The 60,948-nt window shown below is 35.7% G+C and overlaps 1 protein-coding gene across 2 annotated transcripts; it reads left to right on the top strand.

The window, feature by feature from the left end:
• The first annotated feature begins 12,095 nt into the window (after window positions 1-12,095).
• Window positions 12,096-36,405, top strand: LOC134666814 (trypsin 5G1-like). Of its 2 annotated transcripts, none has more exons than XM_063524113.1 (5): window positions 12,096-12,521; window positions 28,565-28,760; window positions 29,885-30,134; window positions 35,708-35,851; window positions 36,223-36,405. In XM_063524113.1, exons 2-5 carry the CDS (start codon window positions 28,591-28,593, stop codon window positions 36,373-36,375), a joined length of 717 nt encoding a protein of 238 aa, XP_063380183.1. In that variant the 5' UTR covers window positions 12,096-12,521; window positions 28,565-28,590; the 3' UTR covers window positions 36,376-36,405. The 2 variants fall into 2 exon arrangements, with proteins under 2 accessions (XP_063380183.1, XP_063380182.1); XM_063524112.1 differs by lacking the exon at window positions 12,096-12,521 and adding an exon at window positions 26,348-26,419.
• The last annotated feature ends 24,543 nt before the right edge of the window (window positions 36,406-60,948 follow it).

The raw sequence follows: 60,948 nt of genomic DNA, 5'->3' as shown, positions 1-60,948 counted from the left end.
CAGTAGATACTTTCCTCTTAATAGCTGCACGGACTAAACTAAACAAAGGTATTAAAATAATAAATGAAAAATACTTTTTCTACCACAGAATAAGTTCTACTATCTCAGAACGTATTTATCGCTTACTCTACTACCTACACATATTATTTAATAGTTAGCTACTATGTAATTAATAACAAATTAACTAAGTAATGATTCAACTGTTATATGTAGTTATGTTATGTCCTATTAGTAGCTACTAATTAATCCGCATGTGCCCCGAGGCTGCTTTAGAGTCTTTAGCGCAATTAAAGCTATTGTATGCGGAGCGTGGAGGTCGCACCATCGCTAATCCTTTATATAAATAATAGTGTAATGTGTAAACAAGAGATGTATATTGAATAAAAAATCTTTTTGTTACCTTATAATTTTGATATTGATATTGGTCGCTCCCGCTTGTTAGGCACTGGTCCCACCGCGAGCTAGTAAGCTATGAGCTATCGGCTATAAACACGAACAAAAGATAAGCACTCCCGTGTAAATAAAAGAGACACTGCGATATTTATAGCTCACCGCTGGGCGAGTAACTATAAATATCGCCGTGTCTCTTTTATTTACACGGGAGTGCGTATCTTTTGTTCGTGTTTATAGCCGATAGCTCATAGCTTACTAGCTCGCGGTGGGACCAGTGCCTTAGTGCGGTAAAAAAAAACTTATAATGGGCCTCCAGAAAAATACCATGTATTTAAAATTAATAAAAATAAAAGATCATGTCGTTATAGTTTAAGTATGCCATTGCTTTTATACCGTAGACCGGGGTGACTTTGGAAAATTTGGGGTTACTTTGATAGATTTAAAACGGCCATAGAATTACCATTATTCATTATTTACTGAAAATATTCCTGTAACTAGTTAGATTACTGTACATATATTTATATTCACCTACTGTGAAAAATCTCGCATTAATATATATTATGGTTTAAAAATTAGAATTTTAAAGTCGCCCCTGCATTTGAAAGCCACCCCGTTCTACCGTACTGAAGTTAAGCCTATCGTAGTATGCTTAAGCATTAGCAAAATGAAATCATGTCATATGTAGCCTGTTATTATCAGGGTTAGGCTATTTTGGTGCCGGTGCTGTAGATTTAAGTGCATTGTAACCAGTCTAATTACTATCATAGTTTGTATTTGACAGCTCTATGGCAATAAATTTATCTTAGAACCTTGTCTAAGGACTATTTATGATAAAACCGTGCTGGTTTTAATGTATAGTTAGTCGACAATTCTTGTGGCGATCCAAACTAGGTTTATACCGATAAATATGATGAAAAAAAACATTTGTGGGCACACACTGACATCTGCATCAAACTGCATCTCAGACAGCTGATAATGTAACGTAAAAGTAGATGTCAAATAAAATATACAATTTATAAAACACATTCTTGCTTGCTGGCATTTGTGTACCAACTGCAACTGTTTTATTGTTTGTACATTTGCTTTAGACACATGTAATATATGTGTATAAAGCAAATATTATGTACAGTGAGATGCAAAATTACATAAAGTAGTTATGAATGAATTCATTGATACATTTTCCATGCACTTTTACGGCTGATGGTATAAACTGGGGCCCCGGGTATAGGTAATACCTACGTATATGTATACTTGTATAGTCTATCCCAAACAGTGCTCATGTTAATATTAAGTATTTTTTATAAACGTAATCCTGGTTTAAATGCGCTAGAATTTTTTTTTAAATAATTTAATACCCAACTTTAACTTATTTTGTACGATAATCTCTATTTAACGAGACGAGTATAAGTGGTATCAATGTCGCTGAAAGAATTATACTATTTTTAAACGGTTTTATTTTTTCTTTTTTTACGTACTTACAATGTATTATATCGACTTGAGAATAAGTATTTTTATTCAGTTATTTAACAGAAGTATTGATTTGTTATGACTAAAATAGACAATGACTAAGCGCTACATTTAGCATTTAGTAGTTACAAATAAAATACAATTTACGAATGTACCAACTCACTAGCAACGGAAACGTAGCCACCAACAACGGAAGATGTATTTAACTATAATAATGTGATCATTTACAGCACCATTGTTATTCCACCGTTTTCTCGGGGAAAATCTTACATGGTGATGAGTTTTGTGGGTCAGTGACGCTAGCGTCAAGTAAACATGACTAACGTTCCTTGATCTTGACATAGATGCGGGACTGTATAAATAAATCCTTCGCGCAAACCTGTTTGGTTTATTTGCAATAACTTGCTATTGATGGTCTGCAGTATTGACTATGCATTTTAGAAACAAGTGATTCCTTTGGCTGTTTGAGTTTGAAAGTGAAAATGAGTAGGTAATTCTATTGTTCATTACGCTAACTGTTTACTTCTTAACTAAACAATGGACTTAAATTAACATCTCACATCGTTAACATTTTTAGTCAGAATAGAAGATAATTTTTGTGATTTTTGCTTCATTTAAAGCAAATTTTTTTTTGAGGGAGTTAAAAGGCTGGCCCAGCAAAAAGAAGAGTGGCGATTACTCCACCGACAAGAGCATAGCTCTTAAATACTGATGATGATTGCTTTATTTACAGAAATCTTAAAAAGTTGTATTTTTTCCTTTGATTACTTTTTATTTATTTTATTGTATACTTTCCCACAGCTAAAATATTCTATTTGCACATTTTTAAAAGTATTCTCATATAAAACATTAATGTATTCGTTACGTTACGTACGTTATTCGTAGCATCGTTACTCTACAAAGTACAAACTAGTTGTCCTAGTAACACAACTGTTATCTCGACCCGGTTACTTCAGTCGTAAAAGCGAAAGTAATTAAACATCAGCACTTACACCTAATGGTTATAATACATCACAATACATAACTGAAGCATAACATTGTTGTTTAAAGTGTATTAAAAAAATGCAGCATTTATTTTAGTCACTATAAAACGCGCACGTAAGTTACGAAGATAAGAATAAAAATTCACATCTCCGGCCATTAAGCTCTAGGATGCTGTAAAATCGTATAAATGTATAATTATGTAAATGCGGTGCGGTGGAACTGGATGTGTGCGGTTTTCACTCAAGGAGGCCTACTCGAACGATAAATATCCTAACTTATATTACCTTAGGTCATAGATACGATACTAAACTTGACACGGTTAGCAGTGCATCTCGATGAGCTTATTAGTGCTTGTGAGATGCACTGTGAGTCCTGTCAGGGTCGTATCATATTAACAGCAAATCAAGTTAGGAGTTTAAAATCTGAATTCTGCTTACAGTAAGATACAAAGTGCTCGAAGGCACAAAGTGCTTTGGTAAAAAAGGGCAAAGATAATATGTACGCCTTAAGCATGTTTATTTTTTAAAAAAGCTTATAAAGTAGCTGCGCCAATACTAAGCTCTTAGAGATAACATATTTATTTACTCGAGAAAAATATCACGGTTGATGCTTTTAAAAAGGTTCAAAGGCACTCTGATGCAAGTTTTGTTTTTCCTTTTTCATCTTCTTAACGGATCAAAAGACATAATAATGATGTCCATTCAGATTATGCGTGTGCTAAATTTCATCGACACCTGATCAGCCATTTGCTTTGCGTAATTGAAAAATAATTAAAATGTTGAAAAATGTTTACATGCAAATTTTTACATTGATTATTTATGTTTTCTGATCGTTTGATAGGTAAAACGAAAAGGAACAAAAATGAACGTAATTAATTAATATCTCCTTACAACATACCTTAACATTATCCTTAGCAACTGCGGTAAGTTATTTTCTCAAAACAATCTGGATGAATCAATACACGCAGACGACAGTAAACACAGCTCGCAGATCAAATACCGGGAATAAACTTCAAGCTCTTAGCTTCGCAAACAACTTAGATGTCATATTCCTTACAAACCATATCGAAGTGACTGTTTGTAATGTCATTGATATGTAATTTAACTTGCGACAATCTTTCCTAAAATATATGGCATCAATGGGGAGGGTGAGCCAACATATCATATATTTAGAGAATCACGAAATACCTTTAAAGTAAAGCATTTACATACCGGTACGAGTGGAGGTCCAAGGGGGAGGCCTATGTTCAGCAGTGGACGTCTTATGGCTGAAATGATGATGATGAGGTACATACATTAATCCAATAGCCAACATACTAATTCCGGGTAACTTTGGCCCACGTGGAAACCTCAGATAATACGGCTGCCCTAAGCAGAAAACAAGTATCTCGGAAATTTTCAAAAACGGTTTTTTTGGATTTTCGGAATCTACAATTTTAGGCGCATCTTTCACCAAAAAAATAATTGTAAAATAATGCGTAGTTTTTAAAATATTCATGTTTTTAAAATCCAAGTATCTTTTTTTGACCCTGTATTCTACGCTGAATTCAAGTATATGTCCCATTTCTACGCTAAATTCAAGTAACTAAACAGAGATACTTGTAATTCATATAGATGACCGAGATACTTGAGTTTAGCGTAGATGTTCGTAACTGCGAATCAGTTTATTACAATGGTAAAACAAGTATCTCCCAACACAATCTGCAATTTAGGTTAGAAATTAGTTGTTACATAATTATTATACAGAAGGTACCTTGTTTAAACATATAATTACGAGTACATAGAGAACAAGTTTGCTTAGCAATATTCGTGTCAAAGGCTAACACGTGAAGAGTCTGTGAGATTTAAGTATAAAGAAAAAGTGTTGTTAAAACAATTAAAATTATCTGTATTGTCTACAGTAATGAAAACAGAACACTAGAATGCATGAGATAGACGCCTTCGCCAAAGAAAGAGGAAATCATAATCATGCCGTATCCATGCCAAAGGTTTTGGAAAAAAATAGAAACAAACAATAACTGACTGGATTCAATTGACGAAAAGGGAAATATTTAATCCAGAAATTGAATTTTTATAAAGAAATATATTATGTGGTTAAGTGAATCATCTAAGATCAATCTCGAGGAGTCTATTAGTAGAGTTAGACCAAGAAAAGTCTGCAGAGATGTTGAGAGCACACTCAGTGCCAGTGTTATTTATATCATAATTTCATAGAAGTTTGACGTTTAAAATAACACCTGCACTGCGTGTGCTGTCAAAATCTCTGCAGTTTTTGGTTTAACTCTAGTCACTAAAGAGAACCACCAATTACTTACCATATTAATAGGTAACATAGCCAAGAATCGATATTGCTTTAGAAGAAATAGGGAAAACTGGCTTGAAGGATTTAATTAGATTTTTACTTTGTTACATAAGTAAAGTTGGAGTTGAAACTCTAGGTCCATGGGGTCCCAGAGCGCATAAGTTGTTCGCAGAAATCGCGAAGCGTCTGGTTGACGTAACTGGTGACCGAAGAGCTGGCGGCTACCTCGCACAACGTATCAGTATTGCGATACAGCGGGGAAATGCCGCCAGCATCCTTGGTATTGGTACAATGCCTCAGGGGCCTATTTTAGATTTAAGCTAGTTATTAATTTCGTTTAGTTGTACCACTGTATATATATTGTATGTAAATAAATGGTTTATTAAAAAAAAACATAAAGTTAAATATTAAATAAAGTAACTATGTACCTAAGTATTTATCTATGCAAGTATGTATATCGTCGGCATCGTCGCCTAGTACTCATAGTACAAACTTTGCTTAATTTGAGGCTAGGTCAACGGGTGAAAGATTGTCCCCAAATAATGATTTTTATGGACTCACCAGCTCTCACCATACCATGCACCAGCCTCATTCCTATTAAAGACATCTGTCAAATAGGACTATAAAAATGCAAGTGCAAGTCGAACTCGCCCACCTTACAAATTTAAAGTAAGCGTATCATATGGATATATAGGTACATATATTTTATTTTTCTGTTGTTGTTTTGCACTGCCCAATAGCTTACTTCTTGCCACTGTTTCGCTATCTGAAGGTTGTCTGGAAGAGATCGCTTTATAGCGATAAGTCCGCCTGTTGTTACCTACTCATTTAAGTCCTGTTTTTTTTTTCTATTATGTACTTTTCTTTAGTAGTGCACAATAAAGAATTTTATTATTATTATCTCCGTTTTAAAACTCTCGGGTCTTTCGAGCCCGGTCATTTATAAGGCAACGACCGTATCTTTTTTTACGTTAATTTAGAAGTTTGAAACCACCCATCCACGAAGACAGGGTTTGTTGAAGGAATGGGATATTGTATCACAAAATAATCGCTGGCAATAAATAAAATCGATGAAATAGCTACCAATAACCATGTGTCAGAAGGTCTGAGGATGGCAACATCAATTACTAATAAAAATATATATATATAAAAAATATAATTCTTTCAAGCGTTTTATTATGTAACAGAAATTTTGAAGTCGACAAACCAGAAAGAAACAAAAATGAGTTATCGATAGCTTATGTCATTAGCTTTCATTTGATACCATTTCCTTTAGAATTAAATGAAAATTTGAAAAGTTATTGAGCGGAGAGCCAAATATGTTTAGTATTTAAGTAGCTAAAGTGCTTGCTATTTCAAAGCTAAACACGAGATACTTGAATTTGTGTAGAATGGTTCTGAGATTTTCGGGCAGTAAACTACACAGAAAACATTTTATGCCTGTACAAAGTTTTATATACAAGAATATAAAAAAATAAAGTCTGTATAAGCTTAATTTTATCGCCCTTAACATAATGGTATAAAAAGATGTTATATTTTAGACCAAATACCTAACAAAACGGACAAATTATGTTTTTTTGCTCTCCTCAATAATTTGTCAAAACTGAGTTACTTGTTTTCTGCTTAGGGCAGCCGAATAGGCTTAATAAAAAATATAAAAACATAGACGGTCAGCTAAACCAAACAGATAACAAAATGTATCATTAGTTTCAATGCAATGCAATAATAAACCTTGAATTGAGTTATTCCCAATGGCTAAAGCTATAGTGATCCAGGCTAATGTAACCGGACCTTACAGTATCTATTAAACCACAAGGTTTACTTCAAAAACATATGCCCATAATAAGCTGTCTCACCGCTGACGAGAGACTCCCAAATTGCAGATAGGTGTGCCATCTAGGACGTGTCATCAGTGAAACTTGCAACATGATATCCACTTTATACCATTTTGATATGAGACGCAGTGCATTTCGCTCGGACTTTTATAAAAAAATATAAAAACAATAGTAGTATTAGTCACAGCGCGCCCTCGACTCGAGAAAGGATCCTCGAAAATTGTATCGAAAAAAGTCGACCTATTCGACTTAATAATACGTGAGTGACCCATTTAAATAAATGCTTTAAGCTCGTATTTTAAGTCCTCGACATAAGAAATTCCAAATAGAAATACTACCTATTAAGAAGTACCTTCCTGAAAATAGTAATACTACCTATTAAGAAGATATTTCCAAAAACACGAGATCTCCAGACGATACCGAGCTAGGTTTTGTAAAGCTCATTTATCACGAGAACTTGCTGTAAACTTTAACTTTCTGTAATTAGTGCTCTTAATGAACTAGTCCAGTTTGGTGAATTAAAATCTTTGGGCTAAATAAAACGTGTTTTTGACTCTTAATTCACTTAGATTAACTTTTAAAACGTATATTATTGAAGCTAACTATAAATTGTATAATATTGCAGCGTAAGTACCTATAGAACCACGTTGACCACTCAGTAAATATGATAAATAAAGTAGGGAAATCAACGCATGGATATCTATTATATTTCAATAACAATAAAAATTAACTGTAAATTAAAAATATCTATTATTGTGTCTGGAATTTGTATTATTATTAAATACTATCCTTGTATAAAAAGCATTTATTCAGGTGAAATAAACCCCATTTCTCTACATTTTTACTACGAGTATGTGCGGTTGCGATAAAGAGTATTGAATTATATTGTTTTTTTTTCTTCTGCCAAACTCCAGGACAGTTTGTTGGCAGAGGGAACTCCCTTAAACATAGATGGGGAGACTTAGCTAGGTAATTGCCTAGTTTTGTTAAGTACATACATAGGTACATACATCTTATTGCTCAAAGATCAATCAATGAAGATCAATGAATATCTAAGCAAAGGTTGAATAGTAGGTCTACAACCGAATTTAGATAGAAAATTTGGGTGTGGAATTGAGTCATTAATAATAATTTAAATAGTTGCGCGCACCGTTGGTGCCACACACACGCTACATATTGGCACGTGTCCGGAATGTCTCCGAGAGGCCATATCGAATTTTTGATGTCAAGATGATGTCATTTCGTTATCATTCGCCCATCTCGCTCGCGCCAATACATTCACGAAGTAATACGAACAAAATGCACAAGTGAATGATAACAAAATGACATAATTTTGATAAAAATGTACGTTCGAATTGGCCTCGAGGAGTGAACTTTGTGGGTGCATTGACTCGCCGTACTTTTCCCGCTGTAATTTATGAGAATATCGCGCGCATTACGTCCGGAGGACAGTTGTTGCGGTTACTTTATGTTATCTTGAGCGTAACTTAAATTATTGTTAACTTGAAAAAGGGGAAATATAAAATATAATAAACCTTTACACTTTTATTCTTAATATGGAATTATGGATTTAACAAAAATAAGATGTATTAGTTTTAAAGAATAAAACTTTTTAAAAACAAAATAAATAAGTAATGAATGATATAACGCTGGTAGCTAAATTACTATAAGCACTGGTAGTTTATGTGCATCAAAACTGAGACACAAAGTATAAAATATTTTCAATTTAGACATTAACAGATGATCCGTTTTCTCTACCTTAAACATAATTGAAAGGGATTTTTGCAAAGAAATATGTTTCAAGTAAGTAAATCGAAAATATAATGTTTGGAGTGGCATACTGCTGTATTAGTAAATAAAGGTAGTGACCAACTTCGAATGATCTTGTTTATTTTCATAAAAATCAGTGCGACAGGCTTATGCGAGACTGCTCCATTGATTAACGCTTTTGGATATCTAAATAATCATTCTAAAACAAAGTGTACGGTGCGTTATGGAATATTTTAGTAGTTACCTATTTACTATGATTTAAATAGTTAAATATTTATACATAGATACGTAATTATATTGATAAGAGTCAATATTATCCTCGGGTCACGCAAATGCTTTTTAAATAACGATACCTATATTTATATGGATTAAAACATGTGATGTAATTGGTTCACATTGCTTTAAATAATCACAGCAAGTCTCAGCCTTAGCAAGCCATTATATTATATTCAAGTCAATAAAGTAAATGTTTAAGTGAAAGCACTAATATGTCTACAAACGAAATTACGATTTCTAAGAAAAATATTTTTAAATACAAAACACAAAGAAATTTTATAAAGTATTTGCGTCAATTAGCCCAAGGCGATATTTTTGTGTTGCGTCCGACTTTCGCTTCTAACATTTGTTGCTTCAATTTGAACTATTGAGGCGTTATGTATAATTAGTTACGTCAGTACCGCTACGTGCCTTACCGGTACTAGACGGCGTGTGTGGAATAACGTATCCACTTTCACAGGTTGTCAGTGGCGAATGTTTCGGCCACGCATGTCACATTATCAACGCTTGATTGTGTAAGATGTTTATTTTATTTATTACGTAGGTATAGTCTAATTACATATATGAATATATTTGTAATTAATAGATTAATACGTGCATTTATGCATAAGTACTGATAAAGTACAAGTACTTGTATATATTATGTATGACGCACCCTTTGAGATGACATTTAAGATGGAAGCTACACTAAGACTCCATTCAGTGCTATTGTTGTAGTCTATCAGGCTAGACCTATACCACATATGTGATTAATTGTGTTTATCTATTATAAATAAAAACATATAAAACTGTTCACAAATAAAGTGAAGTTAAAAGTACCTATATGAAATAATATTAAAATAATCAAGCACTGCGGTAAATTTACAAAACATTTATAAAATGACACATAATCAAAGTGGTTGGACTTACAGTTGAATTAATAAATAATAATTCCAATTTAATAGCAATAAGTGTTCGAATTATTGCACCATTTATTCCTGAATCATTCGTTACTCGACTTGTAAATGATACGAAATTATAATCGTGTGTCAGTACGTGATAGGGCTAATATGTCACCATACAAATAACCGTTCATTACAAAGTCTGTACGTATTGCATAACTCATGTTACTATTAACCCATTACTACTTGTTTACTTGTTAACCCATAACATGCAAACATTATTGACATAAAACTTCACGTTTTTCATGTTAAAAATATTACCTAAGGTTCTTGTAATTAAATTAACAAAATAACTATTTTTACCTTCGTTGGTGGCCTTTATTACAACTCGACTATGAAATGCTCATCAGTGTAATTAAACGATTTGCAATGCCGTTCTGGGTCATAAAATTGCTATTTTTTATTTTTATGTAAAAATTTTGAACTATAGAACCCTACAATTAAGTTGTTCAATAACTTAACTAATATATGTTTTACGTGATACCTCGTATAGTAATTATAACATGGAAATTTTTAAATACGACCATATTTATCCAAAAACTTAAACAGCTATCTAACAATATACTTTTAAATCGACAACATTTGCATTAAAATTAAAAAATAATTTAGTGCTTGCATGTACATTTTGTAATAAATAAATAAAATAAATATTAATAAATATTTTAGATCAACCTAGCCCCAAACTAAGCAAAGCTTTACGTCATATGTATCTACTACTAATCTACAATATTTAATTCCTTTAATTAAAATTATCACTTGTTGCATAACACTCTCCATAAAAGCTCAGTCAACCGCGACCGACATCAACAGTGAGAGTATTTCTGCGTTTTGTAGGTCATGTCATATCGCTATATGTTAATTTTATTTGAATTTAAAGTATCATTTACGATCAATTTTATATATTGTATTAAGTAATATATAATATATGTGTTATACATAATATGTATGTTAGTTAACGAATAGTTTATAAGGGTTGTGTTACATTTTAGTTTGTATGACTTCTGATTCTTTAATTTTATGTACCTATTTAATTTAATTTTATGTAGTAATTGAAAATTATTTTAATGACTTGTAATGATACCATACCATATTAAATAAATTATGCCACGGTGATATAAATACCTATACAATATAAAACGAAAAGACGAAGAATGAAAATGAAGCGTTAATTTCTTGCGTACTTACAATGTTACACATTTTGCGAACCGTGTCATTGCGCCACAAAAGGTAAAAAACTAACTTGGCCGATAAATCGGTAACGACATGCTAATTTTGACGCAATGAATTTCCACATTTTGTAAGCATATGCCGGGAATTAATTTCATAACTTTATCGGTATTGTTCAGTGAAACTGAATGTGTAATTTGAATTTTTTTTTTACATGTTACATTTAAGTCAGTATTTTTTAAAGAATGGTTTAAGAATTGAATTCGTGATATTGTAAGGCACTAACGATAAATAATACATAATTTTATAATCTATAAAATAATAAAGATGATAAAAATAATTTGTAAAATAAGACGAGTTACTATAACAGTCATTTTATTTTAATTATTTAAATGTTAAATCATATCATAATTATTTATTATAATAATATATATTATGGTATGGTTAATTATTATTTTTAAATAACAAATTTTCATACATGATTTGTTCTGTTGTAGTGGAATTAATAATTATTTGTTTTCAATATTTGTAGTAAAAAAGGATTTTTTTTAATTAGATATAAATAACTTTTTTATCAATAAAGTTGCTTTACAATCATTTTAATTTAACATTGTTGTTAAAACCTGACCATGAGTATAACGAACAGATAATATAATTCATGCTTATGTATGTGTACATAAGTAAATATGTATATCTAATATCTTTTTTACCACCAAGCCATAAATATTTATTTTGTACCATAGATATTTACTTAACAACGAACGATTGTTTATTTTTCTGTTAATTCAATTAATTTGTTTTACACGCAAAATCCATTTATCAACCAGCAACGAGCCGTCTAATCTCCGCTTTCTTTGATTATAAGGAGAGAGCCGGCGAAACCGCAATCGTTTTTACGAAAGTTTACTCCGCTCATTTGTCATCCCACTGTCTGTTCAAAAATAAAAATAAAAATACTCACCAGAGAGACGTTTTGGTAACACAGTCACAAAATGCCACAAAAAAGTTCGTTAAAGTTCAATCACAGAGCACGAAGGATTCGCGTTGGATAGGTGTGGTTCGAGGTTCCAAGTTCGTTCTCGGCCAGTGTCGTTGAGGCACTGAGCTCGACGGAAGACTTGTGCGTACGGCTGCGCCCGCGCTTGTTCCTCTCACCTAAAACTGCACCGAATGTGGTACTATAAACCAAAGATATCATAGAATTTGACACCCTACACAATAAGGTTAAGGATAGAAAAGTGAACAGTAACGAAGCGTTTTTTGCAAGCAATTAATTGCGTTACCATGTAGTGATTAATAAGTAACTGGAGCGTGAGAAATGTGCTAGAGCATTTTAAATGCATTGGAATCTGTTGTCTGAAAGAAAGTGCATGTATCGGCTCGGCTTGTGAGTATACTTAATATAGTGTGATAATGAAATGTAATGTGAATGGAATGTTGTAGGGCTTGGACTATATGATATAATATAAATGACCAAAATGTTAATTCTCCACTACTACCTCCGTATTATATCGTTAATAGTATATGTTCTATTTTGTCACTTACAATTATACAGTATACTCGTAATGAATGTAAATAGAAAAATGATTATGAATGTTATTTACCTTAAGGTCCCTATTTTGGTACCTAAATAAGTACTTAAATGAAAGGCTATAGTTTTAAATAAATGAATACGTGACTTTACGTGAAACATAAAATAAAAATTACGTACATTACAAAAATTATAACTACTTACTTATAAAATAAAAGTAAACTAAACCTTATATTACTCGTAGTTTTATTTTATAAGTAGGTAGTTATAATTATTTTATGTACCTACTTGTTATTTTGTGTTTATCTGAAATATAATTGTTACAATTATTTCAACTGAAAACAAAATTCACATTGTAAATGCATAGCATAATAATCAAATGTCAAAAAGTTATTATTTTATTAATAATAATTTATTTTATGATTATTGGTGAGTTATATTGCAAAGAAATGAAATAAGTATATCACAATTGCTGCACTGCCGTCAAATGGTAAAACGCTGCAACTCAAGTTACAGCGTTTTAAGTTGCCTTGGATCAAATGATTCCTTTTATGTTCTTCTATCATCCCCTTTTTTCAGATTTTTGATATCTCTTTTAATTAAGTCTGTATAAAACTGTCAAAACGCGGCAACTATAGGGTAAGCATACCAAAACATTGTAACAAGAGTTAACGCGTGTTTATTTCTGTGTCATGTTAATACATCATAACACAGAGTAAAGCAGAACGCTGTAAGTGCTACCTGCAGCGTTCTGCTTGCATTATAATATTGTTAAATTAAGAGCGTAGAATACGCCAAAACGCGGTAAGACACTGAAAAAATGATACCGTTTAAAAAGAAATACCGTTTATCAAAATTGAAAGTAAAAATTTCCAATTACTTAATTAATTTAACTTTTTAAAATTACATATCCATGTTAAGAATTACACTTACAATGTTTTCTTTTTTCAATTAATCACTTTATGAGTTATAATCTAAAGGCCAAAACGCTGCAACTAGGAAATAATTGTGGCAAAATGATGTAACTATGGAGTTACAGCGTTTTGCTAAGAACTTCTTTAGGTTATTTTTTGTTAGATCTTATTGGGAAAACACTTTATAGCTAATATTTAAATAAATACACTAATTTATAAAATGTTCATTATTCGGCTATATAAAATGCACTCTTAGGTATATATTGTGTAAATTTCAACCTTATAAGTTTATAAAAATTAGGTGTTTCAAAGGCCGGAATGTTTAAACCTTTAAATGCGTTTTTCTCAAAACTGCGTTTTTTGACTTGCAGCGTTTTACCATTTGACGGCAGTGCTGTTACATTTAATATGTTTTTAAGTTAAATTTTCACAGGAAAGATAAAAAATAAAATGTGTTTGATTTACTTATACATTAAGATACTGTTGCTAAATCATACCGGGTGTGGCCTGTAATATGAGCAAAAAATTTAACTGTAGACTGTACTCCTCATACTGACTAACATTTGTTCAGCGACTTTTAAAAATAACTTGTGGTTTGATTTTTAATACACTTTAAAGTTTATTCTAAGACGCAATGTATTGCGAATTTTCTTTTGTTTAAGGCGTGACAAGCAACGTCGATCACAATGATATGGCGTGGCGATGGCGTCCATTGAAGATAATATTTATTTTGTATGAAAAATAGGGAGTCTAAATAATTCATAATTTTTAAAAGTTGTGGAACAAAAGTGTCACCGTTTGAGGAGTACAATCTATGTTTTAATTATTTGCTCATGTTACAGGCTACACCCGGTATATGTATTGTATTATTAATAAGTGTAAAGAAAATGAAGCAATCTGCTTTTTTAGAATGCTATTATGGCTTATTATGTATTAACTTAGACAAAAGCTAATAATATTGTCACGAAGATATTATTGTCGCAGATAATATTGTCAAGCGTCTAATCCGTGCTAACTAGACGCTAAAAGAGAATAACTAGCGCACAGCGCGACCGCCGCCGCCGCTGCAAATATTATTATTTATATGTATGTAGATATCTCTCCCAATAACTCGTTTTATTCACAGATAGCGTAGATACTTATTAGATTTTTTTTACGAATTTTAATGCTAATAAGTTTTATTGAACTAATTGATTATACCCTTAAAACAAACGTAACAATAAAAAAAAATCTACTTATTTCCCAAAAAAGTACTTAAATCTAGATACATAATTATGTGTGCAAAATCTCTAGTATGAAATTATGTGCGCGGTCACTAAACTCGCGTTTTGTTGTTACCTAACTAATTCAGAATATAAACAAATATCTACTTACCTAAATTTAGCTAATGGTTTTTTTAGTTTGTTTGCCATTATATTTGCCAGAGCATTGTCATTTGTGAAATATTCTTTATATTATTGACTTGTGATGGTTTTATATTTTTTAATATATGTACTAATTCCTTAGGTAATTTATTTAATGTATCTGGGAGAATATACCAACAAGTTCTTTTGCCATATACATTATTTGCCTTTGGCACCGTATACATTGGTGAATTCTGGAGTTGACGCCATTTATTAGATCTCTATAATTTTTGCAGGTGAGTTTTTTGATGAGATTGTAAAGATTGATTGATTTTTTTGGTTGATTGATTGTTGATTGTTTGTTAAGTTTCGATTGAAAAGTAGATCAATTTATAATTGATAAAAATGATTTCATGGATTAATTTACTAAGGTTAATTTAACAACGCTAATTGGACTGCGTTATGTAAGATACGATCAAGCGACACTCAGTGAAAACTAAGAAATTTAGTTTCGGAGATTTAACAGTTCAATTGGTTGTTGTTTATTTTCTATGTTAAGAGATACATTTTTACTACTAAGCTATGGAACCATAAAAGTGGAGAAAAGATTACGATTTATATTGTTTTATTTTATTTTAATCTGATCGGCGATTACCTTATTCACACCTGATGACAAATTAAGACAGAACCTAAAATGGAGCTCACTGGCTACCGCTATAATTTGTATCTCTCTGTTATAGTGCGACATAAAATAGTACAAATTACATTAATAGGAAGTAGAAAAAATCCATACTGAATTGCTAAGCATTTTACGTCAAAAATGTGACAGTTACGTAGGAAGTGGCGCCTTCAATAATTTTCTACAATTTCTTGTCGGAGTAATTAAAAATTAGGTTTGGATACCTCCTTCTTAAATCTATGGAATAAATATATATTTATTTACTTATGAGAAAGTAGACCTAAAATTAGTCTAAAGGAAGCTGGCAAAAACAGTTTTTCCAAGGAAGATAGATGAACCCTGAACGCTTACTCTGACGCGGGTGAAACCTCACTGACGTATTTCTTGTGTCATTTCACATTTATCATAACGCAGAATTTCATTATATAGGTGTTGGTGCTGGAGCGGTAGTCTTAGGGTACCTATACAAAAACTGCGTCATGACTAGATTGTCCAAGTCCACTTTCTATGTACATATAACTTACTGCCGTTTTCGAGCTTCAAGATATTCACAAGAGACGACACGTACTAGATCCATTCTAGATACGTTATAGTTTAGATATCAACTAGTTCTCTTTTGCAGCGCAATTCGGGCAATCAATGTCACTTTTACGTCAGATAGAGTAAGATATCTATTAGATGTGAATTGGATCTCTAAAGTCATATCCTGTGCAAATCGTTCAAGAGTATCTCCAGAATCGCACAAATGTCAAATTTGACACGTTAGATCTTAAACATATCGTTATCGTATCTTGGTGATACTTATCTAAAAGATATCTAATAGATGTCTATTTCAAAATCCGAATCGGGCCCTTAATGCTCTATCAAACAGTTATTCGCTAAGTGATAATGTCTGTTCTTAACGATAGTATTTAAGGTGGCAGTCCATTTCCAACGACAGCAGCACTACCATTCATTTTACTATGGAAATTGACAATAACACCGACGCGTTTCGTACTAGTAGTGCAGCTGCGGTCAGAAATGGAATGGTACCCTTACTGTTACTTCTTTGTACATCAGACACCTCACATACATACAGCTACACTTCAAAGTTTGATTGGCCAATTTAAATTCAATTTCATTCAAGACTAAAAAATTCGTCTCTAATAAAAATCTCCAATACAATTTTAGAAGTGAAATGATGCAAAGAATATTATTAAAAAAAACCGATAACTTCCGACGTTTAGTTTTTAGGGTTCCGTAGCCAAATTGTAAAACGGGACCCTATTACTAAGACTCCGCTGTCCGTCCGTTCGACGGTCCGTCCGTCTGTCAGTAGGCTCACGAACCGTGATAGCTAGACAGTTGAAATTTTCACGATGACTGTTGCCGCTATAACAACAAATACTAAAAAGTACGGAACCCTCGGTGGGCGACTCCGACTCGCACTTGTCCGGTTTTTTAAGGTACAACGTATATTTTGTCGAATATCCATACGCCGCAAAATAATTTCAAACTATAATGGTGTCGCCAAGCCGCAAATTTGCAATTTTGTGGTTACCGCCTCCATCAGACGGGCATGTGAGCCGAGACAGTTCATCGATACATTATGGAACCGATTTGCATTCAATATTGTACCCGTAATGTGAAGTGGGCCGTTACGAAAAGTAACAAATGGTTGCAGAATAGTTGCTCATTGTCGTCGGCTCGGCGATGTTTATTGGTGAACTATTGTTCTGAAATGAATACTTTTCGCCTTAGACTAGAAAGCAATTCGAACGTACACTGACATCAGAATATTTTTATTTACGATATGGGGTCATTGCGCTAGTATTCGTCTGGTTCTAGTTTTCGTCCACATAACCTTCATTGCTGTACAAATTTACATTTATTGCAATCCTTAATATCTAAACAATTTATCTATATCCATAAAACATATATTACACAAGTAGCAAATTTAAAATAAAATATACCTATTTTGTATGTGCTAATCCGTCAATTGGACGGAAATGACACTGGACGGTAAACTGACGCAATTACTCTATGAGTCCAACGAGGAGAAGAATCGCAAAATGGTAAGAAATTACCGTTGCTCATGGACACCTGCAACATCAGAGTTACAACATCAGTTCATGTGCGGAAAAGGAGAATACCGCAGTTGGGTTAGTTTGTAAATTTCCCACCTGTATATACCTGTAGGTATAGTCCTGCAATTAAGTAGCATAATATTCAGTATGGTGAGTTTGAACACCGAAATTTACTATAACTATTCACAAATACATACTAGTGTTGTGGTATCAATGGTATATTATTAAGAAGAATATATATAATTTACAAAATAACGTTAGGCTTCAAACCATATATTACAGTTCAATCAATTTTATTAATTCAAAAACTTTTCAGTTGTTTGATTGCTTGGAATGTACACTGAAGTTAAAATATACGAACTATCCAATTAATGTGGGAAACGAGTAGCCACCAAAGGTATTCACACATTTAATATTTTGGAATTTGACTTTTATAATGTTCGGTGGAACAGTTTATGAGCTTATGAGGATAATGATCAACAAGTCAATTTATTTACACGTTGAAATGTTTCCCGTGTTCACTGGTCATGTCTTTTAATGGTACTTATGAAATTAAACCATGCGATAGAAACAGAAGTTTTGAATGTGATTATGTTAAATGGTTGGATTAGGAAACCATGTGCGAAAATATACTCTTTTATTAGGCAAGTTAAACCGAACGGTTTGGGTCACGAGAGAACAAAACGAACTATTGTAACATTTGTAACAATCGTCAAGGTTAATCACTTTGAACTACAGATGCCATTTTCTTAGCTGAAATCTTGTTAAACACGCAACGGTTAATAGTTCATTGTTACAATTTAAAAATTCGTGTTTTTGAATTCATTACCTACGCATGAATAGCATGATGTTAATGGACCCTCTAGTGCATGTCATATAAAATTATTGGTTGAAATTTAAACTTTAGTAACTGGTAATAGAGTTATTAATATTGTAGTACCCCACTTGGTTTTAATTACAAATGATTTTAAGCAATGTTTACCACGCCACCCGGGTGAGGAAAACCTTAGCGCACAAGCCCACATCACAATTGGGCTCACTGCGTAAACCCGATGGCACATACACATCTAGCCCTGCAGAGACCCAACGCCTTCTCCTGGTAACTCACTTTCCAGGATGCGTAAGTCTCGCCGATGCAGATCAGCAGGACGAGGAATACAGTACAACGGACAACAACTGGCAAATGGCGCACAGAGTCGTCACGGCTGAGAAACTCAGGTGGGCCATAGACAGCTTCCATCCCTTCAAGGCGGCTGGTCCGGATGGGATCTTCCCCGCTCTCCTACAGTGGGGTCTAGGACTCATCCAGGAAACCCTGACCGACATCATGGCAGCCTGCCTAGCCTGGGGGTACGTGCCCAGTAGATGGAGAGATGTGAATGTGGTATTCATACCTAAACCAGGTAAGAACGACTACACAGCTGCCAAATCCTTTAGGCCCATCAGTCTCACATCATTCCTGCTGAAAACTTTGGAAAAACTGTGCGACAGGGACCTGAGGGACCGGGCGCTAAAGAACATACCGATGCACAACAACCAGCACGCGTACAGCTCAGGTAAATCTACGGAGTCGGCTCTTCACATGGTTGTAAGCCGCATTGAGAGAGCCATCCACGGCAAAGAAATGTGCCTCGGCACTTTCATTGACATAGAGGGCGCTTTTGACAAGACTCACTTTTCCAGTATAGGGAACGCCTTGGAAAGCCACGGCGCTGAACCTGGACTAATAAAGTGGATCATGAACATGCTAAATCAAAGGACAATAAGGTATGTAGGTGAACCGCAGGCCGTAGCGGCGGTGCGAGGATGCCCTCAAGGGGGAGTTCTCTCACCTCTGTTGTGGAACCTAGTAGTCAACAACCTCATAACCAAACTGAACGAGGAACACTTCTACACAATAGGCTACGCTGATGATCTGGCAATATTAATATCAGGTAAATTTGCCAGTACAGTATGCGACCTCACCCAGGCAGCTCTTCGGATCGTAGAACGCTGGTGTAGAGATTTTGACCTATCAGTTAACCCCACCAAAACAGAAATGGTAATGTTCACCAATAAAAGGGCACTTGGCAAGTTTACCAGACCAACACTCTTCCAGACTGAGCTACAGCTGACCGACGAAGTTAAGTACTTAGGGCTAACGCTCGACAGTAAACTCAACTGGAACAATCACATCAACAAACGCATAGACAAGGCGGGAGTAGTCTTCTGGCAGTGCAGAAGGATGATTGGTAAGAGGTGGGGACTGAACCCGAAAATTACCCTTTGGCTCTATAAGACTATAATCCGCCCCCTACTCTGCTACGGTGCTCTGGTTTGGTGGCCAAGAACAAACCTAGGCAACGTACGAGACAAGCTACAAAGACTCCAGAGGCTCGCATGCGCGGCCACCACTGGCTGCACGAGGTCCACTCCGACTGCAGCCATGGAGGTCATGCTAAACCTTTCACCGCTGCACCTACACATACAACAAGAGGCCAGTCTCTCAGCGGTAAGGTTACGAACCCTCAATATATGGTCTAACACCACAGGAGCTCTTCACACAGCATGCCTGGAAAAAGTATACAGCGAATTTCCAGTGCTCATGGCGGGCACGGATCGAATTCACAAACAAGCCATCTTTGACAAAAGGTACAAAATACAATTATTTGAGGACGACAACTACGAAGGACTCAATCCCCGGGAGCTGAGAATCTTCACTGATGGGTCCAAAACAGACAGCGGATCAGGCTCTGGAACCTTTTCAGAAGACCTGAACATGTCAATCACCACTCCGCTAGGAGCCCATAACTCGGTATTTCAGGCTGAGTGCATGGGCATCATTAACGCGGCGGCTGCCATCACTGCAAGGAAGGTAGTAGGATCCTCCATCCGCATACTCTCCGACAGCAGAGCAGTCTTAATGGCCCTAAAAAGCCATATAGTCACATCCAAACTTATACACGAATGCCACGAACGACTAATGGAGGTATGTCAGAACAATAAGATCACCTTACAATGGATCAAAGGACACAGTGGATCCCGAGGTAACGACGCCGCGGACGAGCTCGCCAGACAAGGATCGGGTGCGGGGGCGATAGGCCCGGAACCGATCCTCCCGATACCGTTTAGTAAGGTACGCTCAATGCTGCTGGCACGTACAGGGAAACTACACACAGAACACTGGCTAAACCAAACTGGATGCAGACAGGCCAAGCAGGCCATGCCTAGCATGAACGGTAAGCTCACAAGGGCGCTCCTTCAACTAGGAAAGGTTCGACTGAGTATGGTAACCAGTGTCATAACAGGTCATGGACTTTTTAACAAACATCTTTTTATAACAGGTGTCACAGACAGTCCCCTATGCCGTGGATGCATGGAGGAAGAAGAAACAGCCTCTCACGTGGTGTTGGAATGCAGCGGATTGGCCCCATACAGGGCAAAACATCTCGGATCCCCGAGTGACCTCCCCGAGGTCCTACTCAACATCAAAGGTTTGATAGGATTCCTCGAGGAGCTGGGCTGGCAAGACTAGCCCACCCCCTATCACGCAAAATAGGCGCAAGACGTCGAGTTGCGGAAAATCGCCCGAGCTACAATAATAAGCAATGTTTACTTCGATATTTATATTGCATTTCATAAGTTAAATAAAATAAAAATACTTGTGTATAAAGTTGGTAACCTATGCTATTTATAATTAAATAAGCAAACAAGTAATAATGTTTCCCGGTGACGTCTACTTTATTTACTTTCCTTTGAGTAACTTTCCCGTTCGTTTCTTTACTGTTCATAAGTACCTATTTTAAATATTTTATTGAGCTATATCTGGACGACAATTTCTGATCTTTGTTATTACAACTTATACAGCTACTTATTACAACTTATACACAACTTGCAACTTACTACACTTTTTGTATAGCATGTATTTACCGGCTTTAAATTAATTCTCACAATTCGAAAGTTTCTGTTATACTAATAGATATCATCTTTATTAAAAAGATTATATTGATATCTTCAAAAAATCATGCATGTTCTCAATTTACTAAGAGACAAAATTACATAATAAATTATTAACATATCATGTATGAAATAACATTACAAAATGAATATATTATTATGACATATTTAATGTAAACAAAGTGAGTAAGAACAGAGGTTGTTGCGGTTTTAAAAACGTAGTAATCAGCATGAGGACCTTGTTAAAACTAGAGACGTATTCCGATTTTATTAACAGGTTAGGTAATGTCATTGACAAAAGTGTCATTTCTTTAACAAGAGACGTTTTTTTTGACACTGACAGATATTATCTATAACAAATCCAGATCCATAACATGTTATTACAATCAGAGTAAGCCGCCTAGTCTTATTAAGTTATTACAATTATACATTTCATTGTGTTTTGTCTAATGTGACCTGAATGATATTATTTTTATTTGTGTTTTACTTGTAATGAGTATAGGTATGTGCTTTGTGGTTAACAGGGTCGTTAATTTGATATAGTTAATAATAATAAATATCAATGCTCTTGTTTGTTTTCTGATTATCTAGTATATTATTTACAATGTTTATATTTAAATACTATATTATTTTTAGTTTTTTCTATTTTAAAAATATTTATTCAAATTATTAGTAAGTATGTAGGTACCACATTATAGAATACTATAGGATATTTATAAATCAATGAATTTCATAAAAAAGGCTTGGTCTACATCTGAAGACAACAGACTTATTTTGAAGTTTAATTTATCAAAATACAAAGCAAACTAAATTTTAGATAAGGTACTCGTACTTACTTCCCTCGTCCGTTCATTGGCGCGTAAAACCTGCATCTACTAACATTTACTGTTTGAAGCACTTAGCTTTGCAATTAAATGAAAGGATCGCAATAAAATCATTTACAACCACATAACTTTGTATTCCATCTCACGAGTCACCTAGAAATGTACAATATTCATAAAATATACCTAAGTCATTAAATAACTATAAAATATAGAATTACGAGTACTTATCTACCTTAATTAGATGTCTGTACTTGTATTATTATGATTTTATTTTGAAGTTTTGTCACATAAGGTTTCGTATTGCGTACCTTTCCTTAATATTATAAACGAAAGTTGGATTCAGTTCCCTGAGCATATGATGTTTTGATAATTTCGCCCAGCGTTTGGAACGCTCCTAAGAGGTCATAATTACAATAATACTATTGTCTGGCCATGACTTCGTCTACGTGGAATGATGATTTCTGTAATAAAACGTATCCCATGTCCTTCTCTGGGGACCAAACTCATCTAAATCGGTTCAGCGGTTGCGAGAAGAGGTAACAGATAGACAGAGTTCCTTTTACTTTTTTATTTTAGTATACATACATGATGAAGCATGAAAGTTTATAATCATAATATCGTTTATTTAATTGCGCCATGTTAAGCAGTTGTTACAAAAAATACAAAGTTGGAAGGGTGTTGCAAACATTTTCTTAAGCTAAGTATCAACAAAATTACTTAAGAACACAAACAAGCCTTAAAATAATTCAGTATGTGTTTGATATACCTGGATTCAAGTCAAGTGAAACTTTATATGCGATAAAGACACTGAGCGAAGTATCTGGGTAAAGGATCTGGCGCAAGTTAATGAATGCCTGCAGTCAATGCGTTAAGTATGGTGGATCTCAATACGTTCGAGATTTCAAGTAGGCATTGATAACGGTTCAGCGGGCGCGATCCTTCGAGACAACGCTAGACGTCGTTTGGTGTCTATCGTACCGGGTGCCAATTAAAACTTATACGGTGTGTTATGTACAAACAGATCTAGATTGTATTACAAAAATAAAAGGCAAAAGTGAGAATTACACGTGTACATATGAGGTAACATAAAAATGTAGAAGCAGTCAGTAACGCTTAATATTGTAGGAAAATAATAGTAGGTACGATACTAATACTTAATTAATAATACCTACTCAGATGTGATTTTTCGTATCTCCCAATTCATAGGAAATTACACCTATAGGTAGAACTAAGCGTGCAAGATGTACACTAATTGCTGACTTATGGATCAGCGGCTCAGTCTGTTTTAGAGTCAGACCAAAATAAGTCCGCAACGTTTGATAGCACACGCCGTGCAAGTGTTATTTGAAAGGGTGTCCTTCTGAATTCCTAACGTTTGTCCTAAAGTCACTTGCCTTAACTGGTTTGTCCTAATGGGCACATGCCCTAACGATCAATTTAGGTTAGTACTGCGACCCTCGCGAAAACGAACTGCTGCCAGAAAAGTGGGTTAGGTTAGGTTAGAACTGCGACCCTCGCAAAAACGAACTGCTATAAGAAAAGTAGGTTAGGTTAGGTTTAGTGTTAGGACAACTGATCATTATGACAAACAATATTGGGGAATGCAAAGATAGGAGAAAATACTTTAGGGATTCAGATATAGATCCATTTGAAACGTCAAACTTCTGTTGCACTGCGTGTGCTAATTATAAAAACGTTACAGGCTTACCTCGGTCTACCTTACCTATGCTATATTTCACAAAACATTTTTCAATTTATGAAATTCTAATCTCGATACGGTTTGATAGTCATAACATTTCATACGTGAATTTCCCAATAGCCTGACCTTAGTGGGTCGTAATTGCCCACGTACGTGACAAAATTCACTATCACGAGTGTAATTACTTACTAAATGGGTCAAAGTTTAGTTGGAAGTATATGTTTATTGTGAGAAAGTGTATCTGAACAGTTAATTGGCCCGAGTACATGAAAGGGAAGTATGTACCTACGGCTTTTACTGTGGACAGTTTATATGATATGATGAACTGTCCATACTTAATATTAATGGAATAATTTACTAACAAAATGCTTAAGTTTGGTGGACTGTATTTAAATGGGGTGTCATTCTGAATCCCTAACAACGTTTCTCCTAAAGTCACATGCCCTGACCGGTTTGTCCTAATGGGCACATGCCCTAACGATCAATTCTCATAACAATTATTAGTAGGGAAACCAAAATTATGGTTTTTTGTAGTGCTAGGACAACTTTACTGATCATTATGACAAACAAGATATAGATCCATTTCAATGATAAGAGGATTTTACTTTCGATATTGTGTATATTTAATTATGTTTCAGTATTTACAAAGAATTATAAAAACACAGCATTTGACACGACCAATCAATGAAATCTGAAGATCTATAATGCCAGTTTATTTTTTAAGACCATTTTGAATTTATAATAAGAAAGAAGAATAAAGACTCCAAATAGTCTACAACAGTTCTTTCAAAAAATATTAATTCATCTCTGTATGTTTCGAGTACCCAGTTTAATTTTTAACCCTTCGTAAGGCTGAGGGAATATATTTCCCACCTGATTTTGAACTTTATTTTAAGGGGCCCACAGATTACCAGTTTGCCGGACGATATCAGTTATTCGGAACTGTCACCTTTTGCGTTTAACTGACAGGCTGATATCATCCGGCGAACTGGTAATCTGTGGCCCCCTTTAAAGCGATAGGGTTACATTTTGCATAATATCTGAACTACATGCCTTATTATAAGAAAGGGTTAAATTGTTTATGAGGCACAAAGAAAATATTTAAAAAAAAACTTGCAATTAAACGTTAGATATACGTCATGTCCATGTCATGTCAGAGCTGGCATTGACGTCAAGCGTTTTGTTGTAGAGTTTATTAGTGAAGTAATTATGGGCTAAATGAATTCCGCTTTTCATATACGTTAATTCAACCATTGACGTGCAGTGTCAGCGTGCTTTATAATTTATATTTATATGTCTATAATCAGATGAACTCGTTTTGTTAAACGAACTTCAAGGTAAGCATTTGTATAGGTAAATTGTCATGAATTAGATTTCCATTATATCAATACGTCATGTAACAATGAATCAATAATGGGTTACCGATCGAAGTTCATTTTTAGAAGAGGAAGAACTTAATACCTACGACAGCTTTATTGTTTGAATTAAGTCGCAGTATATTTTTAGTACTGAGTTTTATTTGAAAATGATGTTTTTCTATGTGAAAATTCAATTGGGCTACCTAATGCAATGATGTCAGATGTTTTTTGTTTAGTTTTATAGCCTAGATATTACGAGACCTTTTTTAAGCTATTCTGATGGAATAAAGTGTAACAGTGTTAAAAAAAAGTGTCGACGTTAAGTAAAATAGATGACGCTGACGATGATTCCCCCCCGCCCCTCCCTGATTTCTACACATAGAAGTTGTTTTGTATAACAAGAGTAGGTGTAATAACCTACCAATTTCCGTCGAAGAGTATGGTTAAATACCGGAAAAACCCTTTGTATAAATATTATGTCCCATATTATGTATCCACATATACACTCCATATTTGTCGAAATTATTCGAAGTACCTACCTACCTTAGAACTTCGAAGAATACCCTATTGATAGCCCTTATTTTATTAACACTCATTAAGAGCTCGAACGAAACATATAAACAGGAAAGTAGGATATTATGGCCCGGAATCGGAAAGTAATTAGGCAAGAATAAGAAAATATTGAAATTTTAACATTAAAAACGACAAGGACATGTTTAATAGCTTACATGAAAATTGTGATTTAACTGCGCTCATATCGCTGTTGTTAAAGCCCATTATTTTAATTGTAGCCATCGTTCTACTGAAAATAATTTCTAAGCAAAATATATAAGGATTTCTTGTGAAAATATACTCAATACTTATCTTGAACTTGGGTAACGACATGGAAGTATATTTCTATTTTATTTTATTTCTCTGCGTTGTATTCAACAGAGGTGAGGACAATAGTTCTGTTCTGGAGCTTAAATGTAGATTTGAAAAAGCTTTATTCTTTCTCGCGATTCTATCCTCTTAGTTGCTGTCGTTTTTTTGTGTGACGGGCTATTAGAACGGGCTATTTTTTTAATTGTCATTCTTTGAGATTTTTTAATTTTTGGCGGTGAAACACTCACAACGTCTTAACATTTTATGATACGATGTACGATGTATTTCTGGTTATTGTAGTCACATATAACGTTGTCAGAAACGATTAAAATACAGGGTGATTCAGGAGACGTGAGCAGGACTAACACTGCGCATTTCGTCATAATATGTTATGTCAAATTGAATGTCATCACGGTCTGGTTACTTTTGAAAACTCGTACTTCACTCAAGTTTGACAGTTTATTTTCTTCGTAATCAAAATGCTGTCATTACGGTTAAAGAGGCTTTAAGTTTATTAATTAGGTCTTGTAGGGTGACCATGATTGTAGAGAATTAAATTTGCTCTCACCATAAAGTAAAAAAACAGGAAAAAGTGTGGTTGTTTCACCTAAATACGACGATGACCGATCAATTATCAGTTACTGAGTGTGCAGGATTAGTCCTGCTCACGTTTCATGAAACATCCTGTATAATATATACTATTAAAAATGTTACAATATTATTTTATTATTCATTTTATTAATTACAATTTTGTCGCTGACCGTTTTTTTCCGAAATCTTAGAAATCCAATAACTTCTAATCTTCGAACTTACAGGATTTTGAAGATTTAGGAAAAAAATAATAGTCTGCTACAAAATTGTACAACATTTTCGCGTAGCATTAGCAGCATGGGATCAGGTAGCTGCCCTCAGTGCTCCATACAAACCGCCTTTGTAATAAATAAATAAATAGGTACGCTATGTACGTACCTACGTAGCGAATTTATTACCAAATACTTATTTGTAAATTGACTGCATGCACATATATTTTAATACTAGACTGGAACTACGCACAGAAGTAATAATAATTATGTTTTGCATGATTTTGTAACAAGTCAACCATTAAACATGATCGACGTTGAAATGATGTAGTGAGGTTTTCAGAACAACTGTGTTGAAACTGACACGGACAAGAAGATTGACACGACTGATTCAAAATTGGCAACAGTGTTTAAGGAACCTGCGAAATTTATCGCTTTTCCGGCTAGAAACTAGACCGTAGCTAAACTAGCTAATCTTTAGGTGTACTTGTTTAAGATAATCATATTTCAGAAGTCAGATATTGCTGCTATAATATCATTTATAATAAATTTTATAATGCTTTATGATTGATATGTGAAATTTCTCCTTTTGAGGAGAGACCAGGAATAATTTGACTATTAAGCTCCGAACGGCTTCCATTTTAAAATAATTATAATATTTCTCGGCTATTAAAGCCCGACCAAAAATATATGATCATTGTCAACAGGGCCCTGTTATTCTCATGGATGTGGTGACAGTTCCATTTAGTATGAAAATTTTAGTTGCTCCGTAATATGGCGCGTGATCATAATATTACTGGTCATCGTTAGTTACATGAAGTGCCTTTTCTTATGAGATATTTTAAAATAGAAGTATTGTGTGTTTAAGGGGCCCACTGATTACCAGTCCACCGGATGATATCGGCCTGTCAGTTAGAAGCAAAATTTGACAGCTCCGAACAACTGACAGGCTGATATCGTCCGGCGAACTGGTAATCTGTGGGCCCCTTTATACAGGATGTTTGGTACATCGTTTGCCAAATTAAAACGGCAGATTGGTTGATTCATTTGCTATCATCTCATGCTTAGAAAAACAATATTGGCCATGGTTTTTTTACTACTGCGCAAGTAAAAATTTGATATTTACGAAAAACTGGCATAGAAGTGAAAAAAAATGTGCGCCAAATTAAAGATTGCTAGGCCTGAGAAGATAGTAAATAACTCAACCTATCTGCCGTTTTAATTTGGCAAACGATGTACCAAACACCCTGTATTATAATGTGTATCGTTGTCCTTTCGTCGTCGTTGTCGTAATTCAATTGTAGTAATAATTTTGTTATGCGTAGAGAGTTTACACGACAAGTATTTTGTAGGTATCTTACAGCTGAAACTTTGATGTAAATTCGTAACATGCATTATTAACATTCTTAATTTCAGACGTTTCATGTAAAAAGCATGGCCGGATGTCGAAAGTAGACGGTGGCAGGATAGTAGGTGGCTACAACACGACGATACAACAGGTCCCATACCAGGTGTACATGATAGTGCAGAAGCCAGGTAACAAATACTACCAGTGCGGAGGGTCTATCATCGGTCCGCGATATGTTCTCACTGCGGCGCATTGCCTGACTGGGTGAGTTATAGGTAGAGATGGGTAGTGAGTAAATACTCACAGGTAAATACCGAGTAAATACTCAGTATTTACTCAATATACCCGTATTTACTCGTTTATACCCAAATTGGTGGGTATAAACTATTTAGAGTGCTGAAAGGGGCATATAAATTTGAAATATAGGTGTATTTTGTAAGCCGATACTGGATTAAGTACTCAAAATTGTAAGAAATGTATTTTTAAGAGGGGCACTCCATACATGTAACTAATTGTCACAAAAAAATATCTCAGAAACCACCAACGTGTTGCACGTCATTAAATGGGTCTTCAAAAATAACTGGAATGTTTCTAAGAACATTTTTGGATAAATTGAATATTTTTGGAAAAAAACCGTTTCGAAAGGCCAAAATAATGTTAATCTCTCTATAACTTTCGAACCAAAGTTCAGAAAAAATATGAAAACATATCGGGAGATTAGCCGTATAATAGAGTACAAAAAACAATATTTTGAACATCATTGGTTGAGCCATTTTTGAGTTTTCATTTAAAAACCCTTAATAAAAGGTCGTAAGTGCCGCGAAAACATGCACTTTTGCGCGACATGCACTTATCTAGAACATCGATAGAATTTAAGTACTCATATTTTTTAAGTAAATACCTTCTTATTTAAAACAAAATTGTTACCACAATTTGCCTCTCACTAATAATTACCTTTTTTTCCTAAATTATGCGCCCTCTATGCTTTTTATTTCATAGATATTGTTAATACACGTTAGCACTCTTCAGTAAAAGACAATTTTGTTCTTAAATCTCACTTTTTGAATATTTTATAAGCAATCGTTTTTACCCACCTAAATGAGTAAATACGGGTATTTATCGGGTGCTTTGAGTAAATACCGAGTAAATACTCAGTATTTACTCACCCCTACCCATCTCTAGTTATAGGTATATGTACGGTTATCCTTATTGACAACTACTTACATAGTCCCTCCTGCCGCATCATACAGAATCATCGGTGTACATACATAGAAAAATGTACCTAAATGTATACGGTCTACATCCAAACCTCTTCTTTAGAAGTCAGTTAAAAATATACACTGCTTAAAATGTTCTGCCTGTGAAATGTTCTACAAACATAATTTCAGGGTGATAAGAGTATACATCCGAGCGGGTAGCACAGAGTCTGATACCGGTGGTAAGGTGTACACTACGTCATTTTACACGCAGCACCCCCGCTACAATGCTGCGAACTCAGATTATGACGTGGCTGTAGTACGCCTGCTACAGAAAATGACTTTGGATGGAACCAACACGATGGCCATCTCGCTGCCACCTTCGAACATGGTCGTTCAATCTGGAACTGATATCCTGGTGTCCGGATGGGGTACAACTTCTGTAAGTAAAAAATCATGATATTTCAAGGTTCTTGAATGATTAAAGCTGTGCGTGGTTTGTCAGTATCTACATTCTACGGGCAGGGGTGGGAAACTCTCTTCGGGCAAAGTCGGCTCCGTTCGGCTCAGCATTGCTCTGAGCAATTGTTAGCGTTGACATAACTTATAATAAAGCCATTTATTCCGAACTAAATTAAATTACAATTTTTTTCTTATAATATATCCCTCAGTTCGGTGTGCCGTAAGGCATAGGCCTCCTCCAACTGTCTCCATTGGGCTCTGTCTGCAGCAACCCTCATCCAGTATGGCCCCAGAGTCAGACGGATGTCATCTTTCCATCTTGTGATTGGATGTGCTTGCTTTCTAGTACAGCCTCTAGGGTACCATAGAGTAACCTGTTTGCTCCATTTTTCTATTGGGCAGCGTAGCATGTGGCCTGTCCATCCCCACTTTAGATGGTCAATGCGAGCAAGTATGTCGGTAATCTTTGTTTTCTTTCTTATTTCTGAGTTTCTGATCTTATCTGATAGTTTGATCCCTAACATACTACGCTCCATTTTCCTCTGACACCTTGCAAGTGTCTCGCGATGGTTTTCGGTAAGAGACCAGGTCTCACAGCCATACGTTAGGCAAGGTAGGACGCAGGTGTTGAATGTTTTCTTTTTGATGTTGATGCTTAAATCTTTGCTCTTCATAATTTCTTTAAGTGACCAATACTTTTTCCACCCGCTTGCTATTCTTTTATTTATTTCCTTGGACATCATATTCTCAACAGAGATTATTTGTCCCAAGTAAACATATTCACTTACATATTCAAAACTGGCGCCATCCATTGTTATATCGACGATTTTGGTGTTAGTCATCATTTTTGTCTTACTCGCATTTAATTCAAGGCCCACTTCCTTGCTTTTGGTTGCCAGGGTTTGTATCATGCCTTGTAGTTTCATGGGGTCTTCCTCTAGTAGTATAATATCATCAGCAAATCTCAGGTGATTCAGTCGTTTACCATCTATTTTGAGACCACTATCAAACCAGTCTAATTTTCTGAATATACTCTCGAGCACTGCATTAAATAGTTTAGGAGACAAGGGATCTCCTTGCCTCACACCTCTATTTACAGGAAATGATTCGCCTTTAGATTCCAATTTTATTCGGCCTATGCTCTTGCCATAGATGTTTTTGATAATATTAATATAGGGTTCTTCTACTCCCTGCTGTCTTAGGCTATACCAAATATAGTTATGATTGAGGCTGTCAAAGGCTTTAGAGTAATCGATAAAGGCAATATATAATGGTTTTTGATATTCGTTATACTTTTCCATAATTTGTTTAATAGTATGGATGTGGTCAATTGTGCTGTAGTTCTTTCTGAAGCCAGCTTGTTCCACAGGCTGGTTTTCATCTAAGACTTTAGTTACTCTTTCTAAAATTACTTTTGCGAAAATTTTGTACACGTTTGATATTAGGCTTATTGGTCTATAGTTGCCAATGTCGTCCTTAGCTCCTTTCTTGTGCAAAAGAATGATGTGAGATTCACCCCACTGCTGCGGGATTATACCAGTGCTAATCATGTCATTGAATAGATGGGCTAATAAAAACTTTTTACAAAAAAAAGAAAACCGACTTCAAAAAGGATGAAATAAAATATTATCCTTTTTAAGTCTATGCGTTACCAACTGATATGTTTGAAGTCGGTGCCAAGCCAACTTTTGAAGCATACCATGATTTTGGTGCGATTCGATAAGGATGTACGTTGGATTGCCTTACACGACGACAATGAACGTACTTTTTGTAGGTACAGTCGACGTTAAAATATGTTTACACTTTTCGTCTTATTACACAGGAGTAAGGTGCAAAAGTGTAAACATATCTTTGACGTCGACTGTACCTAAGAACACACCTCAGAACATACGATCAAACCTTCCACAGTTCGTACCATGTTTGTCGGCACGCAAGCGTGGGATTGGGACTGAAGTTATTTCCCGTCCCTTATTCAGAGGACTACATTTCAAAATATAAAACAATTCAAGGAATTTACTTTCTTGCCAAATTTCACCTAAAGCGGTTCAGTTGTTTAGCTATGAAAAGGCGACAAAGAGGCAGACAGGATTACTTACACATTTATAATAGTTATTAGTACAGTTCTAATGGGATTTATAGTCATAAAGCTGATTATTTTTTAAGGGTATTGTTACTACTTGGCTTGGCACCGACTTCAAACATATCAGTTGGTAACGCATAGACTTAAAAAGGATAATATTTTATTTCATCCTTTTTGAAGTCGGTTTTCTTTTTTTTGTAAAAAGTTTTTATTTTTCCATTTTTAGTTTTAACGCATTGTTAAGAGCGCGACGCATGAATGAAAAACAACATCATGATTAACACTAAATTCGTGTACCTACTTTAATAAATATGTAGTCAGGAATTTTCTTGAGTCCGACTGGGAAATTATAATTCCTGTCACTACACTAAGTCCATCCTCTGCCCCGCCACTGACCCAATCCCTCAACCCCCCCGATCACTCTACCACTCTACCTCACAGCGCATCAACCCCTGATCCATGTACCCCTCGGCCCTGAACCAGCAGCCCTTCAACCACCATTACCCGACCCCTTAACTCCTAACCCTAACCCCCGATCAGTAGCCTTACCAGCTTACCAAGAGTTTGACATCGATTTATTCGCTAGCGCGTGTAGCGTAGCTTTCTTTGCATCTCGCTCGTACTCGCATATTAGTGCGAGCGAGATGCAAAAGAAGTAAGTTTCGAAGACATTAACGTCGCTAACTTAGCGAATATGTCAATGTCAAACTCGTGGTAAGGCTACACTTGCACTTCATCAAATTGGCGGTGTTCGGAAGCAAATGCTCGAGTTACTTTAGAAAACACCGAAATCACTTTACACGTGCCTTTAAAAACTGAGGAGTTCCCTTAATTCCTCATGGATCCCATCATCAGAACAGAACCAAAAATAATACGTAAACACCTTGGAGGCAACTCCTTCCAAACAAAAAAAGAATTACTCAAATCGGATCACAGGTGCCGGAGTAATCGCTCAACATACTACATTTAAAAAATCATCATCATTATCATCAAAACAATCATCATCATCAGGTCTACTTTATCAAAGTGATGGTTTTCGGAAGAAAATGCTCGAATTGCTTAAGAAAACACCCAAATCACCATGCATGTGCCTTTAAAAATTGAGGAGTTCCCTCAATTCCTCATGGATCCCATCATCAGAACAGAACCAAATTAAAATGGGACCAACTCGGAGGTAGCTCCTTTCAAACAAAAAAAGAATTACTCAAATCGGACTACGGATGTCGGAGTAATCGGTGAACGTACATAGAAAAAAAAAAAAAAAAAAAATAGCCACAACCGAATACAGAACCTCCTCCTTCTATGAAATGGAAGTCGGTTAAAAATGGGCTCAGCTCCTCAATCGTGCCTCTCATTAACTCGTTTGGAAGGTTGTCTGGTCCCGGAGCTTTCTCTAATTTCTGTGTTTTGATCGCATTTTGTACTTCGCATGTTAAAATAGGTGGCACATATTCGTTAGCGGTAGAATTATGAGTGATATAGTTTGTGTCTTGACAATCATCTTTGCTAGAGTAGAGAGCTTTATAGTAGCTTGTAGCTAGTCCTTGAATTTCGTTGCGTTTTGTAACTTGCTTATAGTGATTATATTTTAGTCTAGGAATCCATTCTTTTCCAGATTCGCATAATTCTTTAAGCACTTTTTTAGTTCCTCCAGTTTTTTGGATCTCTTCTTCTATTTTTTTTAATCTTCTTATTTTCCTGTCTTTTCTAATTTTTTCCCTTATAAGGTTACTGAGGTGATTTATTTTGCTTTGGTTTTGCTTGATATTTATTTTATCTGATATTAATTGTTTTCTTGCTTCAAGTAGGTCTTCGATTTCGTCGCTGAACTTTTTTGTATCTCTTTGAACTTTTTTTATTGTCATTTGTGTTAAGTTCTTGATTAAATAATCGTATTTATCTAATACATTTGCATTCGAGTAAATTTTTTCTTGCAGGGATTTGATGGAAGATGAGTCTATATTGTTGGTATATCGTTCATATGTTGTTGCTGAGGGGTTCGTCAAGTCTTTTCGAGACATTTTTGGCGGGTGTGTTCTTACTCGACATCGTACCATACGGTGGTTGGTGTTGAAGTTTAAATTTTGTATTACCTCTGTGTCGCTAAAATATTTTGTTCTGTTTGTGATGATGTAATCTATCTCGTTTTTGTATTTTCCGTCTGGAGAAATCCAAGTCCATTTAGTTTTGAGCTTTTTCTTGAAGACTGAATTGAGCAATGTTAGGTTGTTTAGCTGTAGAAAATCAATTAGTTTTTGACCATTTTTACTGCGCTTTCCATGTCCATAGCTACCCATTATAGACTCTTCTCCTGCCTGTCGGGCACCAACCTGGGCATTGAAGTCTCCCATAACTATAAGGTGGTTGGAAGAGTATTTTCTTACATTGTCGGATAAGTTATTGTAGAATGCTTCAATATCATTCTTTTTAGCTTGTTCAGTTGGCGCATAAACTTGCATTATCGACCATGGTTTTGCGTAGCCTGGTAATTTAAGGTTCAGTATTGCTAATCGTTCTGAAATTCCTATTATTTCTTGGATGTTGCTCTTCAGGGATTGTTTGATCATAAATCCTACTCCTCTGTGGCCTGGAGTTTCACCTATATGATATAAAATGTAGTTTTTATGTTCTTCAATTTTTTCGCCTTGTCTTCTCATCTCGCTAATACCAAGGATATCATAGTTTATGTTTTCCAGTGACTTTTCCAATTCCAGTAAGCTTTCGTGAGTTCTTAAAGTTCTTGTATTAAGTGTTGCAATCTTTATTGTTTCACATCTTTTTGATAGACCGTTTTTTTCAATAGGAGGTTTCTGATTTTGTTTGTAGTTAGTATTGATTGTTGGAGGGTGGTAGTCTACGTCCCCCACGGTGACTAGCCGGCTTGGGGTGCAATTTTCCTTAGTTTGTGTCAGTTTGCATTTCCTGTTGTCAGTGACATATTGCAGTTTTTTTGCACTATTCCGTTTTCATTTCGCTCAATGTTAAGTGCACCGGGTCTAATAATTGGCATGGCCGCTATTTGGCGCGTTGAGTGTGTAGGTGCGTCCGGTTTGTGAATTTTAGCCGGCCCTTGATGAGATGACGTCGAAGGGTTGTCTTGTTGCTGCGGAGAGTGTGAAAGGGCTCTTTTCTTGTTTTCACTTTTTTCTTTTACAATTAGTTTATTATACCTGATAAAAGCTACATTTCCTTTTTCCTTTTCTTCAATCACTTTTTCTTTCAATATTCTTCTCTCTTCTAGCACTTCTTTTGGGAAATCTGCGGTTATATATATATATACATAACTTACTTGCCCTAAATAGCCGAAAGGGATTGTGCCGTATATTAGAAAGAGACATCACAATTCGACCCTGAACTGCTGTCAAATTTTGGTTTTGTAGGAAGTTTTCTTTCTATGGCGAGGGTACGAGCTTAGGTCAGGTGGTACTTTTAAACGGTCTAATTGTTGTCTAATCTAAACAACGGAATTGTAGGAAAACGGTAACACTAGTCGCAACCTGATGGCGGTGACGGTTCCTGTGGTGGCCACGTCGGAATGTGAGAGGGCGTACAATAACGCCATCACCGCCAGGATGTTCTGCGCAGGCGTTTCGGAAGGCGGAAAAGATTCTTGCCAGGTAAAACATGCATGTAAAATGCAATACAGATTACAGGGACTCATATTATATCGCAACACCTTATAAAACAAAGTCACCCGCCGCGTCTGTCTGTGTGTTTGTATGTTCGCCATAAACTCAAAAACTACTGGACGGATTTTCAAGCGGTTTTCACCATTCAATAGAGTGATTCTTGAGGAAGGTTTAGGTGTATCATTTGTTGCGTGCGAAGCTAGGGCAGACATGTCATTTCGATTGAGGCTCGAAAGTCATTCTATTTAATTAATTTATTTTAGAATTTGTATTCCTAATGAGAACGCCTTGAAATTAATTTGTAAATGATTATTGTTATTAAAAGTTGAAGACGTTATTTGAATATTCAAATTGGACAGGGAGACTCGGGCGGCCCTGCGGTAGACGAGAGCTCTGGACTCCAGGTGGGAGTGGTTTCGTTTGGACGAGGCTGCGCCCAGCGAGGCTATCCCGGGGTGTACACCAATGTATCCAATGTCAGGGACTTTATTAAGAGACAAACCGGTATTTAAAATATAACAACGGAATGGCTCGGACATGGCAATATAGTTACACCAATAAAAGTCTGCAGCGGATTTGATAGCCCACGCAGTGTGTTATTTGTACGTCATAATTTCATAGAAGTTTGACGTTTAAAATGACACTTGCACTGCGTGGGCTATCAAAATCGCTGCAGACTTTTTAAGGTCTGACTATATAAACATTTAATATTTTAAAGATATTAGTGAGTTTTTTCACATCAAAAATGTATGTTTGCCATGTACCTACGCTTTAGTTTGCATTTACTTTTGAAGAGTTTTAAACAATAATGATGTTAGCAATAAAGGCACTATTAACTTGTTTATTTTGTTGTTTAGATGAAAACCCTTTAAGATAAATATTATTTTAAGAACTAACCTTCTCCCCAGCCTAAGTACCTATCAGGTACTTACACAATTACATATATAGGGAAGACAGACTAAATAATTAGAAAAACAGATTTCCTGTGACTTCTTTTATAATTTTTCGCAATTTACGCTTAATATTTTGTTTTCATTTTGTCGGTGGAAAAATTTCATGTATAACGGAGCTCCTCCCATTAAGATAGCGTTAGCGACTTTAGTCGAAGGGACCTTAAACAAAAACTTTCGTTTTTGGTACAAGCTTTTACCGCTGACTGTACTTTTCTTTCCACAGGCAACTAATACTCATCAAGACAAATGTAACAACCCCAACCACAATTAGTTTGCATTGTTTTATCACAGAGTTCCCATGGCTACCCCCTCTCTCCATCATTAAGATCAACTTCATGTCATCGTAATATTGAATTGTCATGCAATTTACATAATGTACTATTATGTACCTATACAAAATTTCAGCTGAATCGGAAATCGGGAAGTGGGTCAAATCCAGCTTCCAAGATTTGACCCACACTAACATACATTTATACAACGTATAAGTATCAGGGCAAGTTAAATAAAAGCTAATTCATAATAATAATTTAAGGTGCAGTGAGTTCAGAAAACGGAGTTTTTTAAAAGCCGTAGCTCTTTTTTGGATCACGATACAGCTGCCATACATTCAATTAGCAAACTTGAGGGCTTTTTCTACTGATTAGAGTGATTAGAATCCTAAGTTTTTGACTTTTGCTCGATAGAAAACGATCACGAACATAGGTCTAAAACGGACTTTCAAGATTCGTAACAATTTGTGCACAAAAGATAAAAATATGAAAACTGCTTCTAATAACGCGCAATTGTATGCTTGAGCGACTACCAGGATTACTTTTTTTTTTAATTTCGCATTCAATAAATAAGTTCCAAAATATGATATCAGCGGTTCCGTGCACGCAACTTCTTTGATCAGATGCCCGCTGGGCTCGGATTAAAGCACACGTATCGCAAATTTAATTAAAATGACAGTTGATTTTGGCATTTATTTCGACATTAAATCATATACATATACGAAAAAGTATACCAGTAGACAAATACTATTTAAAAAAACAGGGTAAATAATTATCATCAGATGGAGCTCGAGTCTCATCTTAGATTTGATTTGTTGGGGCATAATGGTTGAAAAAGGCAGTAAACTATCTTAAAACAATACGATTCCAATATCATTTAAGTAATTTGCTCCTTGAAACCCGGCTTAGAATGAAAAAAGTTTGAAGACTCATACTTACTGATTGGAATTAATTTTCATTATGCTGGTATTAATATTGCATACCTATTTGACGTATTTTTGTACGTCAACGTCAATGAACTGTGAAGACAATGTTGTGATCTTGTATTTATGTTACAGAACTTTTGATCTTCAAATATTACCTATTAATACGGAACATTATGTAAATATTTCGTGTACTACTTGAAAATCGTGCAGTGGTAAACCTGTTTTGTTGCTGTGAGGTCCGTCTAAGATAGATGTATAATGCGGTTACGTACTGTTCTGCAAACCTTCATGAAATCAAGAATAAATAAACGGCTACGGTCTAGACTCAGTCCTAGCGAGTTTTTGCGGCTTGTGAGGCCGATATATACCTACTGGCCTACGAGGCTTACAGCCCAAAATCGCTGCGGCCTGGATTGTGATTGCCTGTGTATCGAGTGTTATACTAATTTACTATAAAATAAAACAAAGTTTTTAATTCAATGATATTCTGTGCATATTTAATTTTATTTTTTATACCTCGTCGCTAACAAACAAGCATACGGCCCGGCCCGTCTGATGATAAGCAATCTTCGTAGCCTTTGGACGCCTGCAACTCCATGCGCGTTGCCGAGTCTAACACTCCGCACCCCTCGTTGATAACTGGCAACCATACTCACCGGCAGGAAGGACACTATGAGTAGAGTCTAGTGCTAGTGTTATTTGGCTGCAGATTTCTGTAAGGTTGAGCTCTGCTCTAGATCTGGAATGACATCCGCTGTGCTGTGCCCTACCACACGAAGCGAGATATCATTCTCAGTTCCCATTCCCATACCTCTCTTTGGACGTAGTTCAAGGACCAGAGGTATGTCCATATATTTTAAATATTTTCGTCTTAAATTACTATAGAGATTCAGAGTCTGAACATATAACCGTAAGTTTACCAAAAAATTGCCGTAACAGCTATAGGTACAGTCAGATGCAGAGAGAAAGAATCCGCCAAAATGAAAGTTCCACCCTGCCAGGACTTAATTTATTGATAAAGATAACCATATATTTATTTGCAAAAAATACATATAGTGATGAACATAGGTGGACAGTAATTTTGGATGCGTAGGGTAGAGCGGGGAGAAACGTAACACTTTGTACTTTGACCTTAGTTTCTGGTTAACCCTTATTATTTTGATGAGTTTAATGTATCATATATAACGTCAGTGCATGATCTGTACATTAACGTCTTGACTAACATTTTAATTGTGTATTTTGTTTTTAAAAAATCCTTTTTTGTTACTAATCACCCCGTTGGCGTGCAGAAAGTAACACGTTGTGGGTCAAAAGTAACAAGACACAGTGGGCTGTAATTTAATATAATAAGACATATCAAATCAAAATAAAAACCGGTCAAGTGCGAGTCGAACTCACGTCCCAAGGGTTCCGTACTGCGCACATTTTTGAACGAGCGAGCAAAGCGAAGTTCTTAAGTACATTCAACTGTTTATTCAATTTGTCCACACACAGCTGGCTATCTTAGGATAGTTAGTTACCCATTTTTTTTGTTCAAGTATTATGTTAAGCATAGTGCCTACATTTTTTTTTCATTGTTAGGTGTATCTCTGTTAATTCAAGATAACAGGGCTATAACCGCGGAAATCGAAGCTCGAAGTTCGCAAATTGCTGGCATTTCTCTCTGTCACTCTAATTACCTACGGTTTCATTGGTGTAATAGAAAAATCCCCGCAATTTGCGAAATTCGATGGTCGCGATATACGGCAGTTCAGCCTTCTCACTTAGCTACTCGTACTTAAACCAATTATTTGTTCTGTTTGAGCACTAACCTCCTAAAGGTCATGCTTCGACCTTGCGTGGAGGTGCACCTCTCTCGGATGCGTCAGGCCTTCGGCCCAACGCAGAGCTTGGCCATCAACCTTCGCACTAGCTGCCCGCACCACGTTTCACGTAAACAATTGCGGTTGTGGCCCTGACAGAGCTTATCCACAATTCTTATTATCAAGACCTGCTCACGCTTAGTTGCAGACTTCTTACGCGTTTTTCCAGTAATGTATAGGTATTGGGCCCAATCGCTTAGGGGTCATCCATTAATTACGTCACACGAATTTCTAGGTTTTTTGACCCCTCCCCCCCTCCTTGTCACATTTCAGACGCACGGCCGGTTTCCATCCTTACTTGGTAGATATTCCACCAATTCGCACGAAGCGCTTTGCTTCTACTTTCCTTATGCGCACTGCCAAGGAATGGAATTCCTTGCCGGCGTCTATATTTCCGTGTTCTTATAACCCGGCAACCTTCAAATCAAGAGTGAACAGGCACCTTCTGGGCGAGCTCGCTCCATCGTAGGCCACGTCTACGCCTCGGCTAGTCTGTGGCCATGAGTAAGGCCATTCATAATAAAAAAAAAAAAAAAACTTGGTCACATTTGGCAAACCCCTCCCCCTAGTGTGACGTCACATTTTTTCTACGAAATCGCCAAATCGAATTAAGTAAGCACCTAAGTATTATAAATATTTTATCAAAATATTTTTGACGATATAAATATTAGAAATGATGACTTACGGCTCCGAAACGTGGTCTTTCACTATCGGCCTCATCTCAAAACTCAAAGTCGCTCAACGAGCTATGGAGAGGGCTATGCTCGGAGTTTCTCTACGTGATCGAATCAGAAATGAGGAGATCCGTAGACGAACTAAAGTCACCGACATAGCCCACCGGATTAGCAAGCTGAAGTGGCAATGGGCAGGCCACATTGCACGCAGAGAAGATGGCCGATGGGGTCGAAAAGTGCTCGAGTGGAGACCACGGACTAGCAAGCGCAGCGTAGGACGTCCACCCACAAGATGGACAGACGATCTTGTTAAGGTCGCCGGAAGACGCTGGATGCGGGTCGCTTCCAACCGGCACGTATGGAGGTCCAAGGGGGAGGCCTATGTTCAGCAGTGGACGTCTTATGGCTGAGATGATGAAATATTAGTAATTTTATAACCCAACACTGCTAAGGAAAGAAAATTAAACGAATAAAAACGATTATCGTTTTAAAAACTTGTTATTTAAATGTACAGCGAATAAAATAATTTAAATAAATTTTCGGTTACTGATGAAGTTAAAGTGACGTCACAAAGTTTGTGTCTCCCCCCTCCCCCATGTCACAATATGTCACATTTTCTTGACCCCTCCCTCCGCCTAAACGTGTAATGTAATTAATGGATGACCCCTTAGCAAAAGATAGAACAAAATCGACAATCTCCTTTCAGGGGAGCATGCACTTGTCGGAGGCTCCGGGCCTTCAGGGCTTTCGACCTTCGCATTCAGACAATTGAACTATAATTGTTCTGTGTTTGAGCACTAACCTCCCGCAACTCGGCCTTCGGCCGTGCGTTTTAAAAAGCCTCTGAGGGATGCTTGGGCCTACGGCCCTACGCGTAGCTCGGCCATCGGCTTTCGAAAAAGCTGTCCACAGCTAGTAGACTAGACATAAAAATTCAAAATCGCTCTCCTTCTTGATGCGACTGGCAAATCATATTACTTTTTGGCAACCGGGTTTTTTAACCTAATTAGACCCCGCTGAATCCGAATTTGCCGGTTGCTCGATCGAAATCTTGACTGGAAGTGAGATATTTGACATTAAAGGTCCCTTTTTTTTCGTTTTTCGTAAATAACTCTTAAACGGTGGCGCATAGCAAAAAATGTTCTATTACATAAGTAATCTGCATAAAATTTCCTACAAGAAAGATTCAGTAAAATTTTTCGCTAGGGTCAATATTCAAAGAAATTTTAACGCGGGAAATTTAATTATAATCACTTCTAAGGTCCCGTTTTTTAGGTTTTCGTAAATAACTCATAAACGGTGGCCAATATCAAAAAATGTTGTTAGGCGTTAATAATCTACACAAAATTTTGAACAAATAAGATTCAGTACACTTTTTGCAGGGATCAATATTGAAAAAGATAATAATGAGGGAAATTTAATTATAATAAATTCTAAGGTTCCTTGTTTTTATTTTTTCGTTAATAATTTGAAAAGTATGACTCATAGCAAAAAAAATCTTATACGTAAATAATAAACTTAAAATTTCCTACAAGAAACATGCACAACACTTTTCGCTAGGATCAATATTTAAAAAGACAAAGCAGCTGGTAAGTTAATTATAATCAATTTTAAAGTCCCTTTTTAGTTTTTTGTAAATAACTCGTAAACGGTGTCCCATAGCAAAATAGGTTTTTAAGAATAAATTATCTACATAAAATTTCCTCCAAAAAACATCTAAAACATTTTTCTCTAGGATCAATATTTCAAGCGATATTAAAGGAAGAAATTTAATGACAATTAGTTCACAGGTAACTTTTTTTTAGTTTTTCGTAAATAACTCGTAAACGGTGGCCCGTTGCAAAACAATATTCTACATACATATTAAACATAAAATTGTCCATAAAAAAGGTTCTGTACACTTTTTCGCTACGATCAATATTTAAAGAGGTATTAAAGGGGGTAAGTTAATTATAATCAATTTCCGGGTCCCTATTTTTAGGTTTTCGTCTATATAGGTGAAGAACTATTTTATATTATTTTATTTTCAAAATTTAGACCCAGTAGTTTAGGAGATAAAGGGGGGGATGGTAATTTTTTGTATTTTAATGTTTTATTTTTGGGGGGGGGGCTTTATCTCCTAAACTACTGGGTCTAAAATTTTTAAAAAATATACAGAATAGAACCCATAGATGACAGGAAAACCTATTAGAATTACGCAGTGAAGCGCGAGTCGGACATGACTTAGTTTTTGAACCGATCCCTACAGGTTTTTTAAAGGCAATTCACTCGCGTTTCACATATATAAAATACATTGTTAAAAATTGGGTAATGTACGGAACCCTTGCAACGCGAGTCCGACTCGCGCTTTGCCGGTTTTTTTTTCATTTTGAGGTACGGAACCCTAAAAAGAGAAAAGTGTTCCATATGTTTTTCGTAGAAAACTTTATATCGATTATTTATTTACAAGAACATTAAGAACTTATTTTGCTATGAGCCTTATTTTACGAGTCATTTACGAAAACCTAAAAATAGGGACCTGGAAATTGATTATAATTAACTTACCCCCTTTAATACCTCTTTAAATATTGATCGTAGCGAAAAAGTGTACAGAACCTTTTTTGTGGACAATTTTATGTTTAATATTTATGTAGAATATTGTTTTGCAACGGGCCACCGTTAACGAGTTATTTACGAAAAACTAAAAAAAAGTGACCTGTGAACTGATTGTGATTAACTTTCTTCCTTTAATATCGCTTGAAATATTGATCCTAGAGAAAAGTGTTTTAGATGTTTATTGGAGGAAATTTTATGTAGATAATTTATTCTTAAAAACCTATTTTGCTATGGGACACCGTTTACGAGTTATTTACAAAAAACTAAAAAGGGACTTTAAAATTGATTATAATTAACTTACCCGCTGCTTTGTCTATTTAAATATTGATCCTAGCGAAAAGTGTTCTACATGTTTCTTGTAGGAAATTTTACGTTTATTATTTACGTATAAGATTTTTTTTGCTATGAGTCATACTTTTCAAATTATTAACGAAAAAATAAAAACAAGGAACCTTAAAATTTATTATAATTAAATTTCCCTCATTATTATCTTTTTCAATATTGATCCCTGCGAAAAGTGTACTGAATCATTTTTATTCAAAATTTTGTGTAGATTATTAACGTCTAACAACATTTTTTGATATTGGCCAGCAGATTGGCCACCGTTTATGAGTTATTTACGAAAACCTAAAAAACGGGAACTTAGAAGTGATTATAATTAAATTTCCCGCGTTAAAATCTCCTTGAATATTGATCCTAGACAAAAAAATTACTGATCTTTCTTGTAGGCAATTTTATGCAGAATACTTATGTAATAGAATATTTTTTGCTATGCGCCACCGTTGAAGAGTTATTTACGAAAAACTAAAAAAAGGGACCTTTAATGTCAAATATCTCACTTCCGGTCAAGATTTCGATCGAGCAACCGGCAAATTCGGATTCAGCGAGGTCTAATTAGGTTAAAAAACCCGGTTGCCAAAAAGTAATATGCTTTGCCAGTCGAAATCGATTTTATGAAAAATATGACCAGTCTATAGTTTCACGTAAACCATTACGGCTGTGTCCTTAAAACAGCCCAACCGCGTTTTCTTTCTTAAGTCCGGCTCACGCTTGACTCTAGATTTCTAATAGGTTTTCCTGTCATCTAGAGGTAGAAGGTTGTGTATTTTTTTTTTTCAAAATTTTAGACCCTATATTATCGGAGATAAGGGGGGGCGGTCATTTTTTGCCTATTTTCTTAAATAATTTCTAAACTGTTTTATATAAAATTATAATAAAATATATATTTGAGATCCTCAAAATAAGCCCTTTTAATATGTAACACGATATGGTTTGCAAAACTTGGTTTTCTAATTTTCTCATATTCCCCTTAAAATAGCCCCCTATACTTAAAATTCATTTGTTTATATTACATGTCCGTCTTTGGGTAGCAGACTTCCATATGTGTACCAAATTTCAACTTAATTTGTCCAATAGTTTTGGAGCAAATTGGCTGTGACAGACGTATAGACAGACGCACGAGTAGGCGTCACAAACCCGGTTTCACCGAAATCGAAAAAACCGGAAAAACCGGGTTTACAGCCAATTGTCAAAACCGGGTTTTTACTTTAATAAAACCGGCTTTTTCGAGTTTTTCGATTTTACACTTTTGTAAACATAGTTTCATTATTTTGAAGAGCAAATTAAAAAAACAATACATTATACGCACTAATTGTATAAATGAACAGCTTTTTAGTCTCCAACGTTATATCTATTTGCCCAGTTTTGCAGATAGACTGCTTTGATGGTCCTTGAAGTTAAGGCTTCAATCCAGGATGCTTCGGAGATATTTAGGAAGAAAGTTGTGTCGGAGAAGATTGCCTCTGAATTTTAATATCAGCTCCGTGTTGGCTAGTTTGTTGCACTGGTGAACGCAGAACACCTCGGTCTTGGAAGGGCAGGGGCACAAACGCCACTGAGAGAAATAGTCATCTAATAGATCCAGGTCCTTTTCCAGGATATTTAGTTCAATTTTCAAGCTGTCTTTTTGTGTCACAAGGGCATCATCAGCATAAGCAAACTTCCGCGATGTGGTGTTAGGCAGGATACGACTCAGACCTTTTCAGACCTATGACAACTAATACTAGGCTGTGTTGAGAGTGTGGAAAATCCGCTAGCGCGTACAGCTCGGCGGCCACTGGGGTCCCGTTTATTGCTCTTGTTGTGAAGACTAGGTCCGGGTTCACTTCTCCATCGAGCTGATTTGAAAGTTCCTTTGCCTTTGTGAGAAACGACTAAAACAGTGTTGTTTTGTTCCTATCTGCCCAGTCCATGATCGCCTTCTCGTTGGCGTCAGATTTCCTTTATCCCCAGCCGGTATGGTGGCTATTCAAGTCTCAAATGTAAAGGGATGGGTGTTCCAAGTAAGGAAGGCGTGGAGTATGCCAGCAGCTACGTGGAGGATTATATATGCTGCATATCCGCGTTCCGCCGATTTGAATAATCGTGGTGGCGATATTGTTGCCATCGATGTTATTTGAAATCACGTTGACCAGGGCAGTAAGAGAAGACCGGCCGCATGTCGAAGTTCTATATTAATTGTTTATGGTATTATAATGCCGCTACCAAATCAAATCCCGGTATTTTATCTCGTTTAGCGAGTTGGGCATCATCAGCGGTGTATTTCCAGAAGGAGGACTATGTCAACACCGTTGTCATATAATAGGTTGCTTAGGCAAACCGGTTTAGAATTACTGCTTAGTTAAAAACTTTATTGATGGATTTGGATTAATTTATTGATATGGTCTTGGTAAAGTAAATAGAAATGTCGTGGAAGACGTAATATCAAAACATTGAACCTAAAAAATAATTGCTTATTTTACAAATTATACGTAAGATCGAAATCACCGAAAAAACCGAAAACCCGGTTTTGCAATCTCACAAAAACCGAAAAACCGGTTTTATAAAATACGCACGGTTTTGTGACCCCTACGCACGAGTGATCCTATAAGGGTTCCGTTTTTTCTTTTTGAGTTACGGAACCCTAAAAGTACCTACTAATCATGTAAATTATTATTTCTCCAATATGCTCGGAAATGTTCACCTTACTGTAGCAAAAATAGTACGGGAAGTTCTTCGTTAATGTCAAACTCTAACTAAAAAACATCAAACTATCGCTGTCCTGTTCTAGCGGACGGGAAGTAAAAAAACACTACAGTAATAACTTATTACTGTAGTGTTTTTTACTTTTTAATAATAAAAAACGCAAACAGCCAATTATTATTGCCGCGAGCCGCTTCTACACGACCCGATCAGCTATCATTTCACGTGTATGATCGTGCGAATACTGCTTAATAAAATCAAAGATTATTTTTATATTTTTTTTAAATCTCATCCGTGTTCATAAAGCTTACATAGTTTGTCAAAGGACTTTCTCATTTCAAACATAGACAAAGAGAATCATACTATCTTTGTCTTACACTAGTACTAGCACCCAAAAGAAAAGGATGGGTGTAGTTTTCCTGGTTCTTACTGACTGAAAAGTTGGTTTGACAAACTATATTGCGCAATTATATTGAATGAACGAATATTGAATGGTACTGAATGGCAGAATAAGTTTATGCTCTTACTCGTAACTTTTAAAAATTAATTAAAGAGGGAAATTGTTTTTGACATTTTGGATGTGAAGGTTTGATTTGAGTGATGCTTGATGCTTAAATAATAATTTTAGCTTATTTCCTCGCATGTTTGGAGAAAAGCACTATATATGCCTCGGCAGGAATAGCAATTCGTGGATTCGTCTTCTTTGTCGGACTCCGCTTCGCGTCGTCCGACAAAATCGAAACTCATCCACGAATTGCCCTTTCCCGGCCTCTGCAATAATGTACTATTGATAACACACTTTAATATTTGCATTTCAACTACATAAACATTAGTATTTTAAGAAAACAAATCAATATTAATTCCTCGTTAGAAATTGTTTTTATTTCAAGTGATGAGATCAATTATTGTCTTATAAACATGTTATCTAATCAGATAATTCAGGGGTCAGAGTTTTTTCACTTACAAATATGGCATACATCGTTTACTAATATGGCATAGATCCAATAGGTATATTGTATGGGATGTAAATGTTACTTTTGTATGGCTTTGTTACTTTTGTACCCGACCGCATTTTTCTGAAAACATGAAAGATATCTTTGAATTTGAAACGCAACGTGTGCGAGAAAAATAAATTGCAATCAATCTAATCAATATCCCTTCGGGTGGCAGGGCCTCCGGTTGAACGGTAGGAAAAATGGCGCGGCCATTTTTAAAACATACCCCTGCGTGGCAGAGGCCGGGAGCCAGACACTCCCCAATTAGCGGTGAACCGGGAGACGGTTCCGTCACAACAAGCCCGTGTGTGGTAGAGACCGTCTCCCGGCCTCTGTGCGACGCCGTATTTTGCGCCTAAAATAAAACCATTAAAACTATGCCTTGCTTGCTCACTTTTGCAAGATGCATTCTTCATTAAACAAGGATGGTATTCCTTAAAGGTTGAATTCCCGCGTAAAATAATGTTTTTTAGAAATGGCGTGATGTTCACGCCCCACCAGACCTCGTACGCACCGACCGTCGAGCCGCGAACATTCAGAAACCAGAAATTTATTTGCTAACAGCATTGTCCTTACAAAGGTACACAAATGGAATACGCAGTGATAAAAAGTGAAATAAACTGTGTGAATCGTGTTAAATGTAATGTTTTGTCATAAAGACTGCTTTTTTTCAATCAATTGTTTTATTTCCTAATTATACATATTTTTATACATGAAAGAAAAAATAATTGGTAATATGAGATTTGATCAAGTCCAGCATAATTCAAATAAATATAAGGAAATTCATTGGTACCTATACAATCAAAAAAGCTATTTTATGCTGAATTCAATTCAATCATACATATTTTTGAGAATTGGTCAAATTTCTAGCACACGTCAAATTCGCGATGACCACCCAATGGAGGCGCCGCCACTTGACGTATATTTTTCTAAATTTGCCGCACCACTCAACCTCAAGCCACCGTTAAATCTGAGGCGCCGCCATTCAACGGCTTGTTATATCTGTCCACCTCCCGGCTCCCCGCCACCATAGAGACCTAGCCAGACAATGCCACTCTAGGGGATATGCAAATATTCAGATAATGTATGAATTTTAATACAACATAAACATCAAAGAACTAAAAGTCAAAAAACGTACTTTTGATTCGAAAAATTTTGCGTCACGTTGCGTCCTCTCACACAACCTAATAGCACGTGGCGCTCGTTTCGACTGAATGCGCTGACTGAGTGAAGGGGGCACCACTGTCTATCGCTTAATAGCAGCGGAGTGGTATTTTGTCTATTAGATAAACCTACAGAGCAATAGTTACTTTCCACCCGCAGTTACCTTTGTCCCCGCTCTCCCCTATATTTCACTTGAAGAAGCATGCAAATTTTGCTTAGTAGCTAGGTAGTATAACTAAATATATACAAATTGAAGCTAAGCTAAGGTAAGTTATATAATAATAACATCATCGGAATACACATATGATTTTAATGAAATTGTCATTGAATTGATTTGTGCCTTATCGAAAGCCCTATTAATTAGAGTAGTACCTAAATAACTTTTTTCATTTGACGACTTCTGTATTTATTCGGTTTATTTAGTTCGAGTATCTAATGAATTCGATTATTTAGTTAATTTACATTTAAGTACGTCACATGTGACATGAACGGACAAGGAGAGCAACATAAAATATATTGTTTTGTCTTCCTTCTTTCAATGGAACTTTTTTAGAGTTTCTCTTCCTCAAAGGAGGCTAGTTGTTAAGACGAAACACAAAATACTCTCATTTGTATCTTAAAAAAAATAGGATGGGTCACTGACCTGTCCCGGTAAAGTGAGGTAGTGTGCGTGACGTGTGCTTGTGTGTGAAATGGGGTAATTTGACAGAATCTGAAAATTTTCCCCGGGCATCCTCACCTTAACACCACAAGAAGTTTCTAACTGATAAAAAGTGGATTTCACTTTGATTGACAAAACTCGAAATGAATACTAACACCGAATCCCTTAGCATTTAAATGAACGGTACCAAGTTTTTGTGTAGCAGAAAGTTTTTTAATTTCGCCGGCAAGAGCCAGGTGCTGAGCTCACGTCAGTGCCAATTCGACAGACAATCCCCCTCGCTGGCTCCGTCCGATAACGTACCGCCCACAGACTTAGATTCCATTAAAGTCAAGAACGGACAAGGAGGGCGTAATATGAGGTATGACGTATGACCCAAAGTGCGTCAATTTGTCATCAATCATTCATTATCATCATCATTGGCCTGTAACATCAATAAGATGATGGTTTAAACAGCGTCCATAAGAGTGCGGACTTCCGCAAATGACTATTAAGCCCAATGCGAGAGCGGCAGCCGCGACATAGCTGGCAGGAGAATGCCGTGCCCGGTGACAAAGGATGATGCTCGTCACTAGCATCAATCATTATATCATAATATTTTAAGTACTGGGGGCCGATTTTTGAATTTCGACCACTCGATTTCGTGTATTTTGTTAAATAATATCTCCACTACTGGGCATTTAAATTCTACTAATACAATTGCAATGGAGTGGTCAATACCAATAGATTCCAAATTTCGATCGCTCGTATTTCAAAAATTTGCATTTCGCCGTTTTCTACCGATTTTCGAGTGACGAAATCGAGCGATCGAAATTCAAAAAGCGGCCCCCAGACTGAGATTGCGGCCTTCAATGCGATGGACCGACCAAGTTAAAGCTCTCACCGGGTCACCTTTAAATCTGTGCGTGCGGAATTCACTAAATAGAGGAGCATCGCGGAAAACAAAAAAAAAGGCCGTGCAACGACCTCAATGACCCCGACTGCTCTGACAAGAGTATCCGACTAAGTAGAAGATTTGCACCATCCCCCTAACCCGGGGTTAACCGATTAAACCTGGAGTTAACATGGTTACATTGTACCTACAATTTGACACTAGTTTAATCGTTTTATTTTCATGAGCAGTGAAACTTGAAGAGGTAACAAGTATGTATATATATGTTGCTATCTTACTTTTATCTACTAATGTAAATCTTAATATATTTTAGACAATAAGTATGTTAGGTAACAATGAAAAAATATTATAAAAATATTGAATAAAGCTAAAGAATATGATTAGCTAGTAGGAATTATTCAGAAATGTTAGACATTTAGTTATTCTATTTTTTGAAGTTGCGCATTTTATGAAATATGAAATGATTTGCATCGTCTATTAACTTTTGATCTTCGGTACCATCTCTCTATAATACTTAAAGATGGTTTCCTTTTAATTGAGATTCTGTTGATTAGCACCTTTTGTGATTTATTAACTAACTTTTAACAGTCGTAGTTTCAATATTATATTAAATTTTCGATTTCTCTCTCTGCTCATTTTCGTCTCCTGCCATCTTGTACAGGAAGGTATCCTTAGAGCGATTTCACATTGTCCGGTCCGATCACCGGATGTCGGATACGAACGTATGAAGTAAAAATTTAGAAAATGCTATTTTATATTTATTGAGCTTTTTATATTAAACGTTTATTGTGTAACAGAAGACTTATAATCCAAAACTAAAGGTTTTAAGGCTATTATAGGGCACTCTCTAGCGGCTTCTATTATGATATCGGATCGGTATTACGGATAATGTGAATACTCGTACGCTTATGTTAGGACAGTTGAGTGTAAAAATATGGGAGCATATATCTGACTCAAAAATAGGCCCATAGCTCCGACAGCGTCTATGTCGGCGAAATAAGAACTATGGGTCATATTTGTGAGTAAGTAGTTTACACGTGACGTGTATTTTAAGCAGTCACATGATTTATATATTTTTCAGTGACCTCTATTTTTACAATAAAATAAGGGTGACAGGTGGATAGGTACCTATCGAATATTAGTCCTTAACGTTAAATTAAAAGTCATTAAAATGGCTGGGTGATATTAAAATTAATAAAGTCCTTATAATTAAGTATAATTATTATAAAACTTCATTGCATAAAACGTGCGTACTATATATGAACCAAATAATATTATTAAATTGCACATCGGTAAGTACTTACTTAATCGCGTATTTATCGCGATTAAATAAGTCTCGTTGTACAATTTATTAATGTTTTAAAATCGTGAAAGTTAAAATCAAATAATATTAACTGAATGAAATAAATTAATACTACGAAATATAGGTGTACTTTTTGGTTAATCGGATTCGTAAATGATGAAACTATCAATCAAACATTTGCAGACTGCAAATAAATAAGTAAAGCGGTCGCTCCGTGAGTCCGTGGCCGTGTTTTGCAAATCGCGGCAGTTTTAACAGATTGGACGGATGAAAGGGAAGATAAATGAAAATGTAATTAAGCAAGAGGGAAAGTTTTAAGGAAACGATAAAAAGTTTCGCAACTGAAGCTAAATTATTTATTTCTCGCCGAATTTCTTTTTTTACCTATTGTTTACTTTCTGCTTTTATTTAAGTAATGCTTTAAGTTACATGGTAATCTTTAGCAATAAAGAAATGCAGGTACATATAGCATTCAAAGAATTATGTACCTGGTTACGCAAGAATTCTATGAAAAGATTTTGACCGGCGTATTATGGATGATTTTGTTCACGTGACAAAATAACTTCACTTTTGCGGGATAGAAAGTGACAGACACCGTTTTATCACGCTGTTAGGTACGTAAACATAAAACGACCATCATACCTGTACTGGTGGCACGAAACCCTGGGTATGGCCCGACATGATCTTGGCAGGAATTATTTATAAACTATATGGTTTTTAATCACTTAAATGGAAACTCAGGGCCGTATATTAGCAGCCTAGGTAAAGTCCGCAAAGCTTTTAAGGGGTGGTAAGTTGACTATATACATGTTACTTAATATCGTTATTTTAATTCTATTTAAAAGTTCTGAGACGGTCGGACGGACCTTTAAATAACTGTTATATCTGTTGAATCCGTTGTATTTACCCAAAGAAAAGTAATCTAAACAAAACAAGAAAAAGGTGAAACTCGCGAAATTACTTAGCTTAGTAAGAATCTCATTGCGTTATGTAAATAAAGATACAGATCACCTTGACATCTCTTTTTTAACCGACGCAAAAGAGGGGTGTTATACATATGTTTGCCGCCAATGTCTGTCTGTCAGTGGGATCATAGCTCTCCAACGGATGGACCTATTTCGACAATTACGGACAAGTACAGTCACCTGCAATAATATGTTACTGTTCGAAGGCCGCAAAAATTTGTGACATGTCTTAAGGATCTACAAATAAGATGGTGTCAGATATTTTTGCGGCCTTCGGTATGTAACATATTATTGCAGGTGACTGTACGAGCGAAATGGCCTGTTAGTTGCGTTTAGATTTATTGCCGTGTGCGATTTACAAGTTACGTAACACAAATAAAATTAACTAGGTACCTAGGTAGAGGTACTAAAAATTGTATATATTTACTTAAGGAAGGTTATCTTGCATTTGTTTGGAAGATTGAAAAAGGTTCTAAGAACATAAAAGAAGATTAAATTCTTATCAAGCTTTGGCAAACGAATGCAGAATAAAATTACCTTTGGTAAATGTCAAAATTACTTAGGCAATAGTAGGTACCTACTCAAAGAAGTACACAAAGTTAATTTTGCTGAACCGTTTATTATTTATTCTCTCTCTTTGCTTAAAAGAATTTCAGAGGGCTTAATTACGTCGAAATATTTCTTTGCTTCCACTTTTCAAATTTACCGCTTCGTAATTAGCTCCTTCATAAGAAGCAGTAACGTGCGCGGCGGGTGTTATATCACCCACAGTGGATTTCTTTTTGAAATACGTTTCTTTGCATTACGCTTTGAACTTTTTGAGGATTTAAAGTGTTACCTTTGGGGATTTTTATAGTAATAATTACAAAGTGTATAGGTATACTTTAATAGTAATCATTATTACTGGCAACTACTATTTAGAGGAAATCTTAAATATCAATTTGCGTAACTTTAACCCTACTTTATCAAATTGTCATCTGAACCAAAGAACTCAGTACCTACTTAAATTAACAGGTGACGAAACCAAAGTGACGTTCGTCCAAACAAAAACGTCACTTTGACACTGACATATCTGATCCGTATCGTATATTTAGCAAATTTTTGACGTATTTTAAAGTTCGAATCAGGCCGATACTATCTTTCGCGACAAATATTATAAAATATAATCGATCCGTTGTTTAGGTAGGTACTTGATACTTGCTTTCCTATTATTGTAATAATGACAGTTTTAGCTCCGATCTCCCCTACGAACTTTATTATTTTTAATTTACCACAATTGTAATAATACTCAAATAAATCCACATACCGTAATTGTCAGTCATGACTAAAATTTAAAAAGAAAGTAACATTATTATAGCGGTACACGACTCATCTGTTTTGCTTTTCTGTTATGAGACTAACATTATACAGAGTGCAAATGGATTAATCTTGTTAGAGTTATCTCATAGAAACACATGTGCCAGGGCTCATATCATTAGGAAAAGTAATGGACAAATATGGACGAACAATAGGTATCCGAGGACTAATGAAAAACACAATTACGTTAATTTGCTTCCGAAAAGAGAAAAAACCGGACAAGTGCGAGTCGGAGTCGCCCACCGAGGGTTCCGTACTTTTTAGTATTTTGTTGTTATAGCGGCAATAGAAATACATCATCTGTGAAAATTTCACCTGTTTAGCTATCACGGTTCGTGAGATACAGCCTGGTGACAGACGGACAGACGGACGGACAGCGGAGTCTTAGTAATAGGGTCCCGTTTTTCCCTTTGGGTACGGAACCCTAAAAATTGATTAAAATATGTTTAATAATAATAATTTAGCCCATATACGTCCCACTGCTGGGCACAGGCCTCCTCTCAAGCACTAGAGGGTTTGGGCTATACTCGCCACGCTAGCCCAATGCGGATTGGGGACTTCACATGTTTAAAATATGTTTATTACCGACAAATATTTGGTGGACGAATTGGCATTATACTTGTATTGGATTGGCCTATTCTATATAGATCTGTCTAGCAGATTTGTCTCACTGCCAAATTTGGCAAGCGAGGATTTGGCACAAATATGTCTAGGTGACCGAGTAACAGACTTAGGGGAGGGAAGCCCAAAACGGGTAAGCTAACGAAGAGGGCATAAAAGCTTTAGTTTTTATTTGATTTTACAAAATAACAATTATTCTTTGACTTTGACTTAACTTGAATATAAGACAAAAGGTCTGTCCTTTTGTACCTATCTTATAATTAATTATTTAAAAAAATAAAGCATCAAAAAAACCCGTTTTGCCTTACTGCCTAAAGCGGGTAATAACTACAAACTAGGAGAATCTAATCAAAACTGTAAATTATCCAATGGCACATTTCTTTCGTACATTAAGCAAACTCATTGATAAGTATCTTTATTTTGCATTTAGTTACCTTATATCATAACTCTGGTGCCCCATCGGAATTTTTAAAAACTCAGCAGTGTTTAAATAATCACTGGATATGCATTCTTTGATATTCGCACTACCCACGCCTAAAACAGCGCCTACCCGCTTTAGGCGGTGTAACCGTTTCAGGCTCGTCTCCCCTAAGTACTTATACATCTAGTAGAAAAGTAAATAGTATCGTCTGGATTATGAGTATTAAGCTGTATTACGATGTATTTATTATTTAAATCTTTCACTAACTATAACATCGTAATCAAAATAATAAATGAAGGCTACTTACACAAAAAGAATCCTGTAAAATACAGCAACTTTCATATAAAGTGAAAACTTAAAAGGATGATAATGCCTATCTTGATTATCATGTTTTATATTTGAAAATTTAACGTCGATTTGAGCTGCACTGAAAAGGCGAGACTTATCTCTGATAAGACGTTTAATTTCCTCCCGCCAGACGAAATGATGACATGAAAAAATGAAATCACAATGAAAATCTTTCCCAAATATATAGATTAAACGATAAACAGAGTTAAACCAAACATAAGTATGGATTTGTATGGATGGCGCTTGGCGAAAGCTTTAGTGGCAATACGTGATTTATTTATGTTATTGTGTGTGTGTATTATTAATGTTCTAAACTATAGGTAGTGGCTCTGTGAGCTGTAGATCTCGCGAGCATAACTTATGCCATACATTTATTCGCGACAATCCAGTCATATAATAAAAGAGGTACTGGAGGATGATAAAAAATGGATTAGAAATCTGCGCCAATAGCTCAAAAAAAGCTCTACGTCGCTTTTAAAAGCTGATATGTCAAAGGTTGAAATTGCTATGATTGCCAAACTGCGATTTCGATAGCAAAGGCAATCCGAAGAAGATGATTAAAAATTCGATTTCCGCTCCCGGTCGTCAAATGATTTTCATTCTAGGAAAGCAACATGCCATTTTATATTTGACTCGTAGATTTTAGGTTCCAAGTACTGCAACCTACAAAGCGTGAAGCAGTTATGAACGGCCAACTCGAAACGGTGCCTGAAGTCACATTACGAATGAAAAACCGCAGGATTGCCGTAATTGAAAATTCCCTGTGTAATATACGGCTCGCAATTTCGGAGAGAAGCTCGGCCGTCCTACAGGGCTCCCATTTTTCTTTATGTTTAACGATATTATTTTGAACGCCACAAATTTTACCATTTTTCTTACGGCGCCCGCAAGCGCCTGCAATTTCATTATCATGAACGCGTATCATGCACATTTTTCTTATCTTGCGAACTTTTATTGGAATTTGCGCCGCGTCATCCGGAAATAAGAACCGCCCCATAAAATTAGCTAGCGACTTAAGATTTATATCGATAAAACCTTATAATAAGAAGTAGTCATCGACGTTGAGGTATTCATAATTCCATAAACTAAATGGCTAGTGTAATTGGATTTTCATCTGTTATCTCATCTATGTACACTATTAAATATTTTGGAAGTTTAATAGGTGCATTTCAAATACCAATAGTTAATTGATTTTCGGGTTTAGTTAATTGCGGTTCTAATGTTTTTCAAACAGAAACAGAGTTAAGGATGACGTTACACCGGGCCGTGGCTGGGCCGGAGCTTCCGGAGCCTCGTTTTCTATGGAAAGCATCACGTGATCGCCCGTCATGTCATAGAAAAGTAAGCGCCGGAAGCTCCGGCCCGGACACGGCCCGGTCTAACGTGAGTTATCCTTTACAATTCATTGGGTATATGTATTTTATTTATTTTTTTATTTAGATGTCTTTCTCGGTCGTGTGTTTTTTGTTTGAAACCGTAGGTATATATATTTCACAATTTGTCCTATTGTAACTATGTCAAAAAAGATTGAATCTACAACATGGCTTCCAATGCACAACAATTTATACTACTATTACGCATTGAATTGGTGGATGGGACTATACTTTGAGTTAAGAAACTAAAACTATTAAAGGGCTAAATTACTTGCGCGTTACTAGGGTTAGCCAACTAACTCAGACTTAACCATTTATACAGTACAGTTTAATCCTGTATAAACGATTAACTTCGAGTTGGTTAACTTCGAGTTAGTTAGCTAACTCTGGACCGCATAAGTGGCCTTATAGGTTTTTATAAAATATTTTATATAAGTATATCTCAAAATGGAAAACCAATAGTACCTACCTAAGGGGAGATGAGGTAACACGAAACGGGGCAAGAAAAACATAGTGTTCGTTTTGCACCGTACAAAAAATACTAAGTTTTATTACCCTATCTCACCTTAATGGATATTATACACGGGTCACAAATTTTAATATCAGTGCGGTGACAAAAATAAGGACAAGGTTATTCCCAAACAAAAAATGTAAAATAACCTAAATGAAAATGCTAAATTTAAAGAAGGTATTAAGTTAATAAATTACAGTCGCCATCAGATATATCGGAGCGGCCAAGGTGTTCACAATATCTGAACGCGCACTCTAACGCCTTGACAATAGAGGCGTATTCAGATATTTGTGGACACCTTGGCTGCTCCGATATATCTGATGGCGACTGTACACCAAGAAATGTATGAGTAAGCGTTTCAAGCAGAAGATTATGGAAAATATATTCACGGCCTAATTTAATAACATTAAGCATGCAAAAAATACTTCGGCAATAAAATTTATTAAAGAAGACAAGCATTAGGTACTTATTAAGTGCTAGGAAAATAAGTTGGGTTTGTTATTATACTTGAATTATTCGCGCTTTGGCGCTGATTATAAGCTGCCTTTAGGCATTAAGTGTGCAATTTGTACATTTTTTGTATTTTATGGAATAAAGTTAAAATAAAAAAATGGGGTAGTCATACTAAATTAATATATGTTGTTTTAAAAACTTAATAGGTATACTCTTTCATTGCACATGTTAATGCGCACAAAAACTTCCCGTTACCTACTACCAAATATAGTTCCAGCAAATTTTATAGGAAACGTTGCCATAAATGCATATTAAGACCTCTCTCTACAGTATTAAGTACATAAATTTAATTACATCTACTTAATGACTGCAAGAATTGCCCGTTTACGCTAACGGGTGCCGTAGAACTTCACTTTCAGAGATAATTATCTCTTTTAATATGGGCAGCGTCTATTAAATATGATTATCCTTCTGGATTAAATAGTCCATGACTCCGTTCTGTAACGATTGCAATGTATGACCCACCAAAAATTCATGCTTTAAGTAATAATAATGTACCTAGAAGGCAGAATGCATGCAGAAGGCGGTGATCTTGGACACGGCGCGGATAGACCACCGGTTCCTCTCTCTGCGGCTCTGACCACCGGCAGCTTGGGCCCTGTCCCGCAGCTGGCGGCACCCTAGGTTAGGTTTTTTATAATGTGTTTATACTTATTTTTTATTGTTTTTTATGTGCTTTTGTATTTTACTTTTATATTCATGTTATAAACGACCTAGCCTAAGAAGAAAAATAAATAAATGTACCTAATAATTGTTATTATAATAGTTTTATATGCAATTTTTTGTTGGATTCTGATTTTTTTGTTGAATTGTTGTGAGTTTTAATTAGGTAATTTTTACATATTTTTTATTGTATCTGTTACTAATACATGCATGGGTTATGCCTGAAATAAATGATAATTTAATTTAATTTAATCGCTAATCAAGTATGTGATCTTGTGACTGGTGGTCCAGAAATGACACAACTGGCAAATTAAATTCATAATTACATAATAGGCACATAATTTTACTAATATACAGTGCATAGTCCACATTATGTGCTACGCATTTCAGAGTACCTAATTGATTTTGTATGTCATAAAATTTATCATGTCAATGTCAGTTTCATTTCAAGTATTACGTTCATTACGACGAAATTCGGATGTAGCTTCAACCATTTTGTCAAAGAAATTGACAGGTACAGCGGCGGCATCAACGCCACGGCAATGCAGCTTCAGTTGCCATCGGAATGTCACCTTTAGGGTAACATTCCATTTCCAACCGCAGCTGCACTACCGGTACTGAACGCGTCGCTGTCATTGTCAATTTACATAGTAAAATGAACAGTAGTGCAGCTGCTGTCGTTGGAAATGGACTGTCACCTTAAAGGACGCGTTCAGTACCGGTAGTGCAGCTGCGGTTAGAAATGGAATGTTACCATTAGGTTGAAATATTGGAAGTTGTAATTTGTTTTTTGCCCAAAAACTCCGCACATAAAATTGCGCTACTAAAGAAAGAATGTTACGTGGCCCTTTAAAACTCATCATTACAGAGGCACTTACAAAGTGGGCTGCAATAGTCTGCCAGATGGATTGGTATTATAGACCTCGTCGGGTAAATAAGTTAATAAGTAAATATTCTTTAAGGCACAATAAAAAAACTAAAAAAAATACAAGGAGAATAAACAGGCGGTCTTACTCGTAACGGTTAGAAACGATCTCTTTCGGACAACCTTTGGGTAGCAGGAAATGAATAATTCATAAAATAAACAGGTAGTGGCAAATAAAAGAAAAATAAAATTACCATAGGTACATATAGTCGTGTATTTATAACAAAATTCCTACTACTAATATTATAAATGTGAAAATAATTATATTAGGTATGTCTCCCTTTCTGTTACCTTTTCAGCGCTAAGCGTGCTTAAACCACTGAACCGATTTAGATGGATATGACTAATTTTAACTTATAATTAGGAACACAATAATAGCAACATATAGGTAGAGTATTTATCCTTATATTTGCATTATTCTTTAAGGTGTTTAAACATACAGATGTTAGAAAGAAAGCCCCGTTGGATGGCTTAGATTCGAATGAGATGAAACTTGCTAGATGACATGATATCCTTTTTTTTTTTTAATTTTTTAATTTATTGCTAATAAACAAAAAACACTTAAAACTATTACAAAACTTCGCCAAACTGCGAAACAGTTTGTTGGCGAATGAAATACACCCAATTATACCTAAATGTTTATACCTTCATGCTTAATACTATGCTAATTACTAAACTAAATATGACTAACTTGCATTAGCGTAACTATTTAATAACAGACTTCTAATTTTTTTCTTAAATATTGTTTTTGTTGAAAAATTTTGCTCGGGGGGTATGACATTAAAAATACGCGGTATTAGGTACTGCCTTGTTCTTCGGCCGTAATAATTGGAGGCTTGTGGCTCGACATATCGTTTTCGTGTAGATTCTCTTAGACTTCTGTTGTATATTTTTACTATCTTAAATTTATATTTGTATAGTAGTTTTCGATAGCTACATTAACTGAAGTCTGTCTCACTGACTATTTCTACGACTTTAGACAGAATAGATGACAAGGGGAGGGAGAATTAACCGTAATTAAGCCGAACGAAACTCTTTTAGGACAGGCAAAAAAGTATTCTTAATTAAAGCGAAGACCTCTGAAAAATGTTCTGTTTTTAATTATTACAGTTTTGCTGGTTCGGCGTCTACAGTGATCTCAGCCCTAATGGCTGCAACATTCGCAAGAAAGCAAACTAATTAAACAATAAAAAAAGCGTTTCATCATTTTGTGAATTCACCTGTAACCAGGCGTGGCTCACTCCGCGATTTCGTCGCTTTGCTACAGGTAGCTAAAACTGCATCCGTTCGGCCCCAATTTTGGGGTTTGCCATAAACCGCATGTGGCGCTGTCGCCACCTAGCGGCCATATCTGTGCTGATCGTAACAGACGCGTTTTGTTAGGGAGTGAGTCTTCCGTACCTAGTACCATTATTTATTCTGTGCTATAACACAGCTAAAATAGCGTCAATAATTTCATTGATTCATTACATTATTTAGACATTTTGTAAAACGTGTAGGTACTTATCCAAAGACTAATTATTGCCATATATGTAATAACTTACTTTACATACGCGCATACGATACGTATGTTACATAGCGTACACAAAACCAACTTTTTTTTAAAGTATCCGAAAATCCTATTTCCGTGAATTTTACCCATATTAAAGCGTAGTTCCCTCTATTTTACCATCGTCTCTATCAATTCCAATTTATTCGTATTCAGGTACCACCTTTTCGTTGTATTCCTGAATTCAGTACGCTCCTTCACCCCTTTCAAAAGTTCAGCCGTAATATGCGCCGCCGCTAAAACGGAGTAGAACCTTTATTGAGATTCACCTTTGGAGGCGATTTCTTTATTTTCTTTTTATTACTTTTTTATAGAAAATCGTTCATGAATGCTTTGCTAGGAAGTTTGCCTACTTCATCAGGGTTTTATTGGATACGGAATTTTCTGCGCAAGTTGCCAGCGCAGGAGTGTTGTTTTGATGGCGCGATTCGGGAAATGAATTAGACATTCACTAGATATGAAATAGTAAAGATATGTGACGTTCCACGGTAAAAGGTACCAATGCCCCCGCTGAATATTGTAGCG

Source organism: Cydia fagiglandana, chromosome 8, assembly GCF_963556715.1.
Source record: "Cydia fagiglandana chromosome 8, ilCydFagi1.1, whole genome shotgun sequence".
Lineage (NCBI taxonomy): Eukaryota > Metazoa > Arthropoda > Insecta > Lepidoptera > Tortricidae > Cydia > Cydia fagiglandana.
This window is presented reverse-complemented; position numbering and strand designations above follow the sequence as displayed.

Bases quoted from the DNA above. Each gene is read 5' to 3' on its own strand.
- LOC134666814 (XM_063524112.1), top strand. From the start codon at position 26,368: ATGGAAGTATATTTCTATTTTATTTTATTTCTCTGCGTTGTATTCAAC. The intron at 30,135-35,707 runs GTAAGTAAAAAA...ACGGAATTGTAG, and splicing joins CCGGATGGGGTACAACTTCT to GAAAACGGTAACACTAGTCG. The intron at 35,852-36,222 runs GTAAAACATGCA...CAAATTGGACAG, and splicing joins GCGGAAAAGATTCTTGCCAG to GGAGACTCGGGCGGCCCTGC.